This window comes from Bubalus bubalis, chromosome 2 (genome assembly GCF_019923935.1).
Source record: "Bubalus bubalis isolate 160015118507 breed Murrah chromosome 2, NDDB_SH_1, whole genome shotgun sequence".
Classification (NCBI taxonomy): Eukaryota; Metazoa; Chordata; class Mammalia; order Artiodactyla; family Bovidae; genus Bubalus; species Bubalus bubalis.
The window spans coordinates 141,905,466-141,977,554 of record NC_059158.1 but is presented as its reverse complement, the minus strand read 5'-3'; the positions used below and the strand labels follow the sequence as shown (position 1 = coordinate 141,977,554).

General features: G+C 41.9%; 1 protein-coding gene and 1 long non-coding RNA gene across 2 annotated transcripts; one reads left to right on the top strand and one right to left on the bottom strand.

The window, feature by feature from the left end:
* The first annotated feature begins 23,833 nt into the window (after positions 1-23,833).
* Positions 23,834-39,788, top strand: LOC102412699. The gene is made up of 2 exons (XR_329526.3): positions 23,834-24,254; positions 39,626-39,788. It is a non-coding gene; the product is annotated as an uncharacterized LOC102412699 (long non-coding RNA).
* A 12,263-nt stretch (positions 39,789-52,051) lies between these two features.
* Positions 52,052-59,924, bottom strand: LOC102394793 (caspase-10). Its single transcript, XM_025277996.3, has 5 exons — positions 59,746-59,924; positions 56,856-57,209; positions 55,214-55,307; positions 52,904-53,037; positions 52,052-52,262 (listed from the first exon to the last, which is right to left on the bottom strand). The coding sequence occupies exons 1-5, from the start codon at positions 59,808-59,810 to the stop codon at positions 52,178-52,180; spliced, it is 732 nt and encodes a 243-aa protein (XP_025133781.3). The 5' UTR covers positions 59,811-59,924; the 3' UTR covers positions 52,052-52,177.
* Between the last annotated feature and the right edge of the window lie 12,165 nt (positions 59,925-72,089).

Genomic DNA, 72,089 nt, shown 5'->3' with positions numbered 1-72,089 from the left:
TAAAATTTACCATCCCAACCATATTCAGCTGGACAGTTTAGTGGCATTAAGTACTTTCAAACTGTTGTGCTACCATCCTTACTATCTAAGAGCCACTATATTTTTTAAATTGAAGTAAAATTGGTTTACAGTGTTGTGTCAGTTTCTGGTGTATATAACTCAAATATATGTGTGTGTATATATATATCCTTTCATATTCTTTTCCATTATGCTTTGTCACAGGATATTGAATATATTTCCCTGTGCTATACAGTAGGGCCTTATTGTTTATCTATTTTATATATAGTAGTTTGTAGCATGAGGCAGCTTTAAAGACTTCTCCCTACTTTATCTCATTTATCTCATTGGCAAACACATTTTTTAGTCTAGGGCAGGCACAGCGGGTGTTATGAAGACATTTAGGACAGCAAAGTTAAGAAAGGTGAAGTGCCTGAACTAGGACTACCCAGCTACTGATCTGCATACAACACTAGTAATTCCTTCTTTTAAAAAACATCAGAAGATAGGAGAATTACTTTTTTCTCCCATCAGATATTTTTTCCCTTTTAAAAGAAGTCAATCCTCACTTTCTTCAAGGGAAATTCATTTTTTTTTCCCTCAGTGCAAAAAGGATTTTAAGAATGTCCATGGTAGTAACAGTTACACACTTTCATTTTTAAAATTCAGCAATGACTTTTTTCCTCAAAGCCATTTGTAAAAGTAATTACAGTATACCCATTCTCAGTAGGACAGCCAGTGTGCAGACACAGATAAGCCCAGGTGAGACAACCAAGCAGGCAAAGAGTGTATTTGGTGTCTTCCCTGGATAGGACATTGTCTCTTCCTCAAGAAGTGTCCTCAAAGGCTCACTTAGATTCCTACAGAATCCAGTTCTCAACAGACCCTGAAACAAAATGAAATATTAGGAGGGTTAACAGTTTCTTCTTTACCTTTCTTGTGATATTCTATACAAAAGGAAAAGCAAACATGTATTTGCACTGACTTTAATTTTTGTACAAATGATTTGTATCTTTGTATACACATTTGTGTGTGTGTGTGTTCTATAATTTTTCATCTAACTTTATCATATAGCTATTTCTACATCAGTAACTTATGAACTGCCTCTGTCCTCTATTATTACTCAGTGCCTCTAAGCTAGAGTTTAACACTGCCTGGGACACAGTGCATTTTACCCAGTGTTTCTGCAAACACACTGGGATTTCTCAGCAGAAGAATTTGAAAATAAAAATGGCATGTTGAACCTGAGCTTGACCCCGAGAGCCAGGCTATGTGATTCACCCAATAGGCAGGGACAGTTAGCTAGTGAGAAAAAGGCCAGATTTTAGGAATGGGTCTCCTGCCACAGGGGTTAGGCATGTTATAAACTCTCCAAATTAGACTTTATTTTTTCTTCTACTGCCTCTCTAAAAATATTCAAAAGGAGATTAAGTCAAAGAGCCCAGATAACAGTCATTTCAACAAACACCTTGAAGTGAAGTGAAAGTCACTCAGTCGTGTCCAACTCTTTGTAACCCCATGGACTATACAGTCCATGGAATTCTCCAGGCCATAATATTGGAGTGGGTAGCTGTTCCCTTTTCCAGGGTATCTTCCCAACTGAGGGGTTGAACCTAGGTCTCCAGAATTGCAGGTAGATTCTTTACCAGCTGAGCCACCAGGAAAGTCCAAGAGTGGGTAGCCTGTCCCTTCCCCAGGGGATCTTCCCAACCCAGGAATCAAACCAGGGTTTCTTGCATTGCAGGTGTATTCTTTACCAACTGAGCCACCAGAGAAGCCCTTAGAGGTGTTGATAAAATCTATATTCATTCATTCATATTAAACATTAATGAACTGCCCAATGATTAGGTTTCACAGAACAAAAAGAGAGTGTTATGTATGAGGAGACACCAAAGCTGGGTTATATAATTAACTTTTTGGTGATTTACAACATTATGATACAAACTTTCAGTTTCTGAAAGAATGAGTCACTCTTCATCTGACACAACATGTTGTCAGCGCTCTGAATATGCCAACTCAAAATATTCCACTTTGTCCTACGGATTATTTTGAGTTGGATGCAAATGAGGATTAGCAGATACAAAAAGAAGTCTTTTGTGGTGTCCCTTACCTGACTTAAAGTAGAAACTTCTGAGAAATGAAGATTGCCATCAATCCCTCTCCTGGGGAAGTCTATGACCATGAAAAAGACCAAAAGTCTGCACCAACATGGACCTGCATGAACAAATTAGAGATGGGAAAGACTAGAAATCTCTTCAAGAAAATTAGAGATACCAAGGGAACATTTCATACAAAGATGGGTGCAATAAAAGACAGAAACGGTATGGACCTAACAGGAGCAGAAGATATTAAGAAGACGTGGCAAGAACACACAGAAGAACTATACCAAAAAATCTTAATGACTCAGATAACCACAATGGTGTGATCACTCACCTAGAGCCAGATATCCTGGAGTCCCAAGTCAAGTGGGCCTTAGGAAGAATCACTATGAACAAAGCTAGTGGAGGTGATGGAATTCCAGTTGAGCTATTCCAAATCCTGAAAGATGATGCTGTGAAAGTGCTGCACTCAATATGCCAGCAAATTTGGAAAACTCAGCAGTGGCCACAGGACTGGAAAAAGTCAATTTTCATTCCAATCCCAAAGAAAGTCAATGGCAAACAATGTTCAAACTACCACACAATTGCACTCATCTCACAGGCTAGCAAATTAATGCTCAAAATTCTCCAAGCCAGGCTTTGACAGTATGTGAACCAAGAACTTCCAGATGTACAAGCTGGATTTAGAAAAGACAGAGGAACCAGAGATCAAATTGCCAATATCTGTTGAATCATGGAAAAAGCAGGCGAGTTCAGAAAAACATCTAATTCTGCTTCACTGACTACGCTAAAGCCTTTGACTGGGTGGATCACAGTAAATTGTGGAAAATTCTTCAAGAGATGGGAATACCAGACCACCTGACCTGCCTCCTGAGAACTCTGTAGCCAGGTCAAGAAGCAACAGCTGAACCTGGACATCGAACAACAGACTGGTGAAAGGAGTACGTCAAGGTTGTATATTGTCACTTGCTTATTTAACTTATATGCAGAGTACATCATGCAAAATACCAAACTGGATGAAGCACAAGCTGGAATCAAGATTCCTAGGAGAAATATCAGTAACCTGATATGCAGATAACACTACCCTTATGGCAGAAAGCAAAGAAAAAATAAAGAGCCTCTTGTTGAAAGTGAAAAAGGAGAGTGAAAATCCTGGCTTAAAACTCAACATTCAGAAAATTAAGATCATGTCATCTGGTCCCATCACTTCATGGCAAATAGATGGGGAAACAATGGAAACAGTGACAGACTTTATTTTGGGGGGGTCCAAAATCACTACAGATAGTGACTGCAGACATGAAATTAAAAGATGATTGCTCCTTGGAAGAAAATCTATGACTAACCTAGACAGCATATTAAAAAGCAGAGACATTACTTTACCAACAAAGGTCCATCTAGTCAAAGCTATGGTTTTTCCAGTAGTCATGTATGGATGTGAGAACTGGACCATAAAGAAAGCTGAGGGCTGAAGAATTGGTGCTTTTGAACTGTGGTGTTGGAGAAGACTCTTGAGAGTCCCTTGGACTGTGAGGAAATCCAACCAATCCATCCTAAAGGAAATCAGTCCTGAATATTCATTGGAAGGACTGATGCTGAAGCTGAAACTCCAATATTTTGGTCACCTGATGCAAAGAACTGACTCATTGGAGAAGACTCTGATGCTGGGAAAGACTGACAGCGGGAGGAGAAGGGGACAACAAAGGATGAGATGGTTGGATGGCATCACCGACTCTAAAGACATAAGTTTAAGCAAGCTCCAGGAGTTGGTGATGAACATGGAAGCCTGGCATGCTGCAGTCCATGGGGTCACAAAGAGTCAGACACGACTAAGCAACTGAACTGAACTGAAATTTTATCACACTTGGAAACCTAAAGCCCTTTAGGATTGTAACTTCTGTGCATATTTATTGTTCTTTGATAAGATACTATACAAACTCAAATTCTAACCATCCTTTCAGTGCCCCATCCTGAGAGTTCTCGCACTTGATGTGGTTTGCATGCATGATAAACTGTTTTTCTCTTGTATATCTGTCTTTTGTCAGTCTAATTTTCAGGGTCTCAGGCAAAGAGCTTAATGGGGTAGAGAGAAAAAGGTTTTCCTCCTCTACAGAGCCAAGGGTCATTCCAATGACAGAGCAGAGGAGGGGCAAATTATTGCCAGGCCCATGGTCTCTTCTCATTTCTCACTCTTTTTTGTGCAAGTGTGATGAATGAACTTTTCCTGGTGGCTCAGAATTTCAGCTAAATCTCCACAGTTAAGGACAACTGTATCCCTATATACTAAAGAGGAAAGGCTAGCCATATTCTGGTGGGAGTAATAAAAGACAGTGTATTAATCACAGTTTTTACTTTGTACTTTTTGATGCTTTGATGTTTTGAGGCCTTGCTCATCCTGAGAGGCTGCCCTTCCCAGGGGTCTCATTCCTAAAAGGAACAAACACAGAGCTTGCTAGCGAGCCTTTCATATGCAAATCAACCCATCCAGAGTCCCTACTCCCAGCTGCCTTCTTCATCATGACTTGATGCATTGGCCCATTATACCCCTGCCCCAATCAGTCTAGAGACAGGTACCAGACAACTAGGGGCACCCCCTACATCCCAGAGCCCATTGAAATGATGCAGACTAACTCAGCATAAGCCTGATTACCATGCCTGGTCAATTCCTTACCACAGAAACTACCATGATAGCTCTTGCCCACATTTCCCCTTCACATCATCTGCCTCCTAATCAAATAAATGGTTTTTCCCTTGTGGTTCTGCTTCATGTGCCCCTCCTCCTGGATCTGTGAGTATAAACTTCCTCAAGATGGTCATTTCCATGTCTGTATGTATCACTAACCAGTGAATTTGCTCAGTTGTGTCCAACTCTTTGTGATCCCATGGACTATAGCCTACCAGGCTCTTCCATCCATGGAATTCTCCAGGTAAGAATACTGGAGTGGGTTGCCATTTCCTTCTCCAGGGCATCTTCCCAACCCAGGGATCGAACCCAGGTCTCCCACATTGCAGGCAGACGCTTTTACCATCTGAGCCACCAGGAAAGCCCTATTTATCACTATACCTGCCTAAAGCAAATCCCAGGAAACCTGACAACAGAGAGCCACACCTGGTTTTTTGTTTTTTTTTTTTCTTTTGACACCTTCCACCCCATCCTGCATAGCCTACAAGAACAAAAGATGGAGTTCCTTGAGAGAACCAGGGCAGAAGGAGAACTGAAATTTAAGTGAAACCGGGTCTGGTGGCAGAGGAAGCATAGGCATGCTTATCTACAGTGCCCTAGAGAGGAGGGAAAAGAGAAAACACACCTATTGCAAAGTTTTGGAACTAAACACATAACCTGTGGGATCTGATGTGATCTCCAGGTAGGTGGTGTCAGAAGTGAATTAAACGGTAGGACACCTGGTCAGTGTTCGTGGAGAAATGAGTTAATTGCTAATTGGTGCTGTGCGAATAAAATACACAACAGAGTTAGAGAACAGTCTACAAACCACCGTCACTTCTGACATCAACTACAAGCTCAAGAGGTTCCTCAAACACCCTGAGATTTGATAACTGAAGGCTGTTACACTCATAATTTAGAGCTTCCCAGGTGGCCCTAGTGGTAAAGAACTCACCTGCCAATGCAGGAGATGGAAGAGACACAGGTTCAATCCCTGGGTTGGGAAAAACCCCTGGAGGAGGGCATGGCAACCCACTCCAGTAATCTTGCCTGAAGACTCCCATGGACAGAGGAGTTTGGTGGGCTTCAGTCTGTGTATTGGCAAAGAGTCACCGCTGAAGCGACTTAGCAGGCACACACACACACACACACACACACACACACTCTCATGGTTATTATAGGGGAAAGATACAGATTAAAGTTATTACAGGGAAAAGATACATATTAAATAAGCCAAGGGAAGAGACAAGTTGGGCAGAGTTCAGGAAGGTAGCAAAGCTGAGCTTCCAGTTGTCCTCCCCATGAAGTCATGGAGGGCAATTTTCCATCCCAGCAATGAGGTGTGATGATACACACTAAGTACTGCCAGTGAGGAAACCTCACGGAAGCCTTGGTGTCTGGTCTTTACTGGGGTTCTGGGCCAGCTGCCTGCATGCTGACCTCAGTTTCTAGCCCCTGTGGAGGTTGAGCTGTTACCCTGTGTCCTAAATGCCCCAACATAAATCACATGTTAATACTTTCTGGGGAGGGACTTCCCTGGTGGTCCAATGGCTAACATCCCAATCTTCCAATGCAAGGGGCCTGGGATTCAATCCCTGATCAGGGAACTAGATCCCATATGCTGCAACTGAGAGCTCGCATGCTCCAACTAAAGATCTCACAAACTGAGGGTTCACACACCACAATAAAGATGGAAGATCCCATGTGCCTCAAATAAGACCTGGTACAGCCAAATAAATAAATATACATACATATATATACATATATATATACACACACACACACAGTAGATTATATGAGAAAACAATACAATTCTGAAAAGAGAAATCAAAGGTCTAAATAAATGGAGAAATGTCCCATGTTCATGCATAAGAAGACTCAGTTTTGTTAAGATGTCAGTTCTTCTTAAACTTATCTATAGATTTAACAGAATCCTAATCAAAATCCCAGCAAGATACTTTGTGGATATTTACAAACTGATATTAAAGATTTTATGGAAAAGAAAAGACCCAGAATAGTCAGCACAAAACTGAAAAAGAACAAAGTTGGAAGACTGGTGTTATACAGCTTCAAGACATAAAGCTACAGTAGACAGTGTGTTACTGGTGAAAGAATTGACCAATGAAACAGAATAAGGGGCCCAGAAATAGAGCCACACAGATATAGACAGCAGATCATTGACAGAGAAAAAAAGACAATCAAATGGAGAAAGGATAGTTTTTCATCAAATGAAAACTGGCACAATAACATCCACATGAAAAAAAGAAAAAACCCTAGATTTTGACCTTACACTTTTCACAAAAATTAACTCAGAATGGATCTAGATATAAATGTAAAACACAAATTTCTAAAACTTTTAAGAGGTAGCATAGAAAAAACTTGGATAACAGTGGGCTTGGTGATGAATTTTTAGATAGAACAACAAAAGTGCAATCCATGAAAGAAATAATTGACAAATTGGATTTCATTAAAATGAAAAACTCTGTTCCTCAAAAGAGAATGAAGACTTATAAAATAAGCAACCCAATTATAACATGGGCAAAAAACACCTCACCAAAAAAGATACACCAGTGGCAAATTAGCAAATGAAAAGATGTCCAACATTGTATGTCATTAGCAAATTGCAAATTAAAACAACAGTGAATACTACTATATGCCTTCTAGAATCAACAAAATCCAAAACATTGACAACACCAGATACTGGTGAGAATGTGGAGTGACAGGAATTCTTATTCATTGCTGGTGGGAATGAAAAATGGTACACTTTAGAAGACAGTTTGGTAATTTCTCCCTAAACTAAACATACTCTTGCCACACAATTCAGTAATTAAGCTCATAGGTATTTGCCCAAAGGAGTTAAAAACTTATGTCCACACACAAAAGCCTGCATATGAATGTTTATATCAACTTTATTCATAATTCATAACTGCCAAAACTTGGAAGCAACCAATCTGTCCTTCATCTTGGTGCATGAATAAACAAAGTGTGGTACATCCATATCATGGAATATTTGGGCTTCCCAGGTGGCACAGAGGTAAAGAATCTGCCAATGCAAGAGACATAAGAAAGGCAGGTTCAGTCCCTAGGTTGGGAAGACCCCTGGAGAAGAGAATGGCAACCCATTTCAGTATTCTTGCCTATAAAATCCTATGGACAGAGGAGCCTGGTGGGTTACAGTCCATGGAATATTCTTTAGCAATAAAAAGGAATAAACTATTAAGCCATGAAATTACATGGAGGAACCTTAAGTGTACATTATTAAATGAAAGAGACCAGTCTGAGAAGACTACATACTGTTTGATTCCAAAAATATGACATCCTGGAAAAGGCAAAACTAGAGAGACAGGAAAAAGAACAGTGGTTGCCAGAGGTTAGGAGAGGGAGAGTGAATAGATGGAGCCCAGGGACTTCTGCACCACACTGTAATGTCACGGAGGCTACATGACAGTTTACATCTGGCAAAACCAATAGGAAGAACAACAAACAATAGAATATGTACAACCCAAAGAGTGGACCCTAGTGTAAACTATGGATTTTAGTTAACACAATAATGTACCAATATTGGTTCATCAATTGTAACAAATGTACCACACTAATGCAAAATGTTAATAATAGAGGAAAATGTGTGGGGAGAGGAAGGATGGGGGAGAGGCATATGGGTACTCGGTACTTTCTGCTTAGTTTTTTTGTAAACCTAAAGCTAGTCTAAAAAATAGCCTATTATTTTTAAAAAAAAGTCTCACACATATAAGACCACCTGGTTAATAAAGATGACACTGCAGTGAAGTGAGGAAAGAATGGTCTTTACATGAACAATGACAGATCAGTTGGATAGCCATTTACAAATGAATCTTTATCTCCTACCTATAGAAAATTCAAATCTAGAGGATCATAAATCTAAATATGAAAAGCAAAGCAACCAAGTTATAATAAGAAACCCTAAGAGAATGTCTTCATGAGGTTGGACTCTTATCTAGGACACAAAAACTGCTAATCCTAAGCGGGGGAAAGGTCAACTGGACTGTTAGAATTGGGGGTTTCTGTTCAAAAGAGAAGGAAATGGCAACCCACTCCAGTATTCTTGCCTAGAGAATCCCGTGGACAGAGGAGCCTGGTGGGCTGCTGTCCATAGGGTTGCACAGAGTCAGACACGACTGAATTGACTTAGCCTGCATGCATGCATTGGAGAAGGAAATGGCAACCCACTCCAGTATTCTTGCCTGGAGATTCCCAGGGACAGAAGAGCCTGGTGGGCTGCCATCTATGGGGTCGCACAGAGTTGGACATGACTGAAGCAACTTAGCAGCAGCAGTTCAGAAGAGAAAGCCATTAAGAGAGTAAAAAGGCAATCCAGAGAACAGGAGAAGAAGTTATGATCTGAAGCAATCTCTAAAATGTGCTAGTAAGTGTTGTAGACCAGTATGACTAGGATGATAAACAGATGCGCCAGGGCCACCACTAGACATCACAATGGCACCTCCTCTGCATCTCAGCCTCTTCAGTATCATGGATCAACACCTCACAAGTGAAAGTCCTTCAAATCATTTTCTGAAGGAAAATTTTCATCTTGTTTTGAAATGAGTACTAACTGAAAGACTTATTAAGACTGAGTACTCAGTTCAGTTCAGTTCAGTTCAGTCGCTCAGTCGTGTCCGACTCTTTGCGACCCCATGAATGTGGAGAGTTCTGATAAAATGTGGTCTACTTGAGGAGGGAATGAAAAAACACTCCAGTATTTTTGACTGGAGAACCCCATGAACAGTATTAAAAAAGACCTTCATACAACTTGGCAATTCCTAACTACCCCTGCATTTGGTCAGCCCATGGGGTAAGGTTCCTCATGATTTTCCTACATCTCCCATTATATTGTTCTGGAGTATTTTTCTTTGTCTTGTTAATTATCTAAGCAGTGGGGAAAGAGAGAATTAATCACCATGACTAAGGAAGTCGGGTGTTTGGATCTCAAAAACTGAAGATGCTGTTCATTAACAGATTGGGCCAAGGAAATTCTAAGAAATCCAGCAACTTCTGCTACAAAGCAGAGCTGAGAGGAAAGGACAGAGCCAGGAAAAAAGGATGTCCAACAGGAAAGCTACAAGGACCCAAATGGGCTCTTTGTTGATTTCAGAAGAAAGTTGTCATTTTATATACATTTGATTAGAAGAATGTAGCACCTGGACATGCCTGGGGCCACTAGCCTATACAACTCCAGAGACAAATCAGTTCCTTCTTATTAATAAAATTCCAGATAAATCTTACCAGAAGGGCAATAAAATGCTTCTTCGGGGGATGTGTTCTTGCCAAGAGACACCCCCAAAATATAACGAAAGTCAAATAAGGAACACATTGCTAGTGCTCCTGTGAACACAACAGCTGGAGTTTCCACAGGCAGAGCAAACTCAGCAAATCAGTGTGAGAGTGTGGGTGTGTCAGCAGCAAATGAGACATACCGTCCTCCGTGTCTTGGCTGCATGATTGCTCATGTTGCAGATAGGAAAGAGAACTAGCTGGGAAGTGAGGTCAGACTGGTTGATTAAGCCCTCAGTCCAGTTTCTACATTCCAAAAGAAGGGAGTTAGGCTGGGCAATCTCTAAGAATACTTCCAGTTCAAGCACTTAACCAGTACATTTAATATGTTCTTTTCTTCGTACAAGTTCTCAACTATTTTTCTCCTAGGATTCTAGTTAATTAGAACATTCATTCATTTAAATATATATAGAGAGTATATATGTGTGTGTGTATATACCTATATACATATAAGTATATATATAGAGAGAGAGACAGGGAGAGAGAGTGACTCTAATTTGAGCCAGATACTGTCATGGCATAAAGCAGTAAAAGAAACAGAAAAAGTTCTTGCCCTCGTGATGTGATTCGGTTTGAATTTTTTCTTATATTAAAATGAAGGGGAGCGATGGCAACAGGCACATGAAAAGATGTTCAACATCACTAATTGGGACTTCCTTGGTAGCCCAGTGGTTAAGAATCCACATGCCAATGCAGGGGATATGGGTGTGATCCCTGGTCCAGGAAGATTCCACATGCCTCACAGCAACTACTGGGCCTGGATGCAGCAACTATTGAAGTCTGCATGCCCTAGAGTCCATGCTCTGCAACACGAGAAGCCACCACAACGAGAAGCCTGTACACTCAACTAGAGAGTAATCCCAGCTTGCCACAACTGGAGAAAGCCTGCATGCAGTGATGAAGACTCAGTGCAACCAAAAATAAACAAATGAAAAAAAACTTTAATCCTTTTAAAAAATCACTAATTATTAGAGAAATGCACATGAAAACTACAATGAGGTACCATCTTACACCAGTAGGTGCGACCACCATCAAAATGTCTACAAACAACAAATGCTGGAGAGGGTGTGGAGTGAAGGGAACCCTCCTGCAGTGTTGGTGGGAAAGTAAGTTGGCAAAACCGTTATAGAGAATAGTATGGAGGTTCCTCAGAAGACTAAACTAGAGCGACCATTGGATCCAGCAATCCCAATCCTGGGCATATGGTTTGAAATGATGAAAACCATGAAAACCATGGTTTGAAATGATGCATGCACCCCATGTTCATCGCAGCACTGGTTACAATAGCCAAGACATGGGAGCAACCTGAATGTCCATCAACAGATGAGTGGATAAAGAAGATGGGGGTACATATAAATGATGAAATATTACTCGGCCATTAAAAAGAATGAAATAATGCCATTTGCCATAACATTGGTGGACCTGGAGATTATTATACTAAGTTGAAGTAAATCAGGCATGGAAAGACACATATATATTATCGATTATAGGTGGAACCTAAAAAAACAATACAAATGAACGTATTTACAAAACAGAAACAGACTCACAGACTTAGAGAATGAATTTATGGTTACTGGGGGGAAGAGCGGGAGGGAGGGACAGACTGGCAATTTGAGATTGACACGTACAGACAGGGAGGCCTGGTGTACTGCGGTTCATGGGTCGCAAAGAGTCAGACACGACTGAGCAACTAAACTGAACTGAACTGTACAGACTACTATATTTAAAATAGATAAGCCACAAAGAGGGCTTCCCTGGTGGCTCAGTGGTAAAGAATCCACCTGCCAATGCAGGAGACATGGCTTCAATCCCTGAGTCAGGAAGCTCCCCCTGGAGAAGGAAATGGCAACACATGCCAGTACGCTTGCCTGGGAGATCCCATGGACAGAGGAGTCTTTCAAGCTACAGTCCATGGGGTTGCAAAAGAATCAGACATGACTTAATGACTAAACAATAACAACAACAGGCAAGAAGGACCTACTGTATAACACAGGGAACTCTGCTCAATATGCTGTAATAACCTAAATGAGAAAATAATTTGAAGAAAAAATAGATATATGTATGTGTGTGTGTATTAAGGTGCTTCAGTCATATTCGACTCTTTACAACCCTATGGACTGTAGCCCACCAGGCTCCTCTGTCCATGGGGCTTTTCCAGGCAAGAATACTGGAGTGGGTTGTCATTTCCTCCTCCAGAGAATCTTCCTGACACAGGGATGGAACCCACATCTCCTGCATTGTAAGGTGGGTTCTTTACAACTAGAGCCACCTGGGAAGTGCTGGACTATCAATCAGTTCAGTTCAGTCACTCAGTCATGTCCGACTCTTTTTGACCCCATGAATCGAAGCACGCCAGGCCTCCCTGTCCATCACCAACTCCCGGAGTTCACTCAGACTCACATCCATCGAGTCAGTGATGCCATCCAGCCATCTCATCCTCTGTAGTCCCCTTCTCCTCCTGCCCCCAATCCCTCCCAGCATCAGAGTCTTTTCCAAAGAGTCAAGTCTTTGCATGAGGTAGCCAAAGTACTGGAGTTTCAGCTTTAGCATCATTCCTTCCAAAGAAATCCCAGGGCTGATCTCCTTCAGAATGGACTGGTTGGATCTCCTTACAGTCCAAGGGACTCTCAAGAGTCTTCTCCAACACCACAGTTCAAAAGCATCAATTCTTCGGCACTCAGCCTTCTTCACAGTCCAACTCTCACATCCATACATGACTACTGGAAAAACCATAGCCTTGACCAGACGAACCTTTGTTGCCAAAGTAATGTCTCTGCTTTTGAATATGCTATCTAGGTTGGTCATAACTTTCCTTCCAAGGAGTAAGCATCTTTTAATGTCATGGCTGCAGTCACCATCTGCACTGATTTTGGAGCCCAAAAAAATAAATCTGACACTGTTTCCACTGTTTCCCCATCTATTTCCCATAAAGTGATGGGACCGGATGCCATGATCTTTGTTTTCTGAATGTTGAGCTTTAAGCCAACTTTTTCACTCTCCTCTTTCACTTTCATCAAGAGGCTCTTTAGTTCCTCTTCACTTTCTGCCATAAGGGTGGTGTCATCTGCATATCTGAGGTTATTGATATTTCTCCCAGCAATCTTGATTCCAGCTTGTGCTTCTTCCAGCCCAGCGTTTCTCATGATGTACTCTGCATAGAAGTTAAATAAGCAGGGTAACAATATACAGCCTTGACATACTCCTTTTCCTATTTGGAACCAGTCTGTTGTTCCATGTCCAGTTCTAACTGTTGCTTCCTGCTCTGCATACAGATTTCTCAAGAGGCAGGCCAGGTGGTCTGGTATTCCCATCTCTTTCAGAATTTTCCACAGTTTCTTGTGATCCACACAGTCAAAGGCTTTGGCATAGTCAATAAAGCAGAAATAAATGTTTTTTCTGGAACTCTCTTGTTTTTTCCATGATCTAGTGGATGTTGGCAATTTGATCTCTGGTTCCTCTGCCTTTTCTAAAACCAGCTTGAACATCAGGAAGTTCACGGTTCATGTATTGCTGAAGCCTGGCTTGGAGAATTTTGAGCATTACTTTACTAGCATGTGAGATGAGTGTAATTGTGTGGTAGTTTGAGCATTCTTTGGCACTGCCTTTCTTTGGGAGTGATGGACTATAGACCACAACTAAATATCCTGAAGGGATTCTCAAGGGTGCCAAGAAGTAGGCAGACTGGGGAGGGATCTGGAGATTTGAGGAAGGACACCCTGTTTTGTCCCCTAGGCTTTCTTTCCATCTCCCATGCCAGGCTGAGAACTAGAAAGGCCTACAGCACAGTGCTGCCAAAATGATTAAAAAGATTAAAGAACAAAAAGATAAAAAGAACAAAATAAAGAACAAAAACAAGAACAGAAAAGCCTGCTCTTTCTAACTGGAAAGAGAGTGGCCAAGTGGAAGGCTAGCAGGGAAGCTGCCCTTGAATCTCAAGCAACGCAGTGACAGCAAGGAATCCCCCGCCTGAGACCTGGGGCCACTGATGGAACAGCGGGGCCAGCCTGGGACCCATACTTCTCTTCAAACTCGAGGCAGGAACAGGATATCCTGGCGGTCCCTTGGGTCTACACTGAGGAAATATGAACAGTAGATGATGAGATTGTTAACCACATTCAGAATTCCAGGTTTGTTTGTACCCTTCCTGCTGGTTCTTCAATGCAAGTAAATTTCCAGAGGTCCAGGGTTTTTTGTGTGTTTGTTTTCAAAATTGGGTCTTTTTTTTTTTTTTAAACTATGCTGTGTCTTCATTTCTCTAGTTTTGGAGAGGAGAGGGTACTGTATAGTTGTGGTGTCCTGGCTTCTCACTGCAGTGGCTTCACATTGTGGAGTACAGGTTCTAGGGCACCAGGCTTCAGGAGTTGCAGCGCATGAGCTCAGTATTTGTGCCTCCAGGGCTTAGTTGCTCCACAGCATGTGTGATCTTCCCAGACCAAGGATGGAACTGGTGTCCCCTTCATTGCAAGGTGGAGTCTTAACCAATGGACAACCAGGGAAACCCTAGGTCTGGTTTTTAGCTAACAAATCCCCAGGCATGGAAAAAGTGGTTACCGCCAAGAAGCACAACAGAAAGATCAATAGAAAGTCATAAGGCAAGAATGGTCTCCTGGATGATCAAGCAAGGGCTTTTCCTCTAGAGATCTCTGAGTCCAGTTACTCAAATGAGTAGGTCTCAGAAGAAGAAATCAACAAGGTATCCACCAAGGAACTCATGGCCATGCAAGGCTTGACCAGCATCCTGCTGGGTCTACACAATCTATGACTAATGTTTCTGAAAGATGACTGACCTATGACTAATGCACCTGCTAATCTCTTCACCTCTCCTGATGAACTAGAGATGAATCAGAACCTTGGAAACCTTTACCCAGACCTCTCAACTTTCAAGAGTAAACAAGACTAGGGGTTGGGCTGAGACCTCTCTATCCCCAGTGGGGACTGAAAGCCAGATGCTGAGGTTGGAGTTCAATGATAGGGGAAGAATTGCACTTCTTGGGCCTTTTTAGATACTGATACATCTGTGACTGTAGTCTTCCAACCCCAGGCACCAAGATGAACAACAAACATACAATATGCTCTGTTGGGGGGTTGAGGCCACCTCCCCAGGACCTTTGCCCAAACTTGACTATGGATAGATCCCTCCAAGTCCCTGTAAACCTCTCTTGTTATGGCCCCCACCATAACAAGGGAGGTTTATGGTGTTGATGATTTGTCTATGTTCAGCCACAATCACCTTCACCCTCTACCTAGGAGCTGCTGTAGTTAGGGTCATCTTACTGGGACACATGGAAGACTGTGTACTTGTCTGACAACCAGTGCTTCATGCTATTGGATCCCCAAAGAGTATTGGCAGCTTGCAGAAGCAAAAGAAATGTCTGCCCTCACTGCTGAGCCCCAGGAAGCCAAAGTGCTGTGTGAGACTCTATTCAGCAGTCCTGTCTGCCTGTGCACAAAACTTCCAGTACCTGGAAACTTACCATTGATTAGACAGGGCTCAACGTGGTGACACTTCCCTTGTGCCAGCCATACTTGACACTTTGACTGTCACAGACACTATTGTCCAAGTCACAGGAACTTGGTATGTGACAGTTAACATTGCAAATGCTTTTTTCAGAATCCTTCTCACCTGATCATAAGGATGTTTCCCTCCATGTGAAATGGGCTACAATGCACCTTCAGCATCCTTCCACAAGGCTACCTAAGTTCCCTGGGCTATCCAACATCAGGTGGATCCTTACTGAGGAAAAGCTCTGCTTCTGGAAGCTTTTAATGCCTCCTCCTGGTAGGCTCAGACCCAGGCACCACCCAGCAAGGACTGGACCTTTTTGTTGGCCCACATGCAACAACACAACTAGGCTATTAATACAGACATGTCAAAGAGTCCTAGTACTCAACTGAAGTCCCTGGACATTACCTGGGTAGGGATGTGGCTTCTCATTCCAGAGGAGACAATTGCCAAACTTTTGGTCCTCTCTGCCTGCAACAAATAGAAAGAAGGCCCAGTGACTGGTGGGACTACTCAGCTACTCACTTGTTCACATTCCCCATGTGGGATCTTGATGGCATGTAGCCATCGTTTTAAAAGAAAGACTACTACATTTGAGTGAGACTTCCAATCAATGGAATACTCTGGAAACCCTCCAAAGGGTCACTGTGGCAATCCTTCCACATCTGCCATTTGAGTCACAGGTTTCAGCAATCTCCCTGTTTGTAAATTGGAGTCTCTGGCAGAAGTTTAGAGCCCCACGTCATAGGTCCCTGATGGGTTTTTTGACATATAAACTCCTGAAGTCAGCTGGAAAGTACACACCATTTGAGGAATAACTGTTGGCCTGTTATTGGGCATTGGTGTGTACTAAGTGCATGATTCATGGCTGTGAAGGGAAAACTTAGTCATGTTGTGGATTCAGCAGAGGCCTCAGACTCCTGGGTAAGAGTGACTCAGGATCATCCATGAAAAAATAGAGATACAGAAGTGGGCAGACCCTGCCCAGCTGGGCTCTCACAACTCCATGAAAAGGTCTCAGGAATACCCCTGTGCCTACCAGGCATCTTGCTGAAGAAGATACCACCTCCACCAGCCCAGGATGGGTATAGATATGAAGACTCCTTGGACCACCCAGTGGCTTGGTTCACAACGGCTCCTCCTCCTTAACTTCTACTTGGCTGGTATCTGATGCACCTGCCATCCAAATACTCACCAAACTTTGGAGAATAATGGATGAACACAGTGAGAACTTCAAAGAGATAAGATGTATAAGAAAGTACCAAATAGAAATTATAACTGAACTGAAAAATACACTAGAGGGATTCAACAAGAAACTGGATGAGGTAGGAGAAAGAATCAGTGAGCTAACGGAACTCAGAGCAGCAAAACAAAAAAGGAATCTTATAAAGTGAGAATACTTTAGGGAACTCCCTGGCAGTCCAGTGCTTAGGACTCCGTGCTTTCTCTGCTGAGGGCACAGGTTCAATCCCTGGTCAGGGAACTGAATCCCACAAGCAGTACAGTGCGACCAAAAAACAAACATATGAAACAGAACAAAAAAACCTTTAAAGACTTCTGGGACAACATTAAGCAGAATAATATTCACATTTTAGGGGTCCCAGAGGGAGAAGACAGAAAGAAAAGGCCAGAATCAAACTAAAGATTCTGTACAGCAAAGGAAACCATCATCAAAATGAAAAGACAACCTACTGAGTAGGAGATGCCTGCAAACCTTATGTCCAATAGGGAGGTAATATCAAAACTACATAAAGAAGTCATACAGGGACTTCCTTCATGATCCAGTGGCTAAAACTCCTTGCTTCCACTGCAGGGGGCATGGGTTTGATTTCTGGCCAGGGAGCTAAGATCCAACAAGCCATGCAGTGTGGCCAAAACATAATTCATACAAGTCAACAACAACAAAACAACCCTTTTTAAGAATGGACAGAGGTGCTAGACAGACATTTTTCCAAAGAAGACCTACAGATAGCAAACAGACACATGAAAAGATGTTCACCCCAAATAATTATCAGGGAAACGCAAATCAAAATCACAATGAGATAGCTCTCACAGCTATCAGAATGGCTAAGACCACAAAGACAAGAAATAGCAAATGCTGAAGAGGATGTGAAGAAAAGGGAATCTTTACAGACTATTAGTGGGACAGTAAATTGGTGTAGCCACTATGGAAAAGAGTATGGAGATGCCTCAAAAATTTAAGAATAGAATTACTATATGACCCAGCTATTCCACTTCTGGACATTTATCCAAAGAACACAAAAGCATTAATTGACATATATACACTACTATGTATGAAATATATAACTAATGAGAACCTACTTATGGCATAGGAAACTCTACTCAGTGCTCTGTGGTGACCTAAATGGGAAGGAAGTTCAAAAAGGGGGGGATATATGACACGCACAGTTTATTTACTTTTCTGTACAGTAGAAACTATCACAACATTGTAAAGTAACTATACTCCAGTAAAATTTTATTTAAAAAAAAGATATATACATTCATATGTTCATTGTAACTTTATTGCTAATACTCAAGGAATGGAATCAACCTATCAACAATGGATGAACAGATAAAGAGAATGAAACACTACTCAGCCATATAAAAAAATGAAATCCTGCCTTTTGTAACAACATGCATAGACCTTGAAGGTATTATGTTAAGTGAAATAAGTTATGCAGAGAAAGAAAAATACCATGTGATTTCACTTATTTGTGGAATCTAAAAAAAAAAAAAAATAAAAAAAAATAAAACAAAAACAAACTCATAGATAAAGTGACTAGATTAGTGGTTACCAGAAGGGAGGAGAGTCAAGGGGTGGGGGAAGAAAGGGGTCAACTGTAGGGGAATGGATGGTAATTAGATGTGTGGTGGTGGTCACTTTGTAATATATGTGCTATGCTGTGAGTTCAGTCTCTCAGCAAACTAAAATGGACTGGAATGGGTGAATTTAATTCAGATGACTATTATATCTACTACTGTGGGCAAGAATCCCTTAGAAGAAATGGAGTAGCCATCTAGTCAAGAAAAGAGTCTGAAATGCAGTACTTGGATGCAATCTCAATGACAGAATGATCTTTGTTCATTTCCAAGGCAAACCATTCAATAGTTTGGACAGTATTTTTGGACAGTACTGTCCAAAAACTTGGACAGTAGTCCAAGTCTATGCCCCAACCAGTAATGCTGAAGAAGCTGAAGTTGAATGGTTCTATGAAGACCTACAAGACCTTCTAGAACTAACAGCCAAAAAAGATGTCCTTTTCTTTATAGGGGACTGGAATGCGAAAGAGGGAAGTCAAGAAACACCTGGAATAACTGGCAAATTTGGCCTTGGAGTACAGAATGAAGCAGGGCAAAGGCTAATAGAGTTTTGCCAAGAGAACACACGGATCATAGCAAACACCCTCTTTCAACAACACAAGAGAAGTACTCTACACATGGACATCACCAGATGGTCAACACTGAAATCAGATTGATTATATTCTTTGCAGCCAAAGATGGAGAAGCCCTATACAGTCAGCAAAAACAAGACCAGGAGCTGACTGTGGCTCAGATCATGAACTCCTTATTGCCAAACTCAGGCTTAAATTGAAGAAAGTAGGGAAAACCACTAGACCATTCATGTATGACCTAAATCAAATCCCTTATGACTATACAGTGGAAGTGAGAAATAGATTTAAGGGACTAGATCTGATAGAGTGCCTGATGAACTATGGACAGAAGTTCATGACATTGTACAGGAGCCAGGGATCAAGACCATCCCCATGGAAAAGAAATGCAAAAAAGCAAAATGGCTGTCTGAGGAGGCCTTACAAATAGCTGTGAAAAGAAGAGAAGCAAAAAGCAAAGGAGAAAAGGAAAGATATCAGCATCTGAATGCAGAGTTACAAATAATAGCAAGGCGAGCTAAGAAAGCCTTCCTCAGTGATCAATGCAAAGAAATAGAGAAAAACAACAGAATGGAAAGACCCTTATGGCAGAAAGTGAAGAGGAACTAAAAAGCCTCTTGATGAAAGTGAAAGAGGAGAGTGAAAAAGTTGGCTTAAAGCTCAACATTCAGAAAAAGAAGATCATGGTATCTGGTCCCATCACTTCATGGGAAATAGATGGGGAAACAGTGGAAACAGTGTCAGACTTTATTTTTTGCGCTCCAAAACCACTGCAGATGGTGATTGCAGCGATGAAATTAAAAGACACTTACTCCTTGAAGGAAAGTTATGACCAACCTAGATAGCATATTCAAAAGCAGAGACATTACTTTGCCAACAAAGGTCCGTCTAGTCAAGGCTATGGTTTTTCCTGTGGTCGTGTATGGATGTGAGAGTTCGACTGTGAAGAAAGCTGATCACCAAAGAATTGATGCTTTTGAACTGTGGTATTGAAGAAGACTCTTGAGAGTCCCTTGGACTGCAGGGAGATCCAACCAGTCCATTCTGAAGGAGATCAGTCCTGGGTGTTCTTTGGAAGGAATGATGCTAAAGCTGAAACTCCAGTACTTTGGCCACCTCGTGTGAAGAGTTGACTCATTGGAAAAGACTCTGATGCTGGGAGGGATTTGGGGGCAAGAGGAGAAGGGGACGACAGAGGATGAGTTGGCTGGATGGCATCACCGACTTGATGGGCATGAGTTTGAGTGAACTCTGGGAGCTGATGATGGACAGGGAGGCCTGGCGTGCTGCGATTCATGGGGTCGAAAAGAGTCGGACATGACTGAGCGACTGAACTGAACTGAACTGAGCAGTCTGTTAATGAAAGAAAGGAATGTCTTAAAGCTCAGAATGACACCAGGCCCCTCATCCATAAGACGTATTTTGGGATAATCTTGGCACCAGATGAGTCATCCCAGGCCATAAAACGATTGACTTCAATCTTGTAGAAGGGCACATTACCATACAAATAGTTTCGTTTACATAGATTCGGAGAACAGTGTCTGAGTATAACATACTTGTTTGTCAAGTAGGTTCTGTGCCATTAGGTGGAACCGACTTGAAGACAGAGTGGGGTAAATGCATAGTATATTAACATAGCTTAAGACAAACATTTCCATAAGAAAAATGCATTGGTTAACTCAAGGTTTGAGAATAGTTAATTTCAGGTGAAACCAGGTGTCATTATGGCAACACAGTATTTTAAGAGAAACCTCCTTTTAAATTTGTATGCTGCTGCCCACTCCAGTACTCTTGCCTGGAAAATCCCATGGATGGAGGAGCCTGGTAGGCTGCAGTCCATGGGGTCTCGAAGAGTCGGACACGACTGAGCGACTTCACTTTCACTTTTCACTTTCATGCACTGGAGAAGGAAATGGCAACCCACTCCAGTGTTCTTGCCTGGAGAATCCCAGGGACGGGGGAGCCTGGTGGCTGCCGTCTATGGGGTCGCACAGAGTCGGACACGACTGAAGTGACTTAGCAGCTGTGGGCTGCCGTCTGTGGGGTCACACAGAGTCTGACACAACTGTAGTGAGCTGCTGCTAAGTCACTTCAGTCGTGTCCGACTCTGTGCGACCCCATAGACGGCAGCCACCAGGCTCCCCCGTCCCTGGGATTCTCCAGGCAAGAACACTGGAGTGGGTTGCCATTTCCTTCTCCAGTGCATGAAAGTGAAAAGTGAAAGTGAAGTCGCTCAGTCGTGTCCGACTCTTCGCGACCCCATGGACTGCAGCCTTTCAGGCGAGACACTTGCAGCCTATTTCCTCCGTTTGGAGACCCCTGGCCTTCCTTCCTGTTACCCTCTCATTCCCCGCTTTTCTTTTAGGAGAATTATGTTGCCTAGCGAAATGGGGCGTTGTTCTCATTCCATAACTGTTTCCAAGCTCACAAGGGGCATTGTTCCTAAATTGGTGAGGCAACATATTTTCCTAACCGTCATACTGAGGCTTTCTGATTTAGGGGCCCCAAGTAGTAGTTGGAAGAGGCTGCAGCAGTAGCAGGAGTTTGAGCAACCATTTGTAACTTAAAAGCTTTCATGTGACTAGAAACAAATCCAGTTACAGAGTTACAGATGCAGGGAGCAAACAGCAAAAACAAAACAACCATAATTATTGTAATTAAGATAGTTTTCCACCATGGGGAACTAGTGAACGTCTCCCAAAGTGAGGCAATTGCGGCTTCAGGAGTATCCATAGCCCCAGTAATCTTGTTCATGTGTCTAGTAAAATGAGTAACATTCGTGCTCATATCAGGTTTATATATTCAGCACTGGGTATGAATAATGGCACAAGTTTCTCCTTGTGCAGCTGTCAGAATATCTGAAGCCAATCTGTTTTGTAAAACCACCTTTCTAATTTGTGCTTGTTCAGCATTAAGAGCTGAAATAGCTTTTTGAGATTCTTGTAATGCCTGCTGAGTAAAATCAGTCAAAGCATCCACTCGTAGCATAACATCTGTAGTTCCCAAAGAGGGGACTAACACTGCAGGCAAATAATCACACCAGTGAAATACAGACCTTGTCCACCGAGTTTTAAGGTGGGATAAATTCACAGGCTTTTCCGGAAGCTCTGAAAATATAAAGCTGTGAGTAAAGGCTAGACCTAGGGTGCATTTCCCTATCCAACCAGGGGGAAGCCATGCCCATAGGTAAGAGCCACATATCCAATAAGTCCCATTTGGAGCAAGCCAGCGTGACTGAGATATCCAGTCCCAATTAGTGCTTGGCCAGACAAAGGGAGGACCTGAACTGGGGTTGGAAAACATTGGAATGATTACGTTGCATATTTCCTGAGGCAAAAATCCCAATTGTTTCCAATCACTGTAATTAAATTGTTGGCTAACTTTTGGGAATAGCTCTGTTTGTTCCCAGCATATAGGGGCAGTAGACATTAGACGTCCTTTTTCAGGAGTTAGCCATATAACCTCATCCCATATTTGATAAAGGTCAGGTAAAAAACGATTAGATCTAGACCCATTTGCCTTATGTGTAGCAAAATAGTCGTTAAACCGAGACAATGTATAATCAAAATTAAAAGTCACGTTATGTCCATAGTTAAAGTACAAAGTGTTGCACCAGTCCATTTTAGGGTTGTTAGATGTCATCAGATGAAGAAGAGTCATCACATATGATTGTCATTGAAGGTATTCGCAGACTTGGAGAAAGTCTTCTTTTTGAAGTGGAGATGTCCACCATGGGAAGCCTTCCACTGATGAAGAGGGGAGCGCTCCACAGACCCACCAGTTAGACTGATGGTGGAATTCAGCGAGGAATGAGCCCAGGACAGGAAGGCATTGTCTTGAGGATCAAACGGCAGACTCAGAACTTTTGGCGTCAGCAGAAGTAGGCTCACATAGATCATCAGGCCCATCTGAAAAGTACAAAGTCAGAGCATAGAAACTAAAAACATAAAGTGAAGTCACTTAGTTCTGGTCAGGGTGCCACCTCTTAACTCAGGTGTTATGCACCCACGAATCAATTCCTGGCACTTTGACAGCTGTGGGAGAAGAAAGAATAACCTGGTGAGGGCTTTCCCAGAGGGGCTCGAGGGATTGGACCCCAGATCCCAATGTTTTTATGAGGACCTCAGTTCCTGGCTCAAATAGAGCCTTGCTTGACTCAGAGGCTGGGTCAGGAGTTGTCTCCCGGAGTTCTGTTAATGCCTGTTGAAAAGCTGAGAGCTGAGTTACATAACTAGTTAATTCCAAGGCTTCAGGGTCTATAACAATGTCTGTGCAAAAGAAAGGCCATCCATAAATATGTTCAAAGGGGGACAGTCCCTCCCGCTTTGGGAGCAGTTTGAGCCCTCATTTAAGCAGTGGGTAGGACTTCAATCCAATTGCCCTGTGTCTCTTGAGTTAATTTGTGCAAATGTCTTTTGATAATGTCATTAGCTTTTTCAACCTTTCCTGGGATTGGGGTCTCCAGGAACAGTGTAAGTGATATTCTATTCCTAGCGCTTTAGATACTCCCTGAGTTACAGCAGCTTTAAAGGCGGAGCCATTGTCACTCTGAAGGCTCTGTGGCAGCCCAAACCTGGGGATAATTTCATGGATTAAAATCTTTATAACCTCCTTAGCCTGTTCACTATGACAGGGAAAAGCCTCAATCTGTTAATGGAAGCACACTGATTGAAACCGCCCACTCTAGCCAGGCACCATAGTAACTATTTGCATGAGTTGTTTCATGACAGGAGGTCCTGGTAAGGAAAAGGTAACTAATAAGTCTCCACCAACCAGAAGAGTTCAGAAAAGATGAAAAGGAGACACCACCTGTCTGACCACCTCCCAGAATCCTTCTCTCTGGCATCCATCTTGGCTGAACAAGGCGTGAACCACCAGGAAGGACTCTGAGTCAGAATGATTGGCTAAGGACAACCCGGAAACTAATCCCATCACCATAAAACCCGAGACTGCAAGCCACTTAGCACAGCAGTTCTCCTGGATTCCCTTACCCTACTGCTTTCTGCCTGGACGCCCTTTCGCAATAAAATCTCTTGCTTTGTCAGCACATGTGTCTCCTCGGACAATTCATTTCCGAGTGTTAGACAAGAGCCCAATTTCAGGCCATGGAAGGGGTCCCCCTTCCTGCAACAAATAGCGACTCTGGTGGGATTCTTCTTTGTTGAGACTGACATCTTGACCACTTGAGGTACTCAGGGGCCAGCTTGCCCGCCGATGGACCAGACCCAGCGGCCGCAACTGAGACCCTTTTGTCCCTGGTCTCCTCCTGACACAGACAACTGGCCAGAGTGCCCCGACCGGTAAGAAACAAGAGACTTTATTGACCTCTTTCCCCTTCCATCTCTCTTTCCTCTCCTTAATCCTTCCTACCCTTCCCCATTTTTCTAGTCCCCCAGTCCTGGATGCAGGAATCTGGTCGAAGGGCCTCAGCCTGAGCTGAAAATTGGAGACTGATCACCTCCCCTTGGCAGAGAACTCGAATTCTGGTTCTGTTCTGGTCTGATTTCCGGTAGGCCCAAGTTCCAGTCCTCCCTTCTCTGGAGGACCAGGGTAAAATGCCATAATGCCTGGGTATCTGCAGGTGGCAAGAAACGTCTGTAAGGCCACCCCTTTTGCCCCCCTCTCCCTCCTCCTCCCCCTTCTTTCAACCTGGCTTCCTTTCCTCCCTTTGAAATCTTTGAAGATCTGAAATATTTTCCTTTACTCTGTTAGTACTTAGATCTGAAGTTCTGTGCCTCTATAGGAGGTTTTCCGAGAGACTGTATTCTTGTATTTAAGAGAGTGTCTGATGAGGACTGCCAGGTTTGTATGTGTGTGTTTTAACTCTGTGTTCTGATTTTTAATGGCCATTTTGCTTTGTCTGGCCACCATTTGGTTTAGACCTGCTGCCATTTTGTTAAAACTTGATTTTCTTTCCCTGTACCTTGAGAAAAGGGCTCTCAAGAACACTTATCTAGACCATCTCTAACACCTGAGAATGAAAAAAAAATGGAAAAAAGCCTTTAAAAATTTTATTTACTCCAACTGTTTTTTATAAACTACTAAATTTTATATTGTAATATCTAATTCATGACTAAGCTTAGAAAATGAAGCTAGATCTTACACTGTGTCTGTCTAAATATGTCTTGGTATGTCTTTGTCTCTGGGTAATATTTTTGAGGTTAATTTGTAAATGAGCTTTATTTAATTGGCTTTAAAAAAAAAAGTGCTTACAAATCAAATAATTCTAAATTAAACAATAAATTCCAGGTTCATGTGAACTAGAAAATATTCAATATTAAATACCTTATATTAATGTTTGTTTGTTGACCTATCTAATATAGAACATGTCTTAGAGTAATTAACATTAAGTAAAATATTTTTATTGTACCTAAGATTAATATAAGTTAAATAGTATCATATCTGTTACAAGTTTGTCAACAAGGAAATTACCTCGAGTGAAGAAACTTCTAAAAAATGTAAATGAGATATGAGCTTTTATATAAACTCTATTAAAAATAATTATTCTTTAGGAATATCTGTCTAAAATAGTCTCTCCAGATTGGCGTAACTTGAATTTCTAAGGGTTGTGCTAAGTGTGCTAAGTGTTAGAAGTCTATTGAATAGTTAGATCATTTCCAAATAAAATAAGATTTTGAAATATTTACTACTAAAGACTAATTTCCTTTTACAGAGAAACTAAAAAGACTTGGGACTATAAATGAATAATGTTTGGTGCCATCCTAAAATGTTCTAAAAAAACAGGGTTTTAAAAATTATCACTGGTATTTATGCTCACCAATCTATAAAATGCTAATATAAAAGTTAGTTCTTTGTTGCTAAAGGAAAGTAAAAGTATGTTTTCAGTAAAAAAGGTATGAAAAAATACTAAAAAGAGTTATTCATAATCAGGATTTTCTAAAATTGGATTACAAATAGTTAGATAAATGGATTTTGTTAGAAATGACACAGCCATAGAAAAACTGGTTAAAGCCAAAACTGGTTAGGTCCAAGATGGCAGAGTCGACTTTCACTAGACCTTGAGCCTCTGTATATAATACGCCCATCCTGACATATCAACAAGCTAAATGATACACCCATCAACATTGACTAAATCTGACCAAATGTTCTAAACCCTTTTAATTGATTTTTTTGACAAAGGTTCCTAAATCGAATTCTTTTGAAGTTCCTTTGACTTCTAGCTAACTTTAGGGTGCTTCAGAGGGCCCCTGAAACATCCCAAAGAGAGATATTAAGCTGTGTTTATTTGGTTGGTTAAAATACATGAAAAATATTATCAAATGAGTAATAAATCCTCTCATGTTATAATGTAAATATTACTAATATAGATATCCTAGGAATTATATGAAGCTCTTAACCATCTGATATGTCCTGGTATTCTAATGAAAAACCTGATGACTTCACAAAAGTTAACAAAGGACTGAATGAACCAGAAAATATGCTTATAACTTTTATGGTTTCTGTCTGAAAAATTACAGGTTTGAATCTTGTGTTTTCTGGGAGTAGAGAAAACCTTCCTCTCAAACTAATTATAAAAATAATTTGGTAAAATTATATGTTATAAACAAAGCAATTATATTTTCTCTCTATCTGACTCCTCCAGAAATTTGAAACTCTTAGGTTTCCAGTAAGTTTATCAAATGAGCTAAGAAGGTTATCTCATTAACAGGTACAAAAATCTCAAGGAATTTTTGAGACCTTAAAAAAGAAAGAATTCACCTAGATTTGTTAGACAAAATCTGTGATAAGCCTGTGCTGTGAGTTTCCCAGCCCTGTTTTATTTTAAAAGTTCAGTCTGAGACTCTATAAAATTTTTCAGCAAAATAAAAAGTCTGTGATCAATTATGGTTATATAAATCATCAGACCAAAATTAGTGAGAAGAGACCTATTTTGCAAACAAGCTAAACTTAATTTGGTTATATTTGATAAAAATGAGAGTAATTTTAGGAAGAAAAAGATGTTTCAATATATGTTAAATCCCAGTTTGTTAATGGAGGTCTGCATGTAGTAAGACTCATTTCTTAGGTAGTTCTTTGCTGTTATGTGGTATTAATGTAAAATTTAATTGAATTCTTAAAAAACACCCAAGTTTGTTTCTAAAGCTTATCTCAGTAATCTATCTTTGGATAAAGATCAGATGCCTCATGACCTGCAGCCAGGACTGCAAAAGACAATTTAAGAGACTGTCTCCAACCAGGATGAAAGGACTTTTTAATCAGGTACTCTTAACTAGCTTATGCACAATGAAACTGAAGGAAAATTAACTCTTAGATTAATTCCCACTTCCAAAGTCCCCTACACTAGATTGGCCTATAAAAAAGACAGCTGACCTGATCTCACCTTAAAATGATGCTCAAACAGAGAAAAACACTACACTACACCAGGATGAAAATACGACATCAGAGGTAGACAGCTTGCCCAAGATGCTGGAACTGATTCGTATGATCATTTACAATGTTTTCTTGACTTCTTAGACCTTTGCATATAAATCAAATGCTTTTCTATCATAGGCCTGATCCTATGCTAGTTTTAGAAATCAATCCAATTGTTGGGTTTGTGACCAATTATCTGTGTCTAGTTCTGGGTTCAGTTCAGTTCAGTCGCTCAGTCGTGTCCAACTCTTTGCGACCCCATGAATCGCAGCATGCCAGGCCTCCCTGTCCATCACCAACTCCTGGAGTTCACTCAAACTCATGTCCATCGAGTCGGTGATGCCATCCAGCCATCTCATCCTCTGTCGCCTCCTTCTCCTCCTGCCCTCAATCCCTCCCAGCATCAGGGTCTTTTCCAATGAGTCAACTCTTCGCATGAGGTGGCCAAAGTACTGGAGTTTCAGCTTTAGCATCATTCCTTCCAAAGAACACCCAAGACTGATCTCCTTTAGAATGGACTGGTTGGATTTCCCTGCAGTCCAAGGGACTCTCAAGAGTCTTCTCCAACACCACAATTCAAAAGCATCAATTCTTTTTGAGATTGCAGCCAAGTACTGTATTTTGGACTCTCTTGTTGACCATGATGGCTACTCCATTTCTTCTAAGGGATTCCTGCCCACAGTAGTAGATATAATGGTCATCTGAGTTAAATTCACCCATTCCAGTCCATTTTAGTTCGCTGATTCCTAGAATGTCGACGTTCACTCCTACCATCCCCTGTTTGACCACTTCCAATTTGCCTTGATTCATGGACCTAACATTCCAGGTTCCTATGCAATATTGCTCTTTACAGCATCGAACCTTGTTTCTATCACCAGTCACATCCACAACTGGGTATTGTTTTTGCTTTGGCTCCATCCCTTCATTCTTTCTGGAGTTATTTCTCCACTGATCTCCAGTAGCATATAGGGCACCTACCGACCTGGGGAGTTCCTCTTTCAGTATCTGTTGAGGTCCTTTAATGGACCAGAACTTGGTGGTCCGGAGTCGATGATAAGAAAGTAAAGGAGAGAAAGAGACTGATATTCCTTGGTTTATGCAGAAAGCCAATAAAGCCCCTGACACAGGACTTGCTCTGTTCACGGAGGCCTCAGGCGCCCTCTCGATGGAGTGAAAATGCAGAGCGCCTTCTCGAGAGGGTCTTAGAAGCCCGGGCAGGAAAGTGAACTCAGAGAGCCTCTGCACTCCAGGGGATCAGCCTGAAAAAGAGAGGGAGCGAGCGAGTGAGCGGGAAAGAAAGACACGGGGACCAGAGCTCTGATGGAGCAAAGGTGTTTTAATCAACATGGTGTGGGCATATATACTGTCTTACAAGGTAGTTATTCTCAGCAAAGATAAAGATTAAAATTCCAGACTTACAAAACATAGGCTATCCATATTAAAGGGAGAGAGAGTTGTAAACAATCACTATTACCGTATGGTTCACAAGAAGGAAGAGGGTACTTATTATATACTGTCTTACAAGGTAGTTATTCTCAGCAAAGATAAAGATTAAAATTCCAGACTTACAAAACATAGGCTATCCATATTAAAGGGAGAGAGAGTTGTAAACAATCACTATTACCGTATGGTTCACAAGAAGGAAGAGGGTACTTATCACCATATAGAAACACTAATGAAGGAAATACCTGGATTCCTCGGTTCCGGGAGAGGCTTGCCTCTCCTCTTAATTCCTGAATATTCAGGAATTGATAAGGAACAGAGAATTCCTGACAGATCCAAAACAGCACACAGGAAGCCTCCTGTTAAATGCTTCCTGACAAGTATCCTATCATTTTGCCTTTTCATATTGTTCATGGGGTTCTCAAGGCAAGAATACTGAAGTGATTTGCCATTCCCTTCTCAGTGGACCACATTCTGTCAGACCTCTCCACCATGACCCACCCATCTTGGGTGGCCCCACAGGGCATGGTTTAGTTTCATTGAGCTAGAAAAGGCTGTGGTCCTAGTGTGATTAGATTGACTAGTTTTCTGTGAGTATGGTTTCAGTGTGTCTGCCCTCTGATGCCCTCTTGCAACACCTACCATCTTACTTGGGTTTCTCTTACCTTGGGTGTGGCAAAGTAATGTCTCTGCTTTTCAATATGCTATCTAGGTTGGTCATAACTTTTCTTCCAAGGAGTTCAGTTCAGTTCAGTCTCTCAGTCGTGTCTGACTCTTTGCAACCCCATGAATCGCAGCATGCCAGGCCTCCCTGTCCATCACCTACTCCCAGATTTCACTCAGACTTATGTCCATCGAGTCAGTGATGCCATACAGCCATCTCATCCTCTGTCGTCCCCTTCTCCTCCTGCCCCTAAGCCCTCCCAGCATCAGAGTTTTTTCCAATGAGTCAACTCGTCTCATGAGATGGCCAAAGTACTGGAGTTTCAGCTTTAGCATCAGTCCTTCCAAAGAACACCCAGGACTGATCTCCTTTAGGATGGACTGGTTGGATCTCCTTGCAGTCCAGGAACTCTCAAGAGTCTTCTCCAACATCACAGTTCAAAAGCATCAATTCTTTGGCACTCAGCTTTCTTCACAGTCCAAACTTCACATCCATAAATCATGACCACTGGAAAAACCGTAGCCTTGACTAGACGAACCTTTGTTGGCAAAGTAATGTCTCTGTTTTTGAATATGCTATCTAGGTTGGTCATAACTTTCCTTCCAAGGAGTAAGCATCTCTTAATTTCATGGCTGCAGTCACCATCTGCACTGATTTTGGAGCCCAAAAAAATAAAGTCTGACACTGTTTCCGCTGTTTCCCCATCTATTTCCCATGAAGTGATGGGACCAGATGCCATGATCTTCGTTTTCTGAATGTTGAGCTTTAAGCCAACTTTTTCACTCTCCTCTTTCACTTTCATCAAGAGGCCTTTTAGTTCATCTTCACTTTCTGCCATAAGGATGGTGTCATCTGCATATCTGAGGTTATTGATATTTCTCCCAGCAATCTTGATTCCAGCTTGTGCTTCTTCCAGTCCAGCGTTTTTCATGATGTACTCTGCATAGAAGTTAAACAAGCAGGGTGACAATATACAGCCTTGACATACTCCTTTTCCTATTTGGAACCAGTCTGTTGTTCCATGTCCAGTTCTAATTGTTGCTTCCTGACCTGCATACAGATTTCTCAAGAGGCAGGTCAGGTGGTCTGGTATTCCCATCTCTTTCAGAATTTTCCACAGTTTCTTGTGATCCACACAGTCAAAGGCTTTGGCATAGTCAATAAAGCAGAAATAAATGTTTTTTCTGGAACTCTCTTGTTTTTTCTATGATCCAACGGATGTTGGCAATTTGATCTCTGGTTCCTCTGCCTTTTCTAAAACCAGCCTGAACATCAGGAAGTTCACAGTTCACGTATTCCTGAAGCCTGATTTGGAGAATTTTGAGAATTACTTTACTAGCATGTGAGACGAGTGCAATTGTGTGGTAGTTTGAGCATTCTTTGGCATTGCCTTCTTTGGGATTGGAATGAAAACTGACCTTTTCCAGTCCTGTGGCCACTGCTGAGGTTTCCAGATTTGTTGGCATATTGAGTGCAGCACTTTCACAGCATCATCTTTCAGCATTTGAAACAGCTCAACTGGAATTCCATCACTACTAACTTTGTTTGTAGTGATGCTTTCTAAGGCCCACTTGACTTCACATTCCAGGATGTCTGGCTCTAGATGAGTGATCACACCATCGTGATTATCTGGGTCATGAAGCTCTTTTTTGTACAGTTCTTCTGTGTATTCTTGCCACCTCTTCTTAATATCTTCTGCTTCTGTTAGGTCCATACCATTTCTGTCCTTTATTGTGCCCATCTTTGCATGAAATGTTCCCTTGGTATCTCGAATTTTCTTTAAGAGACCTCTATCTAGTCTTTCCCATTCTCTTGTTTTCCTCTATTTCTTTGCATTGATCACTGAGGAAGGCTTTCTTATCTCTCCTTGCTATTCTTTGGAACTCTGCATTCATATGCTGATATCTTTCCATTTCTCCTTTGCTTTTCACTTCTCTTCTTTTCACAGCTATTTATAAGGCCTCCCCAGACAGCCATTTTGCTTTTTTGCATTTCTTTTCCATGGGGATGGTCTTGATCCCTATCTCCTGTACAATGTCATGAACCTCTGTCCATAGTTCATCAGGCACTGTATCTATCAGATCTAGTCCCTTAAATCTATTTCTCACTTCCACTATATAATCATGAGGGATTTGATTTAGGTCACCATAGCTGAATGCTCTAGTGGTTTTCCCTACTTTCTTCCATTTCAGTCTGAATTTGACAATAAGGAGTTCATGGTCTGAGCCACAATCAGCTCCCAGTCTTGTTTTTTCTGAGTGTATAGAGCTTCTCCATCTTTGGCTGCAAAGAATATAATCAATCTGATTTCAGTGTTAACCATCTGGTGATGTCCGTGTGTAGAGTCTTCTCTTGTGTGGTTGGAAGAGGGTGTTTGCGATGACCCGTGCGTTCTCTTGGCAAAACTCTATTAGCCTTGCCCTGCTTCATTCCGTATTCCAAGGCCAAATTTGCCTGTTACTTCAGGTGTTTCTTGACTTCCCTCTTTTGCATTCCAGTCCCCTATAGTGAAAAGGACATCTTTTTTGGGTGTTAGTTCTAAAAGGTCTTGTAGGTCTTCATAGAACCGTTCAACTTCAGCTTCTTCAGCATTATTGGTTGGGGCATAGACTTGGATTACTGTGATATTGAATGGTTTGCCTTGGAAACGAACAGAGATCAGTCTGTTGTTTTTGAGATTGCATCCAAGTACTGCATTTTGAACTCTTTTGTTGACCATGATGGCTAGTCCATTTCTTCTAAGCGATTCCTGCCCACAGTAGTAGATACAATGGTCATCTGAGTTAAATTCACCCATTCCAGTCCATTTTAGTTCGCTGATTCCTAGAATGTCGTCGTTCACTCTCGCCATCTCCTGTTTGACTACTCCCAATTTGCCTTGATTCATGGACCTGACATTCCAGATTCCTATGCAGTATTGCTCTTTACAGCATCGGACCTTGTTTCTATCACCAGTCACAACCACAACTGGGTATTGTTTTTGCTTTGGCTCCATCCCTTCATTCTTTCTGGAGTTATTTCTCCACTGATCTCCAGTAGCATATAGGGCACCTACCGACCTGGGGAGTTCCTCTTTGAGTATCCTATCATTTTCCCTTTCATATTGTTCATGGGGTTTTCAAGGCAAGAATACTGAAGTGGTTTGCCATTCCCTTCTCCAGATTAGAATATCATCTACATATTGTAACACCACTGCTTCAGAGTTATTAAAGTTTTGTAGATCCTGTGACAAACTTTGTCCAAATGAGTGAGGACTGTCACGAAATCCCTGGGGCAAAACTGTCCAGGTTAACTGAGTAGCTGGCTGCGTAGGGTCTTCAAAGGCAAATAAAGATTGACTTTCCTCCACCAAAGGCACTGAATAGAAGGCATCTTTCCAATCAGTTACTGAGAAATATTTGGCCCATTCAGGAATTTCAGACAGTAGAGTATAAGGATTAGTCACCATGGGTGTGAAGGAACTACAGCCTCATTTATTATTTGTAAATCTTGAACTAGTCTCCATTTACCATTTGATCTCTTTATACCCAAAAATAGGAGTGTTACATGGACTGTTACAGGGAAATAATAGTCCCTGCTCCTTTAAATTTTCGATGATGGGTTTTAACCCTTCCTTAACTTCAGGTTTCAGTGGATACTGCTTCTTATGTGGAAATAAGTGTGGGTCTTTGAGCTTGACAACTACAGGAATAGCATTTTGTGCTCAACTCACAGATTTTCCATCAGCCCATATTCTAGGATGTACATTTTGTTCAATTAAATGGAGAGGAAGGGAGGGCTCCATATTCATAAAAACAGAGGCATGGAATTTGCTCAGTATATCCCTCCCCAATAAGGGTGAGGGAGACTCTGGCATGATCAGAAACTCGTGTGAAAATAGCACGGAATCCCAGTTACAACTTAAAGAATAACTGAAATAATACCTTTTGGCTCATCCAGACAGTCCCATTATGGAAGCGGATCGGGAAGAAAGTGGGCCAGGGGCTTCAGTAAACACAGAGTAAGTTGCCCCTGTATCTAAAAGGAAATCGACGGATTGGCCCCCCACAGTTATTAATACCCGGGGTTCCTCAGGTGTAATTAGGACGGGAGCTTGTGTGGGGACCCCTGGGCACCTTCAGTTCCGATTGCCTTGAGAGTCTGACCCCTGAGACCTACCCCTCTGAGGGCAGTCTCTCTTTCAGTGTGGTTCTTTGCAGACCAGACAGGGAGCTGGGGGCGGCTTAGATTCCTGAGGGCAATCCCACTTGAGGTGCCTCTCCTTTCCACAGTAATAGCAAACCCATCCCTTTTTACCTGGGTCCCTCTGGGCATTTTTCTCAGGCTGTTTAAGAACGGTTCTCATAGCCATTGTGAAAGCTTCCACCTGTTCCTTTGTCTTTTTCTGCCTTTCTTTCTTTTCCTCATATTCCCTACCATAATAGACTGTCTGAGCCAGTTGTAACAGATCATCTAAAGACTGATTTGGTCCATATGCCTGTTTTAATAGCTTACAGCGGATATCTGAAGCCAACTGAGTGAGAAATCTATCCTTTAAGATCACTTTTCCCTCTTCACTTTCAGGATCAATCTCAGTGAAACTGCAAAGGGCTTCTCTCAGTCTATCTAGGGATTTACCAGGAGCTTCCTTCTCCTCCTGTTCTAAGTTTGCCAATTTGCCATAGTTTAAAGGCTTAGAACACACCTGCCTGAGTCCTTCAAGAATACATCCAACAAAATGACTCTTATCCCATCTTCCTTTAGCTGTGTTGTAGTCCCAATCTGGTTCTGTAATTGAGACTGCCTGATTCCCAGTAGGGAGGGTGGTTATCTCATCCTCCTTCTTTCCTACTGATTCATTACCAAGCCATTCATCTCCATAAGCAACCGCTTTTCCCAAAACTCGACTTTTTGAGTCGGGAGTCAGCATTTGTCCCAAGATATACAACGCATCCTTCCAAATAAGGTCATAAAGCAGAGTAACGTAACACCTTTAAAAGCTTTAATATATTTTTCTGGGCCCTCTAAATAGTCTCCCAGATCCTCATTGATTCTTTTTATTTCTTAGTTATTAACTCTCATAGACTGATTATTTCTCCCGGTGGATGCTTCATGAAGAGGCAACAGCTTGTGTGGCTGTTCCTCAGCCTCTGTGGCTGCTCTGCACATATGATCCCAGGGGTAGATTGGAGAAACCTGTTTTTCTTTATCTCTTTGTCTCCTGTCCTCCATCTCATCTCTTACTTCGATGGTCTGAGTCTCTATTGAAACCAGAGTAGTCTGAGGTCGTACTGAGACAGGAGTTGTTTGGACCTCTACTTGGGCCGTTTGAATCTCAGTTTGGGTTTCCACTAAGACCAAGGCAATCCTTCTTGGGGGGGGAGGTGGGGGCGGGTTCTCTCGCTTTCAGTTTGCTCAGTTGGGAGCCCAGGGTACGAGGGCGAAGTAGGAGGACAGGAGGGAGCTGAAGGTGTCACACCCAAATCTATATCCTTAGGACACAAGTCTGGCATATTTTGCAGAGAGAAAAAGGGCAACACATATGGTACTTCTACCCATTTCCCTTGTTTTCTACAGAACTGGTCTAATTGTAAAACAGTATTATACTTAGGAGACCCTCCAACTGGCTACCATTCGCTGTCCTCCAGTGGGTACTGCGCCATACAGTATCACATAGGAAGACCAGGTGTGTCTTCTTTAAGCCCTGGGGATCAAATCTAGCCCAGTTTTTCAGGATACAGTTCAAAGGAGTGAGGCTGGAATTGTTAGCTCCCATCTGTAAGGAAAAAAAAAAAGCGACCAGCGCCATCTTTCTACCAGAGGCATCCCTCCCTGCTCTAGATGGGGGTGTAGACAGACTTCACACCAAAAGCTTTTCTTTCCTAGTTGGACTTAGTCTGTCCCTTACCGATGCAGGCATCATACTCATCCCTCCCGGTTCTACCACCAAGATGGGGTGGGGATGCATCAGGGGTAGACCTGATAGCATCCCTGACTGACGTCCAGCTCCTCACCATTAAAATCTTGTTCATCTCTGATGCCAACAGGAGTGCAATCAGAGTAACCTTCCAGAATCCCTCCCAGCCTAAGACCACTGGGGGAAGCATTCATTACCCTGAGTATATTCCTGACCACAATAAGACCGATATGAACATAAAACTGTGATGATCCTTCCAAGTGTCACCACACCAGTATAAGAGCCTCTTCTGGTCCACTAAGAGCCAGCATTACCAAAGGGAAAAACCCATTGTAGTTCCAATCTGAGTAACCTTTAACCTCAGAGATGCTCTTGGAGCTAGAGCTCCATCTAGCTTCTGAACTTACGATTCCTAGCGAGGCTAGGTGCTTCCTGACTACCAATCCAAGTTTGGGACCTAAGTAATAGTATACAGTAACAGCATAGATCACAAGTCCCTTCTAAGTCTATGATCCGATAGATTAGGTCAGTACTTCTAATTCCCAAGGAGCTATGAAATGGTCAAAGGGACCGAAAAGTTTGACCGAGAAAGGAGAGTTCGGTCCACACTCTTTGCCCATTTTTGGTAGGTCCCCAAAGGAGACGTTGGGTGCCTCTTGGCATTGGCAGATTGGTATAAATCCCCGACAAGTTTCTGTCATAAGCTGTATGAGATCACTGTGGAACCGCAGAGCAGGGCTCCTCACTTGCTTCACACAGGGTGTTTCATTCATTCACACAACCACACCGTAGAGTTAGTAAAGTACAGCAGAAAACGTGTTCTCTAGGAGAGCAAAGAACTAGAGCTCCAAGCATCCTTACCTTGTCCTGCAGGATCCTGGATGAGCCCCCAAGATGAAAGGTTGTTGTTGAACCATGAAAAGGCGCCAGGATCCTTGGCCTCCAGAGGAGAAGTATTCAATCTGGGGCCAGAGACAAAGCTTGATCACTCAGAGCTTTTGTGTAGTCTTCAGCTGGATGTTATATAGTCACTGCTGCTGCTGCTGCTGTTAAGTTGCTTCAGTCGTGTCTGACTCTGTGCGACCACATGGACAGCAGCCCACCAGGCTCCCCATCCCTGGGATTCTCCAGGCTAGAACACTGAAGTGGGTTGCCATTTCCTTCTTCAATGCATGAAAGTGAAAAGTGAAACTGAATCACTCAGTCGTGTCCGACTCTAAGCGACCCCATGGACTGCAGCCTACCAGGCTCTTCCATGCATGGGATTTTCCAGGCAAGAGTACTGGAGTGGGGTGCCATTTATAGTCACTAGCAGTCTGTTAATGAAAGAAAGGAATTTCTTAAAACTCAGAATGGCACCAGGCCCCTCATCCATAAAATGTATTTTGGGATAATCTTGACACCAGATGAATCATCCTGGGCCATAAAACGATTGACTTCAGTCTTGTAGAAGGGCACATTACCATACAAATAGTTTCATTTACATATATTAGGGGAACAGTGTCTGACTATAACATACTGGTTTGTCAAGTAGGTTCTGTGCCATTAGGCAGAACCGACTTGAAGACAGAGTCTGGGGTAAATGCATAGTATATTAACATAGCTTAAGACAAACATTTCCATAAGAAAAATGCATTGGTTAACTCAAGGTTTGAGAATAGTAAACTTCAGATGAAACCAGGTGTCATTATGGCAACACAGTATTTTAAGAGAAACCTCCTTTTAAATTTGTATAGAGAAGGGAAAAAAATATCACTAGTTTGTTTCCTCCTGCTGCTTAAGAGAGATAAAAATGTCTGACACTTGCAGCCTGTTTCCTCCATTTGGAGACCCCTGGGCTTCTTGCCTGTTACCCTTTCATATGGACAGAGGTTCGTGACATTGTACAGGAGACAGGGATCAAGACCATCCCAAAGAAAAAGAAATGCAATAAAGTTTTCTGAGGAGGTCTTACAAATAGCTGAGAAAAGAAGAGAAGTGAAAAGCAAAGGCGATAAGGAAAGATACACACATTTGATCAGAGTTCCAAAGAATGGCAAGGAGACATAAGAAAGCCTTCCTCAGTGATCAGTGCAAAGAAATAGAGGGAAACAATAGAATGGGAAAGACTAGAGATGTCTTCAAGAAAATGAGAGATACGAAGGGAACATTTCATGCAAAGATGGGCACAATAAAGGACAGAAATAGTATGGACCTAACAGAAGAAGAAGGTATTAAGAAGAGGTGGCAAGACTACACAGAAGAACTATACAAAAATGTTCTTCATGACCCAGATAATCACGATGGTGTGATCACTCATCTAGAGCCAGACATCCTGGAATTCGAAGTCAAGTGGGCCTTAGGAAGCATCACTATGAACAAAGCTAGTGGAGGTGATGGAATTCCAGTTGAGCTATTTCAAATCTTAAAAGATGATGCTGTGAAAGTGCAGCACTCAATATGCCAACAAATCTGGAAACTTCAGCAGTGGCCACAGGACTGGAAAAGGTCAGTTTTCATTCCAATCCCAAAGAAAGGCAATGCCAGAGAATGCTCAAAGTACCACACAATTGCACTCATCTCACAGGCTAGCAAAGTAAGGCTCAAAATTCTTCAAGCCAGGCTTCAGCAGTACATGAACCATGAACTTCTAGAAGTTCAAGCTGGATTTAGAAAAGGCAGAGGAACCAGAGCTCAAATTGCCAACATCCTTTGGGTCATAGAAAAAGCAAGAGAGTTCCAGAATAACATCTATTTCTGCTTTATTGACTATGCCAAAACCTATGACTGTGTGGGTCACAATAAACTGTGGAAAATTCTGAAAGAGATGGGAATACCAGACCACCTGACCTGCCTCCTGAGAAATCTGTATGCAGGTCAGGAAGCAACAGCTAGAACTGGACATGGAAGAACAGACTGGTCCCAAATATGGAAAGGAGTATGTCAAGGCTGTATATTGCCACCCCACTTATTTAACTTCTATGCAGAGTACATCATGCAAAATACCAAACTGGGTGAAGCACAAGCTGGAATCAAGATTCCTGGGAAAAATATCAGTAACCTGATATGCAGATGACACCACCCTTATGGCAGAAAGTGAAGAGGAACTGAAGAGCCTCTTGTTGAAAGTGAAAGAGGAGAATAAAAAAGTTGGCCGAAAGCTCAACATTCAGAAAACTAAGATCATGGCATCTGGTTCCATCACTTCATGGCAAATAGATGGGGAAACTGTGGAAACAGTGACAGACTTTATTTTGGGGGGCTCCAAAATCACTGCAGATGCTGACTGCAGCCATGAAATTGAAAGACGCTTACTCCTTGGAAGAAAAGTTATGACCAATCTAGACAGCATACTGAAAAGCAGAGACATTACTTTGCCAACAAAGGTCCATCTAGTCAAGGCTTTGGTTTTTCCAGTAGTCATGTATGGATGTGAGAAGTGGACTATAAGGAAAGCTGAGCACCAAAGTATTGATGCTTTTAAACTGTGGTGTTGGAGAAGACTCTTGAGAGTCCCTTGGACTGCAAGGAGATCCAACCAGTCCATCCTAAAAGAAATAAGTCCTGAATATTCATTGGAAAGACTGATGCTGAAGATGAAACTCCAATACTTTGGCCACCTGATGCAAAGAACTGACTCATTGGAAAAGACCCTGATGCTGGGAAAGATTAAAGGCAGGAGAAGAGGACAACAGAGGATGAGATGGCTGGATGACATCACTGACTCGATGGACATAAATTTGAGTAAGCTGCAGTCCATGGAGTCAAAAAGAGTCAGACATGACGGAGCGACTGAACTGAACTGAACTGACTGTCTCAGGCCATAACAGCGCCCCCGCTTCTGGGTTCCCTTCTCTATTTAATGAAGAATAATAAAGTCACTCAGTTGTTTCTGACTCTTTGTTACCCCATGGACTGTACAGTCCATGGAATTCTCCAGGCCAGAATACTGAAGTGTGTTGCCATGCCCTCCTCCAGAAGATCTTCCCAACCCAGGGATCGAACCCAGGTCTCCCACATTGCAGGAGGATTCTTTACCAGCAGTATCTTTTGATACTGATTTCTAACATAATTACACAGTGATAGGAGAACATACTCTGTACAATTTCAATATCTTTAGGACATGAAATGTTTGCACCTTGTTTTATGTCCTTGGATATGTTCCAGTGTTTTCTAGTTTACAGTCTGTGGGAACTTGAATAGAAATTGTGTCCTACTGTTGTGTGAAAATTGTATAAATCTTAATTATGTCAAAAAAAATGTTTACATTTTTAAGAAATGACATTTATTGTCTGTTTTTCTGTTTTTCCTCATAGACCTTGCTAGATGTTTCCATAAAGGAGAGAAAAGGATCCTACAAGAGAAAAGAAACTGAGACCTTTTGAAAAGACTCCAAATGGTGAAGGATCTGATGAAGAAAGTCAAAGACTATGAAGATTTAAGTGAAGTGTAGCAATAAATGATGCTTTTTTAGCTCAATTTATTCTTTCATTGAAAAGTCACGTCACATCATTCTTCGGTGTTTGTTTTGTATTGATTTTGTATTTTTTTCCAATTTTTACTTCATTTATTATAATATTATCTAAGTATTTATATAGAAACATAAAGCTACATACAGATGCATTAGGTTTATAGCTCTTGCACATGGATAAAACCGAAACTTTACAGATCAGACACAAGGAAAACACAAAACTGCACATAAATTATAAAAGCTATGCATATTATATAAATAAGTACATTAAACAGAGATGGACTAAAAATTCTAATTTTAAGAAAAGATGTATAGGACTGGATTTTGTTTAAACAAATAAAAACAAAAAACAAAACTGACAGTATACTGCTTATAACAGACAGAGGTTAAATGTAAAGACACTGAAACACTGAAAGTATCAGGATGTAAAACTGGTATCATTATATAACATCAAAGTAAACATAAAGCAAAAGTGATCAGAACTAAAATAAGAAGTAGAAAGTCCACAGTGAGAGTATGAGATATTTGTGTGCCTCTCTCAGTAACTGACAGGGCAGAGAGAAAAAGCAGTAGAGCTATAGGAGATTCAAATAACACTATTAGTGATCGTGACCTACACGATAAAATTGATTAATTGAAAGACAGACTATAAGTATGCTGGATATAAATGTGGAGTTAAATACCAGGAGAAACAGCTTTAAATGTCCCAGGGGGTACCGTAGGAAGAAGAACCAGGAAATGGGGGGCTTTGGGATCTCCCACTGGTAAACAAATGTCTCCTTGGCTACCAAACACTTCCTTGCATCCAAAAAGAAAAATCAGGCTTCCTGTCAACTGTTGGTAGTCTGTCTGTTCCCACACATCACAGTTTCACAGACTGAAAAAGAACATGTGCAGTGAGACTCAGATACAAAAAAAAGTCCTACATTACACCAAAATCACTGATCTCTAACCAAGCCTCATTCCAGAACTTTCCCAAAAGAGTCTGGGCTTCCATAGCTGAATCATCAGCTGGGCCATTTAGGTGCTGCTTCTCAGAGCAGCCTGGCTTCCTCATGAATGGCACCACATTGCCCACTTCAGCCATTCCTGAATGACTTCAACAATTTCTTTCCTATTCCCCATTTACTCATTCTTTTATTTATTTAATTTTTACATGATTCTCTTTCTTTACTTAAATAAAATTTGACCCAAATAAATATTAAAAGGAAATTTTATGTCACTACTGTAAATGTAGAAGCATTACATTTGCTACAGAAAAGGAGCTGTAAAAATAAATAAAATTAAAATGTGACACTGTTTACTAACCTCTAGTTAGATACCATTGCCTAGTTTCTTCCTTGATGAAAAAGAGAAATGAGGGACTTCCCTGGAGGTCCAGGGGTTAAGACTCCATGCTTCCAAAGAAGGGAGCACAGTTTCGATATCTGGTCAGGGAACTTCTGCATGCCGTGTATGCACAAAAAGGAAAAAAAAAAGAGCAAAGTTTGAGACAAAATAGGTAGATTGGCAGTGACAGTGGGTTTTTGTTTTTTTGGGTTTTTTTGTTTTTGTTTTGACTGCACTGGGTCTTCATTGCAGAGCTCTGTGCACAGGCTTAGTTGCCCTGAAGCATGAGGAACCTTAGTTCACCAACCAGGGATTGAACCCTTGTCCCCTCCATTGGAAGGCAGATTCTTAACCACTGGACCACCTGGGAAGTCCCAACAATGTATTTTTTCCCCTAATGATGTAAGAGAACTATAAAGAGAATAACTTTTCACTTTGTAGTCCCCTGGTGTTTAATGTATGACTAAGCACCATCCACTATCACTGGTGGTCCCTCCTCTGAGGTTGGCAACCACACTGTAGGTGACTAGGTCCTAGAAGAAGTTGGCTAAACACTGCCCTTCTCCATGCATACCCAGCCTGCTGGTAACTAGAGTGAACAAATAACCAAAGGCAAGGTGTTGTGTTCAGTTGCTCAGTCGTGTTTTATTCTTTGTGACCCCATGGAAGGCAACATGCCAGGCTTCCCTGTCCTTAACTATTTCCCACAGTTTGCTCAAACTCATGTCCATTGGGTTGGTGATGCCATCCAACCATCTCGTCCTCTGTCGTCCCCTTCTCCTTCTGCCTTTATTCTTTCTCAGCATTAGGGTCTTCTCCAATATGTCGGATGTTTGCATCAGGTAGCCAAAATATTGGAGCTTCAGCTTGAGTATCAGTCCTTCCAATGAATATTCAGTGTTGATTTCCTTTAGGATTGACCGGTTTGATCTTGCTGACCAAGGGACTCTCAAGAGTCTTCTCCAGCACCACAGTTCAAAGGCATCAGTTCTTTGGTGCTCAGTCTTTTTTATTGTCCAGCTGTACATGACTACTAGAAAAATCAGTTTTGATTATACAGACCTTTGTCAGCAAAGAGAGCGTGAGTGGGTCCCAATTAGCACCAACTCTAGTCAGTGCTTCTGTGTCAGGACTGAGCACTGCAGTGGTGACCGCCACTCCTCTTCCCCTGAAACTTTCTCTGGAAATTCCAAGCTCACATCCATGTTCCCAAAGTTTAAGTGGCCAGCTTTGCACAGTCTTCCCAGGTCCAACTCCACACAGTCTGAGCGTGGACATAGCTCAGGAGCAGCTCCTAGAAGGAAGGACAAATGATGGTTCATTGAAAGCCAATGTCAGCATCTCTAACTTGGCTCTCCCTCTATTGACGCCTTAACTTGCAGCCCTCAATCCCCAGAAGGTGAAGGTGAAGTTGTTCAGTCATGTCTGACTCTTTGCGACCCCGTGGACTGTAGCCTACCAGGATTCTCCGTCCATGGGATTCTCCAGGCAAGAACACTGAAGTGGGGTGCCATTTCCTTCTCCAGGGAATCTTCCCGACCCAGGGATCGAACCCGGGTCTCCCACATTGGAGGCAGACGCTTTAACCTCTGAGCCACCAGGGAAGCCCCCAGGGAAGGATCTAAATCCGCTGGGTCAGCCACCAGGGTCAGCCTTCCAGAGGCAGGCAGTTGGGGGAAAGAAGCCTAGCCTTTTACTACCTAGAAAGCGGCTGGGTGACCTTGAACTTTGGAATCAGACGGATCAGCATTCAACTTGGCCTGTCGCTGAGGACCTAGACACCTTTCTTTGCTTCCCAGGCTGGGTCTTTTCATGTGGGAAATAGAGATTAAAATGATGATCTGATAAGGTTGCCCTGCAGAGTGGTGCTTATGGATATTACCTTACAAGTGCTCCATAAATCCGTGTTCCCTCAGGCAACCTACTCTCTGAGGCTGTAGGGCTGGGGACGGTAGGCAAGAAGCCAGGCTCAGATTACACTGCAGACAATGTGAACCAGCTGCCAGGGCTCATGGTGACTCAAACTCTTCCCATCTGTCCCTCGGGACACTGCCACTCCCTCCCTCACACACTGCCTGCCCTTCTCCTAGACTGTTCATTTCTTACTGCCTGGCACGGGGAGTTGTTACTTACTAATTATTTTAGTTACTTCTTGGAAAAATACCACCCTGACCCCTCAGTCCATTTCAGTCGCTCAGTCGTGTCCGACTCTTTGCGACCCCATGAACCGCAGCACGCCAGGCCTCCCTGTCCATCACCAACTCCCGGAGTTCACTCAGACTTACGTCGTTTGAGTCGGTGATGCCATCCCATCATCTCATCCTCTGTCGTCCCCTTTTCCTCCCGCCCCCTATCCCTTTCAGCATCAGAGTCTTTTCCAATGAGTCAACTCTTCTCATGAGGTGGCCCTCACCGAGATACAAAAACAAAATTAAAAAAACAGTCATTTTATCACTGTATTTAGTTATTTAAAGCACCAATAAAAAAGTGAAAACCTCTCCTGTGGCCTTTTCGAGGCCACCTTGAGAGGTCACCACTGATAACATCTTGATTCTTTTAGTCTTTTTTCTTTGCTTGTAAAGTCATCGTGATTCTTGTTATGCTACTTGCTAGCTGTGTGACCTTGGGCAATGACTGAACAACTTGATGCTTCAGTAGAGATATTAACAACCTTTGTTGGCTCAGACAGTAAAGAATCCACCTGCAATGCAGGAGACCTGGGTTCAATCCCTGGGTTGTGAAGATCCCCTGGAAGAGGGGATGACAACGGACTCCACTATTCTTGCCTGGAGAATCCCCATGGACAGAGGAGTCTGACGGACTACAGTTCATGGGGTCGCAAAGAGTTGGACGCGACTGAGCAACTAAGCATATACAAATACTTGCAAAATGTTTAGAACAGCTCCTTGCGCTCAGAGTAAACACATAATACTTGTGAATAATTATTATTATAGCATCTATATGCATAATATGTCACATATACCATTTTGTTTACAGAAGCAGGATCAGTATATCATGCCAGAAGCAAACAGTCTTTTGCCTCTCAGTTCAGATCCACTCTTATTAGCCTGGCTTGATGATTCTGTAGCTACATGCTGTAAAATACCTTTACCAGCCGGCATGCTCTTAGACTTGTAGGTAGAAGGCGCTGGAGGGACAGGGCAAGCAAAAGCAGAGAGAGAGAAACTTCGCTTCCTGATGGGGCTGCTCCTCTTCCCCCGTCAGGCACAGATGCTGGAGGCTTGCAGAGGACCTGTGGGACCTGAGAACTGGCTGGGCACCCAGTGGGCAGTCCCCTGCCCGCCAGCCCCGCTTGCCAGCTGTAGACAAACTCTGGCTCGTGACACACACGCCCCCTCCACCCCTACATCCCCTCCAGGGAAATTCTCTGTCATCTGTGGACACAGCACATCTTCTTCAACCAGTTCTGATTCCCAACCTTGGGGTCATGGGGAGAAGTCTTCCAAATTTCTTCCCTCCTTGGGTACTCACCCTCAGCCCTAGAGGCATTTTACCTTGAGCAGCTAACCTTTTCAGCTAGTTAATCATTCTTCCTATTACATTTTCCCTTTCAAATTAAATTGCAGATGTGGTTTCCATTTCTGACTGGGCTATAATATATAATGTATATATTATATGTATATTTGTATGATATATGTATAATATATACGTGTATATGCGTGCAAGCTCAGTCATGTCCGACTCTTTGCGACCCCATGGACTGTAGCCCGCCAAGCTCCTCTGTCCATGGGAATCTCCAGGCAAGAATACTGCAGTAGGTTGCCATTTCCTCCTCCAGTGAATCTTCCTGACTCAGGGATTAAACCCGCATCTCCTGCATTGGCAGGCAAGTTCTTTACCACTGTGCCACCGGGGAAGCCCATATATATTTGTATATATATTAACATATAGTAATATTTAATTGGGGCTTCCCAGGAGAGGAAATGGCAACCCACTCCAGTATTCTTGCCTGGGAAATCCCATGGACAGAGGGGCCTGACAGGGCTACAGTCCATGGGGTTGCAAAGAGTTGGACACAGCTGAGAGACCAAACAACAACATTCAGTTGGGGGCTATAATCATACATATTACAGCTTGCTTTCTTTTTACTTATCAAGATATAATGGGCATCATTCCAGGTCTGCACATAGAATCATAATTCATTCTTTCAATTCATACCTAGCATATCATCACATACATGTAAATTTTAGTTAGCCAGTCCTCTCTGTAAGGAATAATTTTCAACTTGAGGAGTTTATGGGTAATTTCCAATTTGGACTACTATACAAGGTGTAGTAATGAACATGTGTTTTTGGTGAACATGACTGTTTCTGGGGAAAATTCTTGGAAGAGTAATGAATCGCTCTGTCCTAGAATTGTGCAACTTTTGAAAGATGTGGTGAAGTTATTCTCCCTAACAGGTTAAAATTCCTCCTCAGTGTTTTTCTAAAGTATGTTTTGCTTTGCAAATTTTGTTAGAGATTTTCATCCTTAGTTACTTATGTACTGAAAAAAAAAGAAATAGGACTTTTAAAAGGATGTTTATGATGAAAGGAAAGATAAACACACATGTGTAACAAAAGTAGGAACAATAAGAGAGAGTATAGAAGAAAGATGAGTTGAGAATTCTAAACTCTATGGCTTCAAAATAGAAAAGTGCTACTTGCTGCAAGGGAGTAGCAGCAAGTCCATGGGATTTTCCTGGCAAGGGGCTGGGATGACATCTTGCTTCAGGACATGCTAGCTCTCAAGTACCTTGGTCTTTGGGCAGGACTATTAAACACTGCCCTGCCTGTACCCTGGGAGGCCAGGCATCAGAGTGGTGCAGCAAAAAACAGAAATGAATGACTGGCCTTTGGCATACACCAGCCAAACAGGCCTATACGAGTTAAACAATCTTGGTTATTCTTTAGCTGTTGCTACTAACAAACACTTGTAGCTAGACTTGTCATTCACAAAGCTAAACAAAATTGCTGCTGCTGCTGCTGCTAAGTCGCTTCAGTCGTGTCGGACTCTGTGAGACTCCATAGACTGCAGCCCACCAGGCTCCCCCGTCCCTGGGATTCTCCAGGCAAGAACACTGGAGTGGGTTGCCATTTCCTTCTCCAATGCATCAAAGTGAAAAGTGAAAGTGAAGTCGCTCAGTCGTGTCTGACTCTTCGGGACCCTATGGACTGCAGCCCACCAGGCTCCTCTGTCCATGGGATTTTCCAGGCAAGAGTAATGGAGTGGGGAAACAAAGCTAATCAGAGCTAATTACTCTCTGACTTCATAGGAGTTGTACTCTGAACCTGGCATTCTTCCCCCCCCATACTCTTTTGTACCATTCTGCATTTCAAAAAGAAGGTCATGGGCAGATAACTTCAGGGACACCAGATCTCATTGCTGAGTTGCCTGATGCCAGCTGTGGCCGTTTTGAAAATTTGCACACACAAAAAAAAAAGAAAGAAAGAAAAAATACAAGACCTTCAGGAGGCTATAAAACTTCTCCCTTTTCCTGAGAGAGGAGGGGCATACTTCTTGAGGCGTTAGTCTACCGTGTTTCCCTTTTGCCTGGTAAAAATAATAAGGCTGCTGTTTTCTGTTTCCTCCAAGCTGTTTTCGTATTTCTGTTTGGCATCGCTGGGCAGGCAGCCGAGATTTTGGCAACAAGGTGTAGATGGACCCAGAAGGGGTGATTGTTGAGATCTGAGAGCCTGTTCAGTGCTCTTATATGTGTTCTCTTCCAGCTGCTGAATTATTTTCATCAGGAACTTCCTATTGAACACAAAGAGCAAACAAGGGGGAGTGGCTTCATCACCCGCAGGGATGGTAGACCTAAGGAGCTAGTGCTGGAGCCCGAGAAGACTGAATCCACCTAAGTCTTCTACACAGTTGTGCTTCCAGTTACTGGCAGGATGAATCACGTTTCCTATAAATATCAGAACTGTCCTTTTTCATATTCTATCTTTAACCTGGGTGAAGTCATTTCTCACAGGCTTGAAACTGTGGATTAAATTGTCTTGTCCTAGACCATTTCAGGGTGATAACTCAAGTGGAAAGGCCAGCCTTCCATTTCCAAGAACAGAGTTGTTGTTATTGTTGTTTAGTCACTAAGTCATACTGACTCTTTGCAACTGTAGCCCACCAGGCTCTTCTGTCCATGGGATTTCCCAGGCAAGAATACTGGAGTGGGTTGCCATGTCCATCTCCAGGGGATCTTTCTGACTCAGGTATCAAATCTGAGACTCCTGCATTGTAAGGCATTGGCAAGTGGATTCGTTACCACTGAGCTACCAGGGAAGCTCCCAAGAAACAAGATAGGATGTAAATTATCCAATGCAGGCTTCTGTCCTTCAGGAAATATTTTCACAAGAGCAGTGTCTTGCACTCAGGAAGGTCAGGATCATAGACTTGGAGCTGAACTGAATAGAGTTGAAATCTGGTCCTTCCAACTTTCTCGCAGTGTGACCTTGTTTATTGCTTAGCATCTCTGAGCCTTGATTTTCTGATCTATAAAATGGGAACAGTAACACCTGTCTATCACTGTTACAGAGTCCTCATTTTTAGCCTCAGCAAGTGGCTAGACCCAAGGCCTGGAGTTACTAATTTGGCAGCAGCAGCAAGAAGCCCCTAGCCAAAACAAACTCACTGTCTCCTAGCAGGGCAGCCGGATCTGGGGTGCTAGGAAGGCATGAGTGAGGATGGGGTGGGGAATGGTGAGGATTCTTTCAAATGATGAAATAAGCAGCAATGCAGAGTGATCAGATACAGTACTGAGCTTCTGATTGTGCATTTGGGGGCTGGAGAAATAGCAGCAGCCATGGGTGGGAGTGGGGCTCACAGATGTAGAAAATTGGGTCTGCATTTGAACCCCTTGGTTTATGCTAATTTATCAGAACAGGCTTGGGGCACTCAGAGGCATCCCAAGGGAGTTTCCCATCTGCAGACATCTTGTTCCAGGCTATATATCAGAGTGGTTACCTTGCCACAGGATGGCTCAGGACAATAAAAATTGAGCCAACAAAATTATCTCTGCCTTGGCAATGTTAATTATATCACCACCCCAGAAGCAACTACCACCGAAACTATAGCAGGTACTGGTTCCATGTATTTCTGTATCCCTTTTCAGATTTATCTATCTATGTAGATAGATAAATAGATAGCACATATCATGTCCCAGTTTGTGGCTCATTCTTTAGTTTTTCAACATTGTTTTGATGTGCTTAAAATAGTCTGGAGAAGAGAGTGTTCCTGCTTAGATAAATTCACAAATTATAGATCTAGAGTGGGTTAGTAAAGAAAAGGTAAGGCTTTTTTAAGAAATAGATCTGACCTTTCAGTTTGAGAGCATAGAAAATTCTTCCACAAAATTCTGGGCTTAAGGGAACACTGAGCTAACTCTGTGACATTTTTCATGTTCCTTTGCATATATTAGGGCTTTGGGTCATCTGGAAGGAGCTGAGGGTAGGCAGAAAAGGGGCGGGCTGGGGACCGCAGGGGCAGACATGCTGCACACTACAAAAATAATAAATCCTAACCTGGCCTTTCAAGTCATTCCAAAGAAGCAGCAGGAGAAGAGAATGGTTTATTGGGTATTTATCTTCATACATATGATTTACGGGCCCCAGATTTTACTGTGGACCAATGCAAACATTGGGCAGACCTGAGGATGTGAGCTCAAGAGGGATGCAGGGAGTGCTGGCAGTGCTCCTCACAGGTCTCATCTCACCCTCTTTAATCCCCCTGGGCTCCCCACCTTGCCCCCTACCTTCCCCTACCCCCATGAGCTTGCCAGCTGAGAGGGGATGCTTCTAAAGGTTCACATCTTTGTGTGAGGGACTATCTCAGGGACTGCCCTCTACTTGGAAGTTTTAAGTTCCCCCACCTGGGGCAGCTCTTAGCCAAGGATGGGGGGCTGAAAGAAGATGAAAGCCTGGCTCTCTAGCCCCTGGTAGAGTGGGACTCTACGGATGATTTCCAGTCGAGAGTTCTCCAGCCAGACCAGGCTGAGATAACAGAGGCCTGGCCTCAGTTTTACCCGCCTCCTCCGCTTCCCTATCCTGCTCCCCTCTTCCTACTGGTGTCTCAGGGAGCACTTCCTGAACAAACCTCGGGTGTCTCAGAGAGCACTTCCTGAGCAAACCTCGGGTGCCTCAGAGAGCACTTCCTGAGCAAACCTCGGGTGCCTCAGAGAGCACTTCCTGAGCAAACCTCGGGTGTCTCAGAGAGCCCTTCCTGAGCAAACAAGAATCCTCCACTCAGAGTTTACTTCTGAGCCTCCTACAGAAGATAGGCTTTGTGTTGGGGGGGGGGCGGGGGGGGGGGGGGGTCAGTTTTGTTTTTGTTTTGAAGGAAGGAGAAATTACGGCATGTTTTGTATCCTGAGGGGAATGATCTGGGAAGGACTGGGGGTAATGGAGATAGGAAGGAAGGTGTAGAGTGACAGCTTTGAGTAAGCAGGAAGGCACTGTCCCTATACAAGTCATTAACTCTTGGGAGTAACAAGGGCAGCTCACCCGTTGTTGACAGGAGAGAAATCAGCAAAGGAGGCTTAATGTGCAGATGGGCAGGGAGACTTGATGGTAGAAGGTGGAAGTCTCTTCCGATCCCTTTCCTTAAATTAATGAGACCGTCACATGAACGTGAGGGACGTGAGGATGATAGAGGTCTGAGCAGACCAAAGAAGGTGTAAAATAATCTGAGAAAGCAAAAGCCTGTCAGAACTAGGGAAGTGTCACAGGACTTCCAGGAGACACTGAACATCTCTTTGAGGTTTGTAGTCACTGGCTTTAAATGAGACCAGGTCTGCAATGTTGACCTGGTCTGTGGCTTTTTATACCAGCCACAGCCAAGAATTTTAGGACAAACATGGCGTGAACAGACTTATGGGATCAACCAGAGTTCGGATTCTAGAGTTTAGATTCTAAGGGCAAGGGTGTTGAGGGATGGTGCAAGAAAGTGAGTTTAATGATGACTCACAGAAAAAGAGGGAGAGAGGGAGGGAGGGGCAATGTTGGCATTGGAAAGATGGCAGACAGGGCCAGTGGACTGACTGGAGGCCCTGGTAGCACTGAAGACAGCTAGAGGGAGGGTCCCAGAGGAAGTGAGACCGAACGACTGAACAGGAAGAGGTGGTTGTCAGAGAGGGGCACACTTGAAATTGAGACTGGAATGGAAGTACAGATACTGGTAATGACAAGTGTTGTGGATTCTTGATTGACAGGTCATGGAGGTGAGACTCACTTAAAGGAGATAGGGAAGATCAAGGACAAATGCAGTGTGAAATAAAGGGAAAGTGTATGCCAAAACAAAATTATAAGTGAATGAACTCTCCTTTTTTATGTGTTCTTGTATTTCCCAAATATTCCACAATGAACATATATCACTATATAAACAGAAAAAAGTTATTAAGTAAAATCAGATACCACTCGGAAGTAAACAGGGAAATTTTTTCTTTATTTATTGGTAAGGCAATTACTACTATTTACAAGTGGTTGGTTCACAAAGTTCATAGAGTTATTCCCAGTCAAGAATTGTACCAATATTTCCAGGCACCTTAAACACACATTTTAAATAAGACCAAATGAGAGATGTGAGTGTCACAGTGTTGAGTGTATACTTTAAGAAATGCCTATTGTAAAACGCACCTATATTTGTATTTGTTGTATTTGCATTTGCAATAAGAAACCCTGAAATTATCTATGGGATAAAGAGGAGGGAGAATGGAACATTCAGTGGACAGAAATGGGGGCAAGACTCTTCTGGAACACTTTTTCATATTTTCTTGTCTTTGAACAATGTAAAGATAGCACCTGTTCAAAAATACACTTAAACAGTAAACTGTAATACAATCTAAAATTGTTAATAGAAAAACTTTCTTTTAAAATTTTGTATATGCAAAAGTTATGTTAAATACAATGTTTAAAATGCCAAATGGGTCTTTCTTTAAACAGGAAATTCCCTTAGTGTTTTTTAAAAAAGGTTCTACTTTCAGAAATTTAGTTTCTGCTTAAAGATATAAATATGTCACTTTTACCACATCTTTAAGAGCAAACGTCAGACTTTGGACAAGACTCAGATGCTGCCAGAAAAAAAAGTTAAAAAGAAAAACAACTTATCACATACAACATCTCACCAGAGGTATCCAGTTGAGAGGATGCACTGGAGCAGGTTTGATACAGATTAACCACTGGCCCTGACAATAAGCCTGAGAATTCCAAGCCATGGACCCTAATCTTCTATAGGGACCAGGGATCAGGTTGGTCCTCAGGGACCAACCCCGAGGACCCTGGCCGAGAGAGACGCTGTGTGCAGATTTCAGCCTAATTCAGGCCACATTTGAAGGGAGTCTTCCCATTTATGTGTTTTCAGGTGAAAGAAGCAACCAATTTTCTTCTTTGCTTTAGTTGGTTTGGTGTTCTGCATCTGAAACGTCCTGACCCCAACATGGAATTTAATACAGGATTGTAAGTTTTCTGCTCCCAGAGCAGCTGAATGTGTCTGTCTTCACATTGGGCTGTCATCTCCCAAGAGCCAATCCTGCTTGTGGCCCAAGAGAAGCAGCTCCTGCACAAACACCTTCCTTACACTAAGCAAGAAATGAGTGTGGCATGGACCAAATTTTAGGGGAGGACAGAGAGAGGGGCAGTGAAACACCATCTCATCATCAACCAATGTCCAAAACAAGCCTGTGCAGAGGGGACACAGAATTATAACAGTAGGTGGGCATATACAAGGGAAACTGAAGCTCAGTCAAGGCCACGGACAGTGGTTCTGAGCTAAAAGGAATCTTAAAATATACCCGGTCCCACCTTTTATTTCACAGATGCCCAAATCGAGGCCAATCTCTTTTTTCTCAGGGTGCACAATTAAATTCAAGACTACACTCCAAGGCTTCAGTAAAGAGAGCTTTTACTATTTAGACTTATCAGAAAGGAAAAAAAAAGACACAGAATCTGTGTTAGAAAACAGGGCAAGTTTTATTACTAGAATGAACTGCCACTGATTTCTATGATGCCTGGGAGGTTGGAAGCAATGACCAAAGGGTCTTTCAAGTCTAAGAACCAATCAAAACTCTCTTCCATGGTCACCATTTTTTCTGTGGTGCAAGCAACACTGCTTTTTTACGTAGTGTGAAAGCAGCCTGAAGCATCTGGTTTTTAATTTCACTTCTGGAAAACAAAAAAGAAATAAAATTCTTCTCTGATAGTAATATTTGAGAATATGAAAATTTTTATGACTTTCTAACAAACATATTCCTAGTATTGGTTGCTTACTCTGTGCCAGACATGCATTTTTAAGGAATTACATCATTTAATCCTAAAAAAAAAAAAAAAATCACAAAGCAAGTACAATTATTGTCCTCACTTTACAGATGGGAAAAGTGAGATATAGAGGAGCTGAGGAAAGGGCCTCTGAACCATTAATAAGTGGAATTCTGGCAATCTGACTCCATGCGTTCCACTTTTAATTCCTGTGCCATTCTGCCTCCTATTTTATGTCATTTCATTCAAAACCATTCTGTTATTTTCATTTCTATTTAAGAATCAGAAGAAGACATTTGTCTAAAACCACTTTCTCCCACTAGAATATAAGAGCCAAGAGGATAGGAGCTTTGCTCTATACCTTGCTGTAGCTCCAACTTCTAAAACTGTGCCTAGTACAAAGTATGCATTCAATAAACATGTGCTGAATGAGCAAATAGATTTCAAGAGAATATTATCAGAGTGATGAGTAAACATCATACATGGCCAATTGATTTGAGAATTCTCATGGTCTGGTGCAAACAAGCAAGCAAGCATAAGCTAGTTACCTCTCTCTTTTGTATTTATGTAGCTTTTCCATAAGGTTTGGCACAATTTTTTGGCAGAGATTCTCCAGTAATGTCACATTATCTTCATCTATTTTAGCTTGTTTCTCCAGACATGTCAAGAAACTTCTAGAGGTCTGCAAGAGAATCAATGAAGTCACTTTTACTTGCCTACTGATTATCCATTGCATTAATAAATAAGGCAGAGTATATATCCAGGAGGACCTAAATAGTATAGGGAAAGAGACAGTATAGAAACTGTAAGTCTCTATACAATCTATATCAATGTGTGTATGCGTGTTAGTCACTCAGTCATGTCCAACTTTTTGGGACCCCGTGGACTGTAACCCTCCAGGCTCCTGCCCATGGCATTTCCCATGCAAGAATACTGGAGTGGGGTGCCATTTCCTCCCTAGGGGATCTTCCTGACCCAGGGATACCACATACCAAATATACACAACTCACTAACTACTCAGAAACAATTTGATGAGTAAATGCTATTATTATCTCCATTTTAAAGATAAAATAACTGAGGCACAGAGAAATTCAGTAACTTGTCCAAGGTCACAGAGCCAGTAAGTGGCAGGGCACTAATTATGCAGTTTTGTAGCTCTAACAATGAGTAAGACTCAGTCCCCATTCCCGAGGATCCCACAGCCCATCTTTGGGATAAAGACTGAAGAGAGAAACAATGGAAAGTCACAAGAGGCTAAAATCCCTGAGGGCCCTGAAAAGGTGGTGGTGGTGGGGGGTGGGAGGTGGGGGAGGGACTCAAAGAGTATGGCCAAAACAGAGAATTAAACTGCAGATTAGTTAACCTACAGGTCTGACACCAGGAAACATATTTAATGGATTATTAAACATGGTCCTTGTTATACCTACCACATGTAAAACAGCTTCCACTCCTCAGTGATTTTTCTTTAAAAAAGAAATTATTAGGATTTCCCTGGCAGTCCCAGGGAAGAGTGGTTAAGACTTTTCGCTCCCAAGGCAGGGGGCAAGAATTTGATCCCTGGTCAGGGGAACTAAGATCCCACATGCCACACAGCACAGCCAAATAGTTTAAAAAAAAAAAAAGAGAGAAGAAATTATTTGTCCATAATAACCAGTTAGTCTGGAAAGAATGTGATATGGGAGGGCTACACTCAGGCTTTTCGCATGGGTGATGTGCTCATTTCTGAGTTGGACAGGGGAGCCATGGCTGCTCACTTGGTTCTACATTTTATAACTTCCATACATTTTACACATCTTTTTTGGGTGTTAATCAAATATTATATAACTTAAAACCTAATGAAAATAACAGTTGAATAACAAAATTAATGTTTTAGGGTAAAATTTGAAAATTGGCCCCTTCCCAAATTAAATAACTGGCTTGTCACAAGCTGTTAGAAACTCAAAAAATAAAAAAGTTCTGTGGCCTGGAAGAGATATGTACAGTTACCTTCCAGCCCTTAATTATGATCAACCTAACAAGCATATCAGCGGACAGCATTATGTTAATATTTTAAAAATTACTATTGGCTCCAAGCTCCTGTACAACCCTGTAGAAAGAACACCCTCAAACATTCGTCTCATTTGATTTTCACAAAACTCTTCATGGAAGACACTGAAGAGTCTACTGAAGAGGATAGTCTCCCTCAAAAACCTCAACAAATGGAAGTGATGAACAACGGAATCCCACTCTGCCATTAGCTACCACCTCCTCATTCCTCTGTGGTGCCCTGCACAGTTCTGTGTCATAAGACACAGTGAATGCCCATAGCAGTCAATCATTTACTGCATGGTTACTACGTGCAAAGGGCTTCGCTGATGGCTTAGTGCTAAAGAATCTGCCTGCACCGTAGGAGACGATGTTCGATCCCTGGTTTGGGAAGATCCCCTGGAGGAGGGCATGACAACACACTCTAGTTTTCTTCCTTGGAGAATCCCATGGACAGAGGAGCCTGGCAGGCTACAGTACAAAGGCTGGCAAAGAGTTGGACATGACTGAAGGGACTTAGCATGCACACACGTACTATATACGTGCAAAATATAGGCCCCAGCTAATAGTTTATGTACATTATTTCATCTAATCCTCTTCACAGTCCTGGAAGGAAGTAGTATAATTGTCTATAATAGGCTGTATTAGAAAATGGAGACTCAGAAACGTTCAGTCACTTGCCCCACATTCAGGAGTTAGTCTAGAACTAGACTCCAGGCACATCACAATCCATGTTTCTAACCCTTGTTTAATACTGTCGCCCTTTCCAACATCATCCCAAGCACTGATTAAGGCAATGTTCACAAAGATCCCATCGGGTATGGCTCACTCACCATCTGGACATTTGGAATTGACTCATTCAGAAGGAAGATCATGCTCTGGAGGTTCTCTGAGCTGATGCCTTCTGACAGTTCATAGAGCAGGTTTCTAAGACATAGACCAAAGAGACAAATTAAAGCCTCACACTTGCAGAGGACAGGCAGAAAATGGAGAGCTTTTATCAAACGTTATCTCTCATTTGAATAATCACAGCCCTGTGAGTAGACAACTATTAATCTCATTTTATAGATTTAAAAACAGAAACTTTTAGTATTTCAATTTGACCTATTCGACTATGAGCCTTGTTAATAACAGTGAGCCTTGTTGATTCCAGGTCCAGTGCTGTTCACATCCCACTAAGAAGGTGTAGAACACCATTGTGGCATGCCCACCCTTCTCCAGACTCCATTCCAGAAATCAGGCTTTCTTTATAGGCCCTCATCAGGGAGCACCCAATGCCAGTGAATATGAAGTTCACTTACAGAAAGGAAACTATCCCAGCTTCTGGAAAGCCATACACTCAACAATTGGAAAAACTGAATTTAGGAACTTCCCTGGCAGTCCAGTGTTGGGCATAGGTATAATCCCTGGTGGAGGAACTAAGAGCCTACCTACCAGGCCGTGTGGCCAAAAAAAAAAAAGAAAAACTGAATACTTCATTCACATATTAACAGCTCTGTATGCCCAAGACCATTCCTCAGCTTTTTAACCAACAGAATGGAGATAATAATTTCCAGAATTCTCTCACTGACCCAAGGGTCGCTCAGGTTCTAGGAGTCAGTTCGAGCATTAAGACCTGAAGCATTCTAATCGTCCAAGCTATAAAATAATATCACAAAGGCTCCTCCTTGTGAGGTTGTTTGATGTAGATACTATGTCAGTGGACAGTTTATAACAGTGTTGCCTCAGGTGTGTTGCCTTTATTTTACCTCTTTGGGCAAAATGCCTATATTTTACCTGTCCAGGTTTCACCCCCAAATTGGGCAAATTGGACATGGCATAAATGATGTCCCTCCCTACCCTAGAGACACATCTCCTTTTTCATTTTGTCAATTTGGCTCCAAGTGTGCTTCCCTGGTAGCTCAGCTTGTAAAGAATCTGCCTGCAATGTGGGAGACCTGGGTTCAGTCCCTGAGTTGGGAAGATCCCCTGGAAGAGGGCATGGCAACCTGCTCTTGTATTCTTACATAGGGAATCCCCATGGACAAAGGAGCCAGGCGGGCTACAGTCCACGGGGTCAATAAGAGTAGGACATGACTGAGCGACTAAGCACATGTATTACTCTCTTTTCGAATGGCAGACATACCAGTGACTCACAGGAGGGAGGAGGCTGAGAGCACCCACGTTGACAAACAGGAAGGCTGGAGGTGGGGCCTGCTGCCTGGAGCTGGGCCTCCTTCCTCAGTGAGAAGCAAAACAAAAGGAGGCCCCTCTCAGGCCCCGAGCTGGGTTTCAAAGCTTTGTTGCCCTCCCAGCCTCCCTTCTCATTAGCACCTGAAGCTGAGAAATCTCCTGGTTTAGAATCACCATACCATCCAAGGAGGTAGATAAGGGGGGAAAAAAGCTTCAAATTGAATTCATTTTTAATCTTAAGATTAAAGACCTTAACCCCTGCCTTTCAAAGCCCAATGGCCCTGCCATGTTGATCTTGATCACCTGAAGTGAGAGACCCTGCGGCGGGTTTGCAGCCAACATTCCACCTGCTCCTTGGTGTAGTCAAGGTGCTTCAGCAGGATCTTCTGCTCTATGATGTAGAGGAGCTCTGCTAGGAAGAAGGGGTCTTCCTCACTCAGCAGCTCCTGTTGCAGCAGGTACTCAAAAATATCCAAGGCTCTGCTGCACTTTTCCAGTTTTCCGAAGGTGATGTAGTCTTGGCAGAGAAACTTCAAGCACTCCACGTCTCGATCCTCCAGGGACAAGTCAATAATCAGAAGCTTCTCTCGAAAGTTCACTCGCTGGTTATCATCTAAAGTGGAATACAAACTTTGGCTTGGTGATGCCATGACCTGCCTGAAAGATATAAGGAGGTGGAGGTCACAGGTTAGAGAATGAGGATAACCTAGCACCCCAACTTCCCAGGCCCTCTCTCAGTTTTAACCTTCTCTGTTTCAGGCCTTAGACTTCTCTACAAGTGTTGAAAGATGAAATTCACTGGGAGGTCACTTCAAAAACCTATAGCCCAGAAAACTTGATTCAAACACTGTTAACCCTTTTAGGAGGTCTGGAGAGAGCTTTCATTGGAACTCAGTTGACCCTGAGTTCTCCCAAATCAAAATGTCCCCAGTGGGAGAGTTAGGTCTATTTGGTGGGAATTATTAGGACTTCAAGCCCAGGAGACAGCATCTCAGGTGACCCTGAGAGAACTGTTTGAGGAGTAGGTGGGGGTTGGTGGGGGGTGGGGGGTGGGTTGAGTGGGGAAGGAGCCAGGTTATATATTACTATATATATATATATATATATAATATACATATAGGCTATATATATTATATATTCCATAATATTCTATTATAGAATAGAAGTTTGCAGCAAGGGACAGGTAATCTGAATATTAAAAGATTATTATTAATTAAGGAAAACCAGTTATTTTTCATTAAAGGATTTAGTGCCCTTCTATGTATAGGAATATACAAACATCTGGGTTCCCTGAATTCATTCCTTTCATATGCATCTCAGCTATCTGGGGCCAAATCCTGCTTCTTAATTGTTCACATCCTTAATTCTTCATTCACCATAAGGGGTGGCAAACTTTCTCCCACACATCCCCCGACACACACCCACACATCCAGCTCCTCAGCGCTTACTGGGGAAGTGGCTGATGGCTGCCAAATAGAGGTATTGTTCTACTTGGGCTCAGAAATTTACATTTGGAAGGTTGAAATCCCAGATGGCTGTGATATTGTTTCCTGGTATAGCAGGAAATATTAATATTTCATTTCACAGTCCCTCTCCATGGTGGGAAATTCGACCATATTGGGAGACATTTCAAGACCATCTTTTCGTCCCACTGTGCTGAGAGGCTCATCCCAGATCAGGTGAAAATTCTTATTGATATGTCACTCTAGGTGTTAGTTTCTGGATTAGGCCCATTGATAGATAATAAAAGATTCTCTGGATCCTCTGTCTTCTAACCTATTAGGATCCAGGAGATATTTCCCTCGTTGCTTCTTCCCATACCTAGAATCACACTATTACAATTATTCTATGTTATAAATGTAACCTATTTCTTTAAGATGTTTAGCTATCATTAATTTGGCCTAGCCTGGTTACACAGTGTATAATGCAAGAAGACCCTTATAAAGTAGACAGATTACAAGTAATATAGCTAATAAAGTTATTAAAGTTACAAATAGGAATTTAAACCATGAGCTTCCAGAACCAAACTATCTTCCCAAAAGATTACCAAGGTTAGGAAGTGGACCATCTAAGGCAGTAATCTGATTTTTCATGTGACTCATTAAATGTGTTACCCTAGAAGATTCACCTGGTATGCAAACACAACATTAGTTTGAATGATGGCACAAGTGCTCCCTTGAGATGCTGTTAAGTTTATCAAGGGCCACACAATTTTATAAGACAGCTTTACTCATAATAGATACCTCAAAATTTAGAAAGCTAATAAACTGGTTGCTATCATTTAAGGCCTTTTAAGTGAATTCTGTTAAGGCTTTAGTGTGAGAAATAACTTTTTCCAATCCTACTGAGAGCACAAAAATAGCTGCTAAGTGAAATACAGATCTCTTGGTCCATCAGGCTCATATTGATGGTAAATTTGCTGGAGTAACATCTAAATTTGTACGTAAGTGGACTTGAGCCCAAGGGAATCCTAAAGTACACCTTTCTAGCCATCCTGTTGGAAGCCAGGGCCAGAGATTGGTCCCACAAAGCCACTAAGTCCCATTAGCCGCCACCCAGTATATTTCTGGTCGTCTGACCCAATCTGTTCCGTACCAATCACTATCTTTAAGAGAAATAATATATGATACACTGGCAATTTTCATAAGGCATCCAGCCTAATTTTTTAGTGTTATAATGCTGATTATCTTTAGTATGATTTAATTGTTCCCAGATTGGGGGGCCTTTAGGCTTAGATGACTAGAGCCTGGTATTAGCCAGATAAACCCAACCCATAACTGAGGAAGTGTCCTTCCTAACAGTCTAGAGTTAACATTTTTTGACTGAAATGTAGCTTCTTCTTCCAGTTGAGCTTGAGTAACCTTAAGGGAAAATTCATATTTATGGCCAGGGTCAGAATATGCATGTTAGTTTGGCCAAGTAAGTGGGTCCCATTGAGCGATATCAGTAGTAACCCAGATCAAACTATAATTCTTTTTTTCTAAAATAAACTTTCTAAGAGCCATCCAGTCAGAGCCTTGTGGGGAGAAACCCACCAAGATAAACCAGCGGTACTGGATGCAGGTAATTGACCACAAACCCAACAATTTAATTGATTTCTAAAATTTTCATAAGAGACGGCCCATGATGCAAAAAGATTTGATTCATGTGCAAGTCCAAGAAATCAACAAGAAAATGTAATGAACAATCATACCTGTCAGGTCTAGCATCTTGGCACAGCTGTCTGCTTCTGACGTTGTCTTCTGATCGTTCTGGCATTGGTACTTTATTATTACCAGAGCACTGCTTTGAGATGACTCTGAGCTCACCAATTGTCTCTACAAGCCAGTCTGATACAGAAGCCCTTTTTAGGGGAGAAAGATGAATCCAAGTGTCAATTTACTTCAGTTTTGCTGTACATGAGCTTGTTAAAAGAACCTGGTAAGGCCCCTTCCATCTAGGTTGGAGAGAGTCCTTTAAATGACATCTTTTCCAATATACATAATCTCCTGGTTGTAAGTCATAGGACATCTGATCTTCATTCGAAGATAGATTACTGTGATAAACTTTGGAAACAAGTTTGGAAGGATCTACCAATAATTTGATTAAACACTTGCAATATTGTAATATATCTGCCTTTAGTAATGTAGGATCATATGATCCTTCATCCAATCTCATTTGTCTCCCTGTAATAATCTCAAGGGGAGAGAAATGATGTTTGCCAAAATTAGTGGATCTGAGGTTGAGGAGGGCCAATGGAAGAGCCTTAGGTGAGCATAAGGAATAAGCATCTGTAATTTTAGCCAACTGATTTTTAATTGTTCCATTTGCATTTCTATTAACCCAGAAGACAGGGGGTGATAGGTACAATGGAAGTATTGCATAATTGGACAAATTTTACAAGCTTCCTTAACAATTTGTCCAGTAAAATGAGTTCCTCTGTCACTATGTAGTTCTGAGGGGATTCCCCAAATGGGAACCACTCTTTCTAAAAGCAGCTTCTCTGCCGATTGTGCCATGGCCCTTCTCCTTGGGAATGCCTCAACCCAGTGTGAAAACACACAGATCATAACAAGAACATGTTGATAACCTTGCAGGGGAGGCATCTGTATAAAACCTATCCTGCCACATTTCCAAAGGGCCTGTAGGCAACGGAAAACTCCCCTGAGAACTTGTGCAATGGCTCTCCTGGATTATATTTTGGACATGCACTGCATCCTGAATAGATCTTCCCAAGCTGTAGTAGAAGAAGGTTTCCAAAAATATTGTTTACCCCATAACACCATCTTATTTGGGTTCCAATGAGTTAACTCATGAATATATTGTAAAACAGGATACTGAGCTCCAAACAGAAGGACAGGCTTCCTGTTTGGACCTATCTACAGCTCTCTTTTAGGGTTGAATCTTCCTCCTTTCTGTATCTAGGTGTATTTTTCCTTGTCTGGTGCTGTTCTCCGAAATCTTAATAACATGCTAGAGAGGTTACTGGGAGACTGAAAGGGAAAGGCAGTAGTTAGTTGGTCGTGAATAATTTGAGAGGCTGCTGCCTTGCCGGCGTGATTAGCTAAAGTTTCTTTTTGCCTCGGCAGTGTCGGTCCTTGAATGGCCTGACACCTTAATAATATCAAGCACATTTGGTAGCGGAAATGCATCTCATAACTCCACTATTTGTTTCCCATTTTTGATAGGCTGTCCTGAGGATGTTAGAAACCCTCTTTGTTTCCGAAGTATACCAAAATCATATGCCACTCCAAAAGCATAGTGGCTCTCCTTGTAGATATTGACAGATCTTCCTTTTGCCAACTGACAGGCTCTGGTTAGTGCTATTAACTCAGCCTGTCGAGTGGAAGAGACATTAGGCAAATGACCATTTTCAAAGATAGACAGACACTGGGGAAACAACAGCATAGCCAGCCTGGTATTTTCCATGAGGTCCTTGTAAATATAAACTGTCAGTGAATAATATAAAATCAGGATTATCCACTGGACTCTCTTCAAAGTCAATCCTAGGGGATAAAAGATTGTCAGTTAAAGCAATACAATCATGCTTTGCATTATCCAATTTTTCTGGGAGCAAGGTAGCTGCATTGTTTGTTACACCTGTGGAGAGTTATATTTGGTGAGAGCAGGACAATCTCATGAGAGATTAATCGACTTGCTGAATAATGCTGTGTGTGAGGAGAGTTTAGTCAGGCTTCCACAGAGTGTGGAACAAAGACAGTGAGAGGGTGATTCATAACTATCTCCTCTGTGGTTTGACAGATCAGAGCTCTTGCAGTGATAGCTCAGAGATAAAGAGAAAGGCCCTTGGCTGCTGCATCTAGCTGTGTATCCTATTTGTCGATAGTGGCTACTGTGCTGTTGGGTTAATACTCCTAGTGCAGTTCCCTTGTTTTCATGGACAAAGAGGAAAAAGGGTAAATCATAATTTGGATGCCCTAAGGCTGGGGCCTTTGCCAGGAAGCCCTTTAGGGTCTCCATGGCTTTAGAGTGTTCTGTTCCAGTAAACAGGTTCGGTTTGATCTTTAAGTAAATCATATAAAGGTTGAGCTATTAAATTTGGAATCCAAGTCCTGCAGTAGTCTGCAAGACCTAGAAATCCTCTTTAGTTGTCTTTTTGTTCTCAGAGCAGGGAAGGCCAAAATGCCCATTACTCTGTCTAGATCAATTAAAAGCCCATCTTTAGATATCACATGCCCTAGATACTTTACATTAGCTTTACAAAACTATAATTTCTCTATAGACACTTTATGTCCTTTTGAAGCTACCTTCTAGAGCAAGTACAGGCTGTCTCACTGACTATTAAGGAACTTAAACACAACAGAGAGCCATCTACATATTGCATTAAGACTGATTTATGAGGAAAAACTAGAACTTCTAAATCTGCTTTTAATATCTGAGAAAAGTAAGTGGGGCTGTCAGTGTAGCCGGTGACACCACAGTCCACATATGTTGCCGTTCATTCCAAGTGAAGGCAAAAAGGTATTGATTATCAGGATGTACAGGGCTACTAAAGAATGCACTGCAGAGATCTGTCACTGAAAAGAAGTCACTATTTTTAGGGCTACAGGATAGTAAGGTGTAGGGGTTAGGTACCAACCACAGAGTGGCAAGGAATAACAATAGCATTGATAGATCTTAGATCTTGTACAAATCCCCAACCCTTGCCATTAGGTTTTTCAACTGGCACAATGGGAGTGTTACAAGGACAAGTGCAAGGCATGATAAGCCCTTTATTAATGTAAGCTGATACCAAGGGTTTCATTGTCTCTATAACTTTCTGCTTCAATGGATATTGGCGAATATTGGGCAGTGGTGTATTTTGGCCCATGGTAGTTTTAATGGATGATGTAGAATGCATTGTCCCTATCTTAGTGGAATTACATGCCCATAATTCTTTAGGTACCAAGCCTAGCATTTTTTCTTTTTCTGCATCACCTTTATCATGGACCATGAACATTAAGTGATGAGAGAAATCTGATTGATCTTTTAGGTCTAAAAACATTTCTCCCTTAGCAGTAAACAAAATCTGGGCTTCATAAGTTTCTAATAAACTATCAGGTGAATAGGGGCAATTTCTACTGGGAAAAAAAGAATGTTTTCTATTTAAGTTCTCATACGTAAAATTCTAAAGGCAGTGATTTAAAAGCCTTGCTGGAGGCATTGGAAGCCCCCACCATTTGCACTGAAATATTACTAGAAGGAAGGGAGCCTTTGATTTTGGTACGGCTTCCCTGGTGACTCAGACAGTAAAGAATCCACCTGTGACGCAGGAGACCTGGGTTTGATCCCTGGGTTGGGAAAATCCCCTGGAGGAGGGCATGGCAACCCACTCCAGTATTCTTGCCTGGAGAATCCCCGTGGACAGAGGATCCCAGCTGGCTACAGTCCTTGAGGTTGCAAAGAGTTGGACACCACTGAGCAACTAGGCACACACAAAACTGAAGAGATGACTCTGGAATCTATTAGGGCTTTAATCGATTTTCCTTGAATATTCATTTCCACTTCCCCAAGGGTATTAGAAAGGAGGAGGGGAAAGACCCCCCTTGTCCTCCTCTCAGAGTAGCCCAATTTAGTCTGTCCTCAAATTTTCTTTTAAATTTTCTGCAGTCCCTTTTTAGGTGACCAGGCCAGTTGCAGTAAAAGCTTTCTTTGTCAGTTGTGGATCAAACAGATTTGTTAACCACCAACTGTCCTGGTTTACTTAATTCGCACAACTGAAGTTTCATAATTTTTATAAAGGTGTCTTTTTCTTGGTTTTGAAATGTTTGTCTGCCAGCATGGCAAGGGTGTTTGTCTATAATGCAGACCAACCTAAATTATGTCTCAACTCAAGTAGCCACTTCCTCATCCAAACCTTCTAGAAAGGCAGAGTGGAATAAAGGATCATTTTGGTGGTTAGAGAATGATTCAGGTGTCATGCCTGAATATTGTTTAAAAGTTTTCTCAAACCTCTCTTAGTAATCTGGAATTAATTCATCTGGTCTTTGTTTACATTGTTGAATCTTTGATCAATTCACTGCTTGTGGGAAAAGCTCTGGAATATGCTTGAATTATTAATGAACTAATTCCTTTTGCAGTTATCTCAATCCTATGAGGTGTGTAAATCAAAATCTGCTAAACAATCTTTCCACCCTGTTCTATCCATTCCTTTGCTTTACTTTCAGAAATCAATAGATGTATTAACTGATACAGCTCTAAATACACCAGCTTATAGATTCGAATGGTTAGCTCAAGTTCCTTAGCAAATCCTGCTGGATCTTGACTAGGTTTAGAAAATCCCTTAGCTAGAGCTCTAAGTTTTGTTTGGATTCAAGGTGTACAAGTAAACACTGAGGACGGCTCGCCCCTTCCAGTAATAGGTTTCTCCCTGAAGGGAGCTATGATTACTTCTGATTTTCTGCCTTCCTTTACTGGGGAAGGGGAAATGATAGGAGGTGGAGTTAACAGGGGAGAGAAAGAGAGAGACAAAGCTTCTGGGTTAGGCAGTTCAGATAAAGGAGGAGCAGAGATTTCACTTTGCTCACAAAACTCAGTATAATCAAAGCTATAATTTTCCAGTGGTCATGGACAGATGTGAGAATTGGACCATAAGGAAGGCAGAGCACAAAAGAATTGATGCTTTTGAATTGTGGAGCTGGAGAAGACTCTTTAGAGTCACTTGGACAGCAAGATCAAACCAGTCAATCCTAAAGGAAATCAACCCTGAATATTCATGGGAAGGACTGATGCTGAAGCTGAAGCTCCAACACTTTGGCCACTTGATGAGAAGGGCCAACTCACTGGAAAAGACCCTGATGCTGGGAAAGATTGAGGACAGGAGGAGAAGGGGATGACAGAGGATGAGATGGTTGGATGGCATCACCGACTCAAAGGACATGAGTTTGAGCAAACTCTGGGAGATAGTGAAGGACAGGGGAGACTGGCATGGTGCAGTCCATAGGGTCTCAAAGACTCAGAGAAGATTTAGTGACTGAACAACAACAGCCAAAGGAGGAACAGAGCAAGAGATAGGATTAACCCTAGAAACTTTTTAAAATTCTGATATAGTTTCAAACAACCTTTCTTTGGTTTCCTCCAAAGAAGTTACTGTATCATTTCCTCTTTTAGAAGCTTCTAAATACCAATCAAAATAAGCATTCCATTCAGTCTGTTTGATTTTATGGCTGGCTTTTTCTGACTGCGTATGCAAAAAATCAGTTTTGGAATGTGAAAAGAACCCTAATTTGGCCATTTTAAGTTGATGTCTCCTTTAGTATAATTTCCCCAGCCAATTAGATACTTGCAAGTATAATCTCCAGATGTATTGTACAGGAACCTGGCTGGGGTATTAGTTGGAGGCTGGTGATCTTTCATTCTTTTTTCTTTTGTTTTGAAAACCTTGTTTCCCATTCTGAAATCGGTTTGTTGACATAAAATTGCTGTTGACGACCATGTGGTGGGCCCAGTGTGCTGCTTAGGGGCTTGCTCCTCTGGTTTAGCCCCAGAGTTTTTCTGTCACCTCTTTCATGCCTCGGGTATCCCAGTGGAGTATAAGACTTCCATGGGTGCTCAGATCTCAAATTATTTGAGTCCCTGGTTGAGCAGATTGTTAATTATGTGAGTGCATTTCCCTATAGGGCCAACCTGCCTCCACCACTCCTGCAAGTTTCTCAGTTGTCTGAGAAAGGCCAGCCAGGAGGAAAGAGTCCCTTCTTTGGAGTTCAAAAGTTCTCATAAATTTTGGTTTTATTTTGACAAACTCTAGTAAGGTAGCCATTTCAATGAAAAATGACAGTCTAGTCTTCCTCCCAATATCCCAGTCCTCCCTTATTCAGAGTTTAACTGAGCTGTCTTCCCAGTCTCTAAACTGAGAGTATCCACCACTCAGTATCCAAGCTGAGTCTTCCCAGTGCCTTAACACTGAGGGTTCCCTGCTCAAGCAAAATCTTCCTAGACCTCCAACTGAGGGTATTCCCGCTCAGTGTTAAAACTGAGTGACCCAGGTACCCCTTCTTGAAACCAAGTTTCAAGGTAACATTTTCCCCCACAGAATACAACTTAGGATCAGAGACCAAAGATGGGAGATCCTAGAACCAGAGAGACTCAGAATTCCCTGGACTCCTGAGGAGGCTGGTGGGCACAAGGTTCCAGGTCCTCACAGAGTTCAGGCAAAGGAGAGGAATCTGCTCTGGTCCCTTCATCAGTCAGCCAAAACTGTCAACTGAAAAAAACATACACATGATCTAAAAGTTGAGAGTTAGGTTTATTTGGTGGGAATTACTAGGATTTCAAGCCTGGGAGATAGCATCTCAGGTGACCATGTGAGAACTTCCAAGGAAGCAGAGGAGGATGATGGGAGAGAGGGAGAGCAAGGCTATACAGAGGTTTGCAGCAAGGGACAGGTAATCTGAATATTAAAAGTTTACTGTTTGTTAAGGAAAACCAGTTACCTCATATTAATGGATTGAGCACTATTCTATGTATGGGAAATGCATGTATCAGGAAATGAAAAATTATGGAAGTCAGTATTTCCATGATGGGTAGTTCATCAACTATGGTATTTTCTACAGTAAATGTCATAACGTCATTCTAATCAGAGCAACAGTGAATTGACAAAACTTTCCATGTAGTTATTCATTCTTTAAGAACTTGAGGTATATATTCACTATGCAACAGTATTTCGAAATAAAAAGGAAAAACATAGGAAAAAAATCAGTAACAAAGAGTAGTATAATTACTGGAGAAGGCAATGGCACCCCACTCCAGTACTCTTGCCTGGAAAATCCCATGGATGGAGGAGCCTGGTGGGCTATGGTCCATGGGGTCGCTAAGAGTCAGACATGACTGAGCGACTTCACTTTCACTTTTCACTTTCATGCATTGGAGAAGGAACTGGCAACCCACTCCAGTGTTGTTGCCTGGAGAATCCCAGGGACGGGGGAGCCTGGTGGGCTGCCGTCTATGGGGTCACACAGAGTCAGACACGACTGAAGCGACTTAGCAGCAGCAGCAGTATAATTACAGACAATATAAATGTTATTCTTGGTTCTTGTTTGAGTTTCTCAAATTTTATGCAGTGAGTATATATTACTTTTATTGTTAAAAACAAACAAAAAAAGAGGCATTTTTAATGTGATCATCCATAGGGTCTTCCCCTGTTGTAACACTCTGATACTAGAAGCAATATGGCTGGATTCCTGGAGATCTATTCTAACACTGTAAATTTGTCCTGCAGTTTCCTAAAGATTCTGATCTCTGGCTCTGGCGAGTCTGCCAGACTTTGTCTCCGTTTATGAACTAGCAAATCTCAACCAGGAAAGGGCTGTGTTGGAGCCTTCCAGGGGTTTTCTAAACTTTTTTCCCCCTGGTACAGTTAGTAAATCCAGGCAAAAATACTGCCTTTGCTGACAATATGAAAGTTTTTGCAAGTTTCTAAGACATCGAGCAAGGGAAAAGGCTGACGTATGAGATGCAGCCCAGGGTGGGGTGGGGTGGGGGTGGCGCGTTGACAGTGTAACTTCTGATCAAATTTCACTGAACCTCTGGAGATTAAAAATTCGTGGAACAATTTTCTGAAAACAGAACTTAAGAAATCAGAATCCTCTTCATGCTCCAAGTTCCAGGAAGCTGCCCTTTGTATGGAAAGAGAATTTAACTAGTTTCTGACCCAGCAAATGAAAACTGGATCATTTAATTTTGGTAACTTTTACGCATTGCGGTTGTCATCTCTAATTCACTTGCCTTGCTTCCTCCCCTTTCCTGGGGTTAGGATAATTCTGACAAATAGCGTCTCCTAATGGCAGATGTACAACCTTCCTATTGTAGAGCTGGAGATTTTCCCAGGGAAAGCCAAGAGCCCCCACAGATGAATTTCTGGAAGGCACTTAATGCTCTAGCCTTTCCCTGGGGTCACTCCCTCGCCACCGCAATGAGTCAAAAAAGGAAGTATTGGTTTTTCCTAACCATTCCTTCCCCAAACGCACTAAAACTCAAATAGCTCATGAAATAGTTGTCAGCCATCTTAGGACATGTGCAAATAAACAACAAAAAAATTTAAGGTAAAAAAAAACAAAAACAAAAAACAGAGGGGTCAGGGGCTGGACTATAAGCGTTTTTGGAAGTATTTGCAAGGAACTCAATTAATAGTAGGTGAAGTTGGTGATGTCTATGCCCTTCCAGCACTTTCAGTTCAGCAGGAAAAAGACTTCAAAGGCATTATATCACATCATGAAAACAGTACCCAACACTTGTATCCCAACTGCTATGTGCCAGACAACTATTTACTCATTTAATTATCCCAACAGCTCTCTAAAATAAATACTGCGAACCCTCTTTTAAGACATGAAAATTAAGACACAATTAAGCAATTTGCCCAAGATCACAAAAGGAGCTGGTGAGAGAGCCAAGATTTAAACCAGGGAGTTTGGCTTTAAGACACCACACAATAGTTCAGCTAAATCAAATGCACAGAGCTCCAGATAGAAAAGTTTAGAAAGATATTTTATCTCTGAAATAAATTATTAGAGTGCCATTTCCAAATCCTAGGCATGATCTGAAGAACTTCTGTGTCTAAGAAAGACAAGACTGAGTGGAGGTGATTGCGTAACAATGTGACTATGCTAATACCACTGAATCGTACCTGAAAATGGTTAAAATGATCAATGTTACGCGACGTATATTTTACTACAATTTTTTAAAAAAGATAACCAAAAGACAGACAAGGTCTAAGTGTTGGTCTTCTATGCATTTCTTCAATTGAACATATTTTACCATCTGGGGAGGCAACTTGATGAAACTATCGCTTCTCACCTGGTTCATGAAATACATTACTTTCCCAACGTTTGTTCAATAATAGTAAATATTTAGCAAGCTCTTCCTGTGTGTAAAGCATGAATTCTCTAAGGTCAGTGTTATTATCCACATTCAATAGATGAGGAAGTCAAAGTTCAGAGAGAAAAAGTACTTTGCCATCATCCCAATCCTAAGAAGCATTGGAAATTCAGAACTGACACTTAGGCCTCTCTAACTCCAAATCCTATGCTCTGGATCCCAAGGCTACTACTGCCACTAACTCCATATGAGGTCATGTAATTTCTGTAACAATTGGGCAGGTAATGCCACAAAAGGGGCTCATCTAAGTGCTATTGGAGCCCTACAAAACAAGGCAAGAATCCAGATGGGGATGCCTTGTAAGAGGAGGTATTTAAGCTAAGCCTGAAAGGCAGAAGTAGAATAGAGACACCTGAAGGAAAATTTAAAAAAGTTTATCCTAGTACTCTAAGTACTCAAGGGAAATATTTGAACCAAGCTACAGAGGGGTGATTGTGTGAAACTCTTATACCCTGCTGGTGGGAATGTAAAGTTGTATAGCCACTTTGAAAAATAGTTTGGCAGTCCTCAAAAAGGCAAACATAAGAGTTACTAGCAATTCAACTCTGACCTTATAGCCCAACAATTCCACTTTTATGTCTATACCCAAGAATTACAAATATATATCCATACAAAAACTTACACATGAAACTAGCAATTCAACTCTGACCTTATAGCCCAACAATTCCACTTTTATGTCTATACCCAAGAATTACAAATATATATCCATACAAAAACTTACACATGAATACTCATAGAAGCATTGTTCATAACAGCCAAAACATGGAAACTATCTAAATGCTCGTCAATTGATAAATAGACACACAAAATGTGGTATATCCATACATTGAAATACTATGCAGCTATAAAAGCAAATGAAGTCCTTTTATATATTCTACAAAAAAATGAACCTTGAAAACATGCTAAGTCAAAGAAATCAGAAGGCCACATATTGAATGATCTGTTTATATGAAATATTCAGAATAAGAAAGTGCGTAGAAACAGAAAGTGGCAATCCAGGGACTAGGAGGCAGGGAGGAATAAGGAACAGTAGCTAACAGGTATGGGTTCTTTCTAGGTAGATGAAAATATTCTGAAATTAGGTCCTGGTGATGAGTGCACAGCCGTGAGTATACTAAAACCCACAGAATTGTATGCTTTAAAAGGATGAAGTTTATAAAATGTAAATTATAGCTCAATAGAGAGAGAGAGAGAGAAAAAAAAAGGAAGATCTAAGATATGTCAAAATCCCAGGTCACAAACAGCCTTGTTATAGTTGATTTTATGTGTCAACTAGATTGCACTTGATGCCCAGAGATCAAGTGAATCTTGTTTTGGGGTGTGTCTATAAGGATGTGTTTCAGAAGAGATTAACATTTGAATCAATAGACTAAGTAAAAAAAGAAAAAAAAAAATTGTGCCCTCACCAAAGTAGGTGGGCATCATCCAAGCCATTGAGGGTCCAAACAGAACAAAAAAAGAGAAGAAAGGGTGAATTCTCTCTCTCTCTTCTTGAGCCAGGATTCTCTCTTCTCCTCTTGGACACTGGAGTTCTCGGGACATTTAGACTCCAAGATTTAAAACCAGCAGCACCCTACTCTCCCATCCTGTCCCTCATCCCAACCTCCAGCCATAGTCTTATTGTGTATGCAATGGAGAATCTTGAAGGCTTTTAAGGAGGAAAAATGACAAAGACATGTCGAGAAAGATTTTTTTGGTTGCAATGTATGACATGATGTTTTGCCAAAAGTTTTACTTTCGTTTTAGGTTAGAAGAATTCATTATAAAAAGAGACCTCTAGTTTACAAACAAATAAATAATTTCAATTTTTAGTAGAAGTTTAAATTTCAATACACAGTCGTTAGAAGAAAAGAAACAGAAACAATAGAGAGAAGTAACAGCATATACATCACCGAATTACACAGAAACTTACATCTAGACTTGAAGAGCGCTGGAAATGTCCGAAGTAACAGCAATCTGTAGTCGGAACTGAGAAGGGTCTCAGACACAGCGTCCAACCCACAGGTGAGAGTTTGCATTGTGGCTTTGGGAGTTCCTACTTATAACCTCGGTCCGAAAATTAATATGATTATCTGTCAGTGCAAAAAAGCGCGACTCTGGTTTTCCTTTAACTTTTACAGCGCTATTTAATTCACCTTGTGAGTCAGAAGATTCCTTAGATTCTGGTGGTGGTGCTCGTGTTTGGGGATGATGTTGGCTAGATCCCCAGGGCTTAAGAAATTCTAAGACCTTTATTATCTAAATATTATACCCTTCATTATCTAAAGTGCCACTTGACTTTCTGGTAACAATTGTTATGCTTGCATGCAGGTGGTAGGTTCCAGGCAATTCAGAAGTTAGTCAGAGGCCTGCTCCTCTATTTCCAAAGCCTGAATAAGACTATCTCCATTTTAATTTCCCTAACATGTGATCGTAGGATTGAGATACTGGGGGCAATTTCAGTGAGAATGCTATTGTCATAGTTCAGTGGAGTAATGAAGGCAGAGGAAGTGTAATGATGGGGCTAGATGGAAAAGACATTGTAGATGCAAAACCAACCTGATTTAGTTACTAGCCAGATATAGAAACATAGGAGAGGGTAGACTGGGATGAAAATGATGTTGGGATGATGCTGTTACCTAAAACTGGAGATGCAGGTAGAAGAGCAGTTTTGGAATGGAGATTTTTTTTATGTTTGGAATATACTGAGTTTGAGGTCCATGCATGCCTGCTCAGTCGCTTCAGTCATGTGTAACTCTTTGTGACCTCATGGACTGTAGCCCACCAGGCTCCTCTGTCCATGGGATTCTCCAAGCAAGAATACTGGAGTGGGTTGCCATGCCCTTCTCCAGGGGATCTTCCTGACCCAGGGATTGAACTCACATCTACCTGCATCTCCTGCATTGCAGGCGGATACTTTACCCACTGAGCCACCTGGGAAGCCCAAGTTTGAGGTACCAGAGGGAAAATCATGTGGAAAAGTCTACCAGGAAGTTAAAGGGTTTAACTTGAAAGAGATTTGAACTTGAAGAGTCTAAGCTTAAATATCCATCTTGTTATTGGCATAGGAGTAGTCATTGAAGCTACAACATTGTCAAAAGAAAAATAGAGAAAAAACAAGAGAGTGATCTTTGGGGATATACACATTTAAGTACCCCATAGAGTCTAAGGACCACTGGTTTGGTAAGTATGGTTAGTGTGACTCAT

Bases quoted from the DNA above. Each gene is read 5' to 3' on its own strand.
- LOC102394793 (XM_025277996.3), bottom strand. From the start codon at position 59,810: ATGCCAGAACGATCAGAAGACAACGTCAGAAGCAGACAGCTGTGCCAA. The intron at 55,308-56,855 runs GTGATCAAGATC...TCTATGTCTTAG, and splicing joins CGCAGGGTCTCTCACTTCAG to AAACCTGCTCTATGAACTGT. The intron at 52,263-52,903 runs GTAACTAGCTTA...TTTGTTTTCCAG, and splicing joins CATAAATACAAAAGAGAGAG to AAGTGAAATTAAAAACCAGA.